Genomic DNA, 66,540 nt, shown 5'->3' on the forward strand with positions numbered 1-66,540 from the left:
GACTGGCACGCTGGACGGGGCCGGCCCCCGCGCCTCCCTCCTCCCGCCCCCCGGAGGCCAGGGCCGGGGTGTGTGTGTGTGAAAACGGGGGTCCTTCAGGGCGAGTGCCCGGTGTGGCCCCGAGTGCGTTCTGGGGCCAGACCGACGCGGCAGTCAGGTCCGCGCCTGCGGTGACTGCAGCGAGGCCGCCTCGGCCCCTGGGGAGCCATGGCCTCTGCCCGGAGCCCCCTCGCTCAGCGGCCTCCTCCCCAGCCTGGCCCTGACCCCGGGGCCGGGCGACAGGCAGGAGGCTGGGTGCGGAGCCTGCCCACAGCACCCAGGTCTGGCCTGGCCCCTGAGGGGCGGCCCGCTGGAGGTGCCCACACTAATGCCCGCACTGTGAGAGGGCAGGGCCCTAACCCAACCAATCAGGTCAGCCAAGGTAGTGGCACCCCCTATCAAACCCATTGTTATGTTAAATCCTTTCTCCCTCCCGCCATGCTGTCGCTGGTGTAAGCGAGCTCGGACTAGTCCTAAATAAATACAGGTTTTCTGCAGTCGCATTGGATTCGGCTCCCTGGTAGTCTTTGGGGTTTATGACACGTGAGCACAACACTGCCCGCCCCGCTCAGCAGTTTTGGCTCCCCGCCTGCGAGGGACAGAGGCTGGTGCGCACAGTGTCCTCAGGACAGCTCTGGGGCGGGCCGGGGAGCCATCGCTGAGCGCCAGCGGGCCATGGGCGGCAGCCCAGGTCTCAGCCGATCACCGTGGCCGAGGCGCCTCAACACTTCCCAGGCCCAGGGATGGTGTCGCAGGGGCAGCTCTGCAGGACCCGGGGCAGAGTAGAGGTGCCAGGTGCCCTTCCCCCAAGGGTACAGAGCACAGCTGTGAGGTGGATAGGGAGGCACAGGGGCAGGATGGACGGGACAGCCCCGCATGGCCACCTCCCCCAAAGCCAGCTCTGAGGCTAGAAGGCAGGTCAAGGGCATGTCACCCCATCTGCTTCCTTCCTGCTGAGCGGTGACCAGGCACCGGCTCTGGTGTTGGGGAGGAGTGGGAGGCTCAGGCCTCCGGGCTGGCTGCAGGGGTGTGGCCCAGGGGCGCTGCCCGAGGGGCTGTGGGCTCCGTGGCCCGCACCATCACCCAGGTTCTCCCAGGGGAGGCAGGCCCCAAGCCCAGGTCTGCCTCAGGCACGGTCCTGGCCCTGGTGGAAGGTGTATTTCAGCTAGGAGGTGCTCCCTGGGAGGGCCCTCGGCCCAGCACTCTGCCCACAGGGTCCGAGGCCTGGGCTGCACCCACGTCCATGTCCGAGTCCGATCTGCCACCCGGCACAAAGCCCGTGGCACGAACACTCGGGTCCTGGACAGCCTCCGGGGGAGAAGGTGAGGGGCTGCCAGGGCCCTCCCTGCGGAGACCTGGGATGTGGGGTTTGGGGTGCAGCAAGACTGGGAAGGATGCTGGCTGCGTGGGAAGGTGTAGGGTGGGGCTGCCAACTAGGATAGGACCCAAACCCAAATTCTGAGGAGCTTGGCCTAGAGGCCATCGGGCCCCTGCGGGGGTCCTCTGGCTGTCCTGCAGCTCCCAGTGCCCAGCCACCGTGCCTGAGCGTCCACGGGCCACCCCACTCTGCTGTGCCCCAGCCTGCCCCAACCAGCAGGTGGGGCTGGGGGTGGGGCAAGGAGGAGGCCACGTGCCTGCCAAGTCTGGGGCAGGGACACTCGGAGGCGGAGGGTGTCTCAGAGCCACGGTGGGAGCGGGTCCCAGAGGCGGTGAGGCTGGGCCGGGGTGGGGGCTGGCTGGGACGTGGGACTGAAGAGCGATGAACATTTGGCAGCCACATTGTAACGTGTATTTAAAAGCATTAAAAATAGCTGCTGCTGTAACCCAGCTCCTTGGGGGATGGAGTCACTGGGAACCACGGCAGGCAGCGCGGGACACGGCTGGTTGGCAGCTGCCCGGGCCACTGGCTGCTCCAGGTTTTGCTCAGGATGCCCAGCGGGGGCCAGCCCCTGGCCGCCCGGCGCCGAGGCTGTGGGGCTAGGAGGCGAAGTCCTGGGTGCAGGCCGAGCCGGCTCCCGGGGAAGCGGAGTCCTGGCCCCAGGAAGGGCAGGTGGAGAAGGCGAGAACCCTTCTCGCGGAGTGTTAGGGGTCCTGAGGCCGAAACACGCCGTCCTGGAGTCTCCAGCTCCGCGGGGCCCACCCGCCGGGCGGCTGGTTAATAAGCAGAGCGGCGGGGCTCCGGGGCCGCCCGTTAGTTCCCAGGTTGTAGCACAGTCGCACGTAAGACGGTTTCTGTTGTGTTTCCAGGTCTGTGTCGTAAACTGAAATGTTAGAAGCAGCGGCCCCGGGCCGGGCCGCGGGCGAGGCGGGGCTAGAAGGGGGACTTGGAGTGTCCGAAGATGCAGATGGGGAAGTGCTTGACGTGGGAGGACCACTGGGCCGCCAGCTGGAAGAACTTCACGTCGTTCCACTCCACGCCGTCGATGAGGACTGCGGGGACAAGGCCGCCTGACTCACCTGCTCGGGACCACAGCGCGCCCACCCTCCGGCTGGGGCCCCGGACAGCGACCCCAGGCTCTCGGGGGACAATGACCTGCCGGCCAGGCCTTTCTGCCGCCTGCCCTCCGAGCCACCGTGGCCCTCTCCCTGGCGTGGGGGCCGCTGGTCCTCACACCCGCTGCCCCCGCAGGGTCTGCAGACGGTGGGAAACACCCTCCATGAAACCAGTCAGGGCAGCAAGGCAGAGTTCTCAACCCCCAGGGTCGCCAGCACGAGCCGAGCCCTCGGACAGAGGACCCCCCCCCCCAGCCCCTTCTGCCTCACGCAGAGAAGCCAGAGGCTCAGAAACGCCTCCTCCGCGGAGCAGAGGGGTCACCGACTCACTGCTCAGAGAAGAAAAGCTGTCACACGCTCAGTGCCTCAGAGAAGCGAGGCCGAGGCCCGGCTCGAGCAGCAGGCCTTCACAGCCAACGAAGGCACGGCTGAGCTGGCTTAGAAAGCTGCCAGCGGCGTATGGCTGCCTTCCTGCTCCAGACAGCACTGGGGCCGGGGCAGGGGTCAGGGGTCAGGGGTCAGGGCGGGGAGGAGGCCGCGCTCACCCCGCAGCATGTTCTGCTGGTGCTTGGCTGTGCAGATGAGCCGGCTGATGCCCTCGATGCACTGGCTTTTGGATTCCACGTCCTTGTCCTTGGTCTTCTTGGGCAGAAACATCACTAGGAGGAGAAGGGCGTGCTGGCCTGCTGCCTCCTCGGGGCCCGGGACCCCTGCCCACAGGGACACCCCGCCTGGTGGCACGTGGAAGGGCCTATGGGTGCCTGCCCCCCTATGACAGCCCCCACTCACCCTTCTTGTTCTTCTCCTTGGTGACCACGGTCATGGACATGGTGGGCGTGGCTGCGGCCTCGCCACTGCTGGGCAGCCTGCTGACCTGGAGAGACCGGAAGGTGCACTTGAGCGTGCTTTTGGCAGAAGGCAGGTCCTTCTTCTCGGCATCTCTCTTCCTGTCTGCGGGCTGGGCTGCCGTCCAGTAATCCACCTGCAGCCCCATCAGCTCGGCGCCCTGGCTGGGGAAGCAGAGGGAGGCTCACCGTCCGGCTGCGGTGGGACCGTGCGCCCGTGGCTGACAGTGCGCCTGTGGCCTGGCCGTCGGAATGCAGGGCCCACAGCCTCATCACAGCTGTGGCCCTGGGAGCCGGGACAGCCGTGACCTCAGGGCCCGCCCAAGTGTTGCCAGCGTGAGTTCTGCTCACAAGAGACCCGAGAGGGGCTGCTAACCCCCACCGTGTCCTGGTCCCCAGAACCCCGTCCCGCACTTAGGGCCAGGGCCTCCGCCCCAGCCACTCTGCGTGGTTCTGTCCCCGATGAAGCTGTCTGTCTGTTGAGCGAGCCCGGGCCCTGCGCCCACCCCCACGACCAGGCATCCTTGTCCACGCCAGCCCCTCCCACCAGCCCCTCCGTCCCCGCACCAGGCAGCAGGGACGGCAGCTCCAGCGCTCTCCGGCCGAGCTGCCGGTGTCGGAGGGAGGGGCGTGGACAGGAGCCAGCGGACAGCACGTCCGGGGATGGGGGCGGGGTGGCCGCCTTACCTGGGGGAGGACAGGCCCCCACTCACAGACGGGGAGGAGGGGGGTGTGGGCGAGGCCTCCTTGGCAGCGGGAGACGTGGACGGCGGGGTGGACGAGAGCACGCTGGAGCCCGTGGGGGCCGCGTCATCCGAGTCTCCTTTGGGGAGGAGTTAGGGGACAGTGCTGAGCCCGGAGCAGCCAGGGGGGTACCGGGACGCGGTGGGGGGCTGGGCGGCCCCGTGGGCGGGGGGGTGCATGGAGGTGGGGGACGTGCTGGGAGCGGCCAGGCCTCCCTGGCATGTCGGGCAGGGGGCCCCCAGGTGCGCGTTGGCAGTGCAGGGACCACGAGGGGGCCTCCCTCCCCAGACGGGGCTGTGCCCTTGGGCCTCGAGGCTGGTGGGGGGGTTACCTGACGTGGCTGAGGAGGGTTCCACGATTCCCACCTTCACCACCTGGAAAGCAACAGGCATGCTGGCAGCCGCGTGGGGAGGAGGGCCCGGCCCCACGCCCCCCAGGAGCCACGCGGTGGAGCGCGGTCCCAGCTCCTCCCGTCCGTGGCAGAGCCCAGCGCAGGCAGCACGGCCCGGCTGTTGGCAGTGGCAGGGTGCAGCCGGGGGCCTCCCTCACGGAGGTGCTGGAGGCCGGGGCAGCATGCAGCGGGCACCCTGCACTCCGGGGGGTGGGGGGCACAGCTGCAGGGCCCTGGTGGCCACAAGCTGCGGCCAGAGCTCAGGACGCACTGGCTTCTGGGGGCCTCTGGCCCGCATCGCCTGCCTTCAGCCACCAGGAGCCAGGGAGCGGCCAGGCACGCAGCGAGGTCAGGACGGGGCGAGGGAGCCCACCGCGCGGGCAGAGCCCAGGGCCGCCCCGGGCACGGCTAGGAGGCGCTGCTCCAGACCCCGCGGGGCCAACGGGCGCCAACGTGGAGCGGACGTGCGGGCTGCTCACAGCGACCACAGTGACAAGTGCCCGTCGGGTAGAGGGCTCGTGGCCGTGCTGACAGCGGCAGGCCCCGCACGTGCCCTGGACAGATGCCCCCAGGGAGGCCTGTCGCCCGGGGCAATGCTCCGGGAGGCCGCGCAGGGGAGGCCAGGCGGTGAGACCTCAGGGCAGCAGAGGAGAGCAGCTGGCTGCCCGGAGCCACCCCTCCTCCCGGCGGAGGGGGGAGGGGAAGGGGAGGGGGAGAAAAGGGAAGGGGGAACTCCGGGCTCACAGGCCACAGGCCGAGCCCGAGGCCCCGCACAGGACGGGGTGAGCCGCCAGCCACCTCTCCACCCCAGAGGTAGGTCAGGAGTTTTGAGACGGGAGGGATCTGAAGGCTCAGGCTGGCGGAGAAGGTTCTGGAAAATCCACTTAATGCAAAACCAGACGCTACAGTCTGACCGCCGGCAGGTTCGTGCCCCAGCACAGAGCCAGCAGAACCCGCGAACACCGCCCGCGCACTACTCACCCCCACGAAGGGAATGAACTTCTGGGAGGACTCCTCGTCGGGGCTGCAAGGAGGAAAAGCCCTGTTCAGAGGCTGCAACGGAGGTCTGTGCCCTTGACTGGAACCCACCCCGGGACCCTTCAGTCGGCAGACCGACACTATCCACTGAGCCACACTGGCCAGGGCCAGCCCATGGGACACCTGGGCCTCCGTGGCAGTGGGCAGAGGTTTCCTCCCAGATGAGCGGAGAAAGGTATGCCAACCAGAGGGCGGCGGGCGGGGCTGTGCCCAGGCCTGGCCTGGTGAGGGGCCCACACCACGTCCCAGCACAAGGACGCCCAAGAGCAGCCCACGGCCAGACCACGCTCTCAGCTGGGCTGCAGCCTGAGCCGCAGCACGTGGTCAGCCGTGGCTCCGTGTGGGCCGGGCTCTGCACAGGTTCCAGGAGCTGCAGACCCACCCCCTCCTGTCCCCCAGGCCCAGAGCCGGTGCGGAGCCTCTGGCAGCAGCTGCCTGGCCACTGGGGCTGGCCAAGGCCTCTCAGGAGCCAAGCTGAGGCCCAGACGTGGCCGGAGGAGGGTCCGCCCGGGCCTCTGGGAAGGTCACAGGCAAGGTTTCCCCAGCCTAGGGACGGCGTGCCTCCTGCCTCCTCCTACGGGTGGCGCCCCTCTGGCCGAGGCCCAGCTCTGGCCACTGTCCCAGCTGATCCTCTGTGACCTTCCCCTGACCCGGGAGCCTGAGGGCAGGCACAGGGTTGGCCATTGTGCCCACATGGCTTGTGGGGTGTCACCAGGCATAGGGCCTCCGCCCCAGCCACCAGACCACCCACACAACACCCGGACACGCTGGATTAAGGAGGCGAGAGCGGCCATCCGTCGAAAAGGACCAGGCCTGCCCGTCACTGGTCTGAAGGCCCACGGGTGAGAGAAACAGCCCCGCTGCTCCACGTCGGACAGCAAAGTGGGTGGCCGGGGGCCTCAGGCTCCGGCCAGTGCCCGGCAAGCTGCTCCTCCAACCCTCCCCAAGCGGCACTGGAGGCAGGTGCTGGGGACCCACAACACGGATGCTGCCGACCGACTCTCCAAGCCAAGCCACGCCCTGGCCATGCAGACATCAGCCCCGACACGGCGGCGGGACAGGGGTGACACGGGCTGCCACGGAGACCCCTCAGCCTGTCCCCGGCGGCCCCAGCTCCGGCTCGGCGAGGCCGTCGTCAGGACTGAGCTGCTGGGTGCACACAGCAGGCATCACCTCGGCCTTCCCGGCAGATGCTCTCGGGCTGGGCCGGAGGGCCAGAGGGCTGGAAGGCCACTGCCCACCGCCTCCGGGGTGGACAGGAGGGTGCTGCGTCCCCGCAGAGGCTGACCTGCCGCCCCCGCCTGCATGCAGGGGGCCGGCAGGCGGGCCTTCCTGGGCTCCACCCAGGGCCGTCGGAGCCCCACCCACCCCCAGGCACCAGTGTCACCCCGTAACACAGAGGCAGGGTGCAGGCACAGGGGGAGGGCCAAGGTCCCCCAAAACCCTGGTTTGCTGCTCAGACCAGCGACTCGGGGAGACGAGAAGCTGGGCCCAGGCTGCGGGCATGCTGGGTCCTCGCGCCCGGCGAGCAGGGAGCAGCCGCCACGGCCTGAACGGGAGGGTCGGCGGGCACCACGCTGGTCTTTCTCGAGCCCCTAAGGCATGTCAGCAGGATGGTCCTGGAGCTGAGATCCTCCTCCTGGGGGCACCGGGACCCCATGACCCTGTGACCCTGCTGGGGCGCCTACTGGGCAGGCCCCGGACCACCATTGCTGACATGCTCAGCCCCCTAAAGACCAGCCTGGGCAGAGCGGGCAGACCCGAGACGTGGTACCTGAGCGTAAAGTCAAAATGAAAGTTCTTTTTCCTTTTCAGAAAGCGCCAGGAGAGAAGACACGGACACGTTATTACGCGCACGGAGCCAGGCCCAGCCAGCAGGTTCCTGCAAAGGCCCGGCCCACTGCTCCCACGCCCACCCGCCCATCTCTGCCGCGCAGAGCGTCTTTCCTGTGACGGGCTGACAGCTGGCAGCCGGCTCCCCTCCTGATGAGCCCCGGACCCCGGCTCCCCGGGGGACCATGCCCAGCAGGGCCGCTCAGTCCCTGAACCCCGTCCCCCCCGCCCCCCCCTGCCTGTGCACTCGGCTCCCCGCACCCAGGCCCGGCTCCCGCTGCGGACCGCCTGCTCCGGGAGGGGCGCCGGCTGCTGGTGGGGCCGTGACAGCGGCTCTCCTAGCCCTCCGAGAGGAATGGCAGCTCGCGGCACAGACACTTGGCCGGCCTGCCTAGCTTCCCCGGGCCAGCGAGGGTCCTGCTGTGGAGACCAGGACGGCCTCACCTGGCCCAGCTCCGGCCCCGCCTGTGGACCAGCCATTTGTTCCCCAGGAGCGGGATGAGGGGTCTGCAGTGTGTGTGGGGTCCCCTCGTGCCTGCCCTCACCCCCCGGGCGGCCCTCCAGGCACCTCTTCTGCTTGTAGGTGAGCATGGCCTCTGCAATGGGCAGCTGGTGGGCGCAGTTGGCACCCGCGATGTACTGCGTGATCCGCGACACGATGTCCAGCGTGTCCTGCACTGCACGAGGCCACGGGGTTGTGAGGGGCGTGAGGCCTGTGCTGGGCCCCTTAACGCCTGCTCCCGAGGCCCCTGCACCCCACACCCCGCACCCTCGCGGGTCCTCGCTGCCCTCACTATATCTCCCGGCCCAGGCCTGGTCACCAAGCTCGGGGGGCCCTGTTCCGCTCACACCCTCCCACCTGGCACCCAGGGGTGGTGGCTGAGGAAGTGGGTGCATTGGGCCTCTTCTCGGGAGATGCCAGCCCTGCTGGGGGGGCATGCACCCCGCTCACCGGCGCTCTGGGCCTCCAGCCGGTTGAACAGGCCGCGCCAGGCCAGGTCCTGGAAGAAGTTGCTGTAGCGCGAGTCCACGGAGCCCAGGTACCTGGCCACGGGGTGGGAGCCTGCGGGGAGGAAGCATTGGCGTCTGGCCGGCCCACAGCGTGAGCACCCGAGGCGGCTGCTCCTGGGCGCCAGGCCTGACGGGACCAACGCGGAGCCCCACGCTGCGTCTGACAGGAGCCCCAGCCCAGCACCCAGCCCCAGCCCCGGGGCCACTTGCTCACCCAGCGGGATGACCAGGAAGCGCATGTAGCCCAGCCAGTCGGGCGTCTTGTGGGACAGCTGTTCCACGAAGAGCCGCAGCACGGCGCTGAGGTAGTGCTGCGCCCCCGCCACCGCGATCTTCACGGGCGTCGGGGGCTGCGAGTTGCAGTTGCAGCTGGCAGCCGGCAGGACAGAGGGACGGACACTCAGGGCCCGAGCTGGGCTCCCACCCAGAGCACCCGCAGCCCCGGGTCCCCTCCCAGAGCCGCCTGCAGCCCCGGGCACCTCCAGACCCCCTGGAACCCCCTCCCAGATCCGCCCACAGCCCCAGGTCCCCTCCCAGAGCACGCGCAGCCCCGGGTCCCCACCCAGAGCACCCGCAGCACCAGGTCCCCACCCACAGCACCAGCAGCCCCGGGTCCCCACCCAGAGCACCAGCAGCCCCGGGTCCCCACCCAGAGCACCCGCAGCCCCGGGTCCCCTCCGAGAGCACCCGCAGCCCCGGGTCCCCACCCAGAGCACCCCCAGCACCGGGTCCCCTCCCAGAGCACCCGCAGCACCGGGTCCCCTCCCAGAGCACCCGCAGCCCCGGGTCCCCACCCAGAGCACCCGCAGCCCCGGGTCCCCACCCAGAGCACCCGCAGCACCGGGTCCCCACCCAGAGCACCCGCAGCACCGGGTCCCCTCCCAGAGCACCCGCAGCCCCGGGTCCCCACCCAGAGCACCCGCAGCCCCGGGTCCCCACCCAGAGCACCCGCAGCACCGGGTCCCCTCCCAGAGCACCCGCAGCCCCGGGTCCCCACCCAGAGCACCCGCAGCCCCGGGTCCCCACCCAGAGCACCCGCAGCACCGGGTCCCCTCCCAGAGCACCCGCAGTCCCGGGTCCCCTCCCAGAGCCGCCTGCAGCCCCGGGTCCCTACCCAGAGCACCCGCAGCACCGGGTCCCCACCCAGAGCACCCGCAGTCCCAGGTCCCCTCCCAGAGCCGCCCGCAGCCTCGGGCCCCCCACCTAGAGCCACCCACAGTCCCCGGCCCCCAGGCCTCCCGGGTCCCTACCCAGAGCCACCCGCAGCCCCGGCCCCCCAGGCTCTCCACCCAGAGCTGCCCGCAACCCTGGCCCCCTTGGCCGGGCCGTGCAGGGCACCGAGATGGCGATGGGGCGGACTCACTATCTCTGGATCCGAGAGACGATGGTGCTGAAGGCGGCCTGCACGTCGGCCGCGGAGCAGGTGCACACCACGGGTAGCGTGTGCTGCTGCAGCACGTCCGACAGGAACTGGGGACGAGGGTGATGGTGGGCCCGGGCCGCCCCCTCCCCCACCCCCACCCTTGGGTGGCCACGGCCCACCTGCCCCTGCCAGTCGGAGGTGTTGACAAGGATGATGTTCTCGGGCAGCTGGTCGTCGGAGACGAGGATGTGATTGAGCTGGTCATACACGGTCTTCCTGGGGATCTGGAGACACAGCCGTCCACACGGGGGGAACAGCGGCCCCCACAGCGACCCCCTCCCCCTCCCACCGACTCCATCCCCCCACAGTGACCCCTTCTCCCCCCAGCAGCCCCCCTACACACACAGCGACCCCCCACTGTCAGTGGCACCCAGAAGTGGGCAGCACTCAACTCTGGCAGAGGCGGCCGGGCACAGGGGGGCCGAGGGGCCGAGGGAGAGGCTGGGCACCACCCACCTGCAGGTGGCTCCGCGTGTCGGGGCAGCGCTCGCTGTCCAGGCTGTTGGCCCGCTCGCTCTGCGGCCGCGCCGGCTGCCGCTCCTTCAGGGACGTGCTGCGGCCCCGGCGGCCGGCCTGCTTGGCCTCGGACCTGGGCGGCGGGCCGGGTTGGCGCAGGCGCACTGCCCGGCGCTACGGAGCCTCCGTGGGCTCCGAGGGGCGCTCCTCCCCATGCGCCCAGCAGAGCGGACAGCGCCTCGCACCCGGACTGGCCGGGGAGGCGACAGGCCACCGAGACCTCCCGCTGGAGCAGGCAGCCGCTCTGCGCCCGCCGACCTGGTGCGGCTGGAGCCGCGTGTGGGGGCCGGTGTGCGCCTCCGAGCGGTCTCATCGCAGCTGGGGGCTGCAGGGGTCCTTCCACCACCGCCCCCAGGGCAGGGCCCTCCCACACGGCACCCGCCTCACCCCCGCGGTCTGTCACCTGGTGGAGGGGATGACGAGGGACTCGGTCTTGGTGATGCGCCCGCTGGGCGGCAGCCGCTCGGTGAACACGTCCAGGGCGGAGGTCTCGGGCTCCGGGCTGTCCGGGGGCGGAGCCGGCTGCTCCCCAGGGGTGGGCGTGCTCTGGGGGAGGAAGGACGGTGGTGGGGGCATACACTCAGGGGTCCCTGGCGTGTGGGCATGTCCAGGCCTCCTGCAAGCTGGCAGCTCCTGCCTGGGGCACGGCCACACGCACTCCTGGGCGCTGAGCCGAGCCGACAACCTCCCATCATGGACGGGCTGGTCCTGGCACCTCGGGGCGGCCAGCACCACACCTGCCCCTCGGCCCCGAGCCTGGGACCCCTCCTGCGAGCCCGGGGCAGCAGGCGCCTCACAGCACGCCCTGTCCACAGAGGCGGCCGGAGCAGAGGGCTGTGGTCTGTACCCCAGCAGCGGGCGACCCGTGTCTGCTTACGTGGGCCACTGGCTCCGAGACGCTGTCGCTAAGGGGCTTGACCCCCGGGGCCCACGTCTTCTCGGGCGCGTCAGCCTGTGAGTGAGACGGGAGACGCTGGGACTTCGAGGGCGTGGGTTCAAGCAGTCACCGACCACACGAGCCAGCACAAGAGCACTGGGTTTGTTTTCCGCGTGTACGTGGCCCGGCGGGGACAACGGGTCGGAGTGCCCCCTGCGCCGCCCAGCACTCACCGGGCTGGGAGGCTCCTTCTGGCTGCGGGCGCTGTGGACGCTCCCGACCTCCGTCTGCGAGCTGGAGTGCGACAGGCCTTCGAAGTAGGGCCTGGTGGGGGGCGGGTTACTGTCCAGGACCCTCCGTGCCTGAGGGCACAGCCCCCCCCTGCAGGGACCCCGCAGAGCCGCTCCCCAGAAGGCCCGTCCTGAGCCTCTGCTCAGGGGAGGACACAGGCGGCCAGCGGCAGAGACAGACGGAGGTCCTGAAAGCCCGCCCACAGGCCAACCGGACCCGCCTCCTGCCACCCGCCGGCTGGCAGGCTGGCAGGGAGAGGCCGGCACTGCGTCAGGAGGCCCGGCAGGCGGAGGCGTGCGGAGGGCGAGGGCCTCACAGGCTCTCAGGCTGGGGGGGGGGGGGCGGCAGCTCAAACTGGAAAGATGGCGGGACGTTGAGCGTCTGGGGACGTGGATGAGCGGGGGCGGGATCGCTCGCTGCGTGGTGGGCAGGCAGGGCGGGCCTGGGGCGGCCACACCTCACCGGCAGTGTGCCCTCTCCTCCCGGCTCCCGTGACGGGCGCCTTGCCTGGCCGCCAGCACCCTGGGGGCACCCACAGCCAGCCTCACTGCCCACCGCCTCCTGCAGGCGGCACCCCGGGACCCAGCCCTCCGACTGTGACCCCGCCCCTGTTCCGGGAACCCGTGGGCTCCACGCCGTGTCCGTCACCCCCCCCCCCCCCCCCACCGCACTGTGCTGGCCTGCGCCCTCCCCGCGCCCGCACCGGAGCTTGGGCTTCGGGGTGCTCAGCACGCTGTCGTCGTCCTCCAGGTCGGGGCCGCTGTCGCTGGGGTTCTCCATGTCCAAGGTGTCGTACAGCAGGTCCAGGTCCTCCTCCACCTCGGGCACGCGCTCCGCGGGGTCCTGCTCCGAGTCCAGGACCTGCAGCCGGGACGGGGCGTGAGGTGGCGCAGGCTGAGGAGGGAGGTCACAGGGCAAAGGGCAGAGGGCACAGAGCCAAGGGCGCCCCTCCCTCCGGCCGCTCCACTGCCCAGCCACCCAGGCACAGGGCGGTCCGGGACCCTCGGACGGAGGCTCCTCACGGTGCGGATGCCCGACCCGGGGGCAGCGGCACAGGCCCTGCTGCGCGGCCACACCACACGGGTGCGGAGGCCCTGGGCAGGCCCAGCGGGGAGCCTGCAGCACAGCGGGCCGCCCTCGGGCGTCTGCCACCAGGACCTGCCCCAGCAGCCATGCACCCTGGCCCCCATGACCCAGCCTCTCTACACGCAGGGCGCGTGGGGGCGGTCCTCGCGTGCAGTCACCTCCCAGGCAGACCCGCCACACGTCCCTCCTGCGGCCCCGCTGGGCGGGCGCGGCCCCACCACGCCATGTCCCCACTCCGTGTGCCGGCCCCATGGCGGGTCTGCCTTCTGAAGCAGACGCCTCCTCTTCCCCGCACCGGCGGCCTCGCCCCGTCCCTCGCGGGACCCGCAGCAGCGCCTCAGCCGTCCCCGCTCCGCCTGCCGGAGGCACGGCCTCTCCGGCTCTTCCCGTCTCCCTTTCTGACTGAGGGAGAAGCCCCGGCTGTGGTCCAGCGTGCCGTTCTCGGTGACTCCGAAGGTGCCGCAGGGCCACCTACACCTGGCCTCGGGCGACGCTGACCTGAGCCCTGGCCGCTGTGCCCGCCCCGGCTCTCCTGTGTCTCCGAGGAGCCTCGCCTGCCCGTCTCAGCAGGAGTTTCAGCTCCAGCCCCCACACCAGGCCTCCCATCCCCGGGCGGTGGTCAGTCCGGCGGGGCGAGTGGGGGGGCGCAGACACGGCTGTCAGCCGGGTCCTTGTGCTGCGAGCTGTTCCTGAAGAGCCTAGGGCATCCCCAGCTGAACGGGACCTGCTCCTGGACTCCAGCCTGTGCTCCCGACGCCCCACGCCTCGCCCCCAGCCCTGAGGGTGGTGATGAGGTCAGAGGGCACGATCCAGCTGCTTCTCCCCACGCTGCGGTTTACGGGGGCCCCCGCCTTTCCAGGGGAGTCAGGACACTGGCCGGCCCTGCGGAGAGGCCGCTGGGTGCGACAGGCAGGAGGCGGGCAGGGCAGTGGGAAAACTGCGGCCCCTCATGCCCTGCCCCTGGGGCTGGTCCTTGAGTTAAAATTCAAGAAACAACGCAGGTCTCCCGGGCCTCGGCACAGCCTCGAGGGGTCCCCGCCCGCCGCCCCGCAGACAGGCGCTGGGGTGACGGGGAGCGGGCGGAGGGGGGCGGGCGGCTCACCTCCTCGGACACCTTGAACCGCCGCAGCAGCGCCACGACCTTCTGCTTGAAGTTCTGTTGCTGTGGGGGGACAGCAGGCTCAGCCCGGCCATCTGTAAACGGGCTCCCCAGAGCTCACAACAGGGGCCTCCACAGGCACTTCACCCGCGGTGTGGGCAGACTCAGCACACACACACACACACACACACACACACCCCGGGCACCTCCATGGCTCTCCAGCGCCACTGCCCGTCCCGAGGTGCCCGCTGGGCTGTTGGTGCGTGGGCAGCTCTGGCTGCTCTAAGCCCCCCCAGTGGGGGGCAGCCTACACAAGGAGGCCCACCCCGCTGCTCCCCATCTACAGCTGTGGGGCAGCTGCGCCCTGGCTTTGGGACCAGGGGGACCTTCTGTGACACGCTGAGCCAGGAGCTGACAGCCTGCCAGTCCCTCTGGGCAGCAGGGGGCAGCCTGGAGCCCCATATAATGCACCTGCCAGGGGAGCTGGCTCACCGAGGCCACACGTGGCAACGCCACCTGCACACCGTCTCTAGGAGACGTGTGCTGAGGCCGGCGTGGCCGCTCGCTGCCTGACCTGAGGCTCCGCCCGCCGCCCCGGACCCCCCAATGTCAGCAAAGCGTGTCCACGGACCCTGGTCATGGAGGCCGCCCTCACGACCGAGCGCCGCTGCTTCTTGGGCTTGCCCACGTCGAAGTCGTCCTCGTCCAGGTCCTGCGGGGGCACGGCTGAGCGGGCGGCCGCGGGCAGGGACCCCTCCGGCAGACGGGAGCCGCCTCTGGGTGCCCTCGGGGTGGGCGCCTAGCCCCGCCCGTGCCGCCCGCAGCTCTGGGGCCCGCGTGCCGGCTACCTGCCCGTGGGCCGCGTCGTCGCTGGCCTCCTGCTCGGAGGAGAAGCTCTCGTACTCCTCCTCGGAGTAATTGTCTGCGGAACGGAGCGCGGAAGGTCAGCGCCGCGGGGTTCTGCCTGTGTCCTGGCCACGGTGAGGGGGGGGGGGGGCGCCCTGGCTTCTCCACCACCGTGAGTCCCCACCACTCTGCGAACCCGCAGCCCCTCCTGCCCGGCATCTCAGGCTTGACTGGGCCCCCCACCGGCCCCCTCGCCCCACGGGGGACCACGACCCCAACGGGGCGGTGGTGACAGGCCCCGCAGGCACCCCGAACCACTCGTGACTTCTGCCGCCACACGATGCCACGGCCTCCGAGGGCAGGGCTAGGGCCCGCAGCCAGACCGGGGCAAGCGCAAGCCCCCAAAGGACGACCGGAGGGCGGGGGCAGGAGGCGGGGAAGGGCCACGGCTGCGCACTCACCCGTGGACTTGGCCTTGGGGCCGGCCTGCATGGTGCTGTCCTCGTGGTCGATGGGCTGGCTGGACAGGGAGAAGATCCAGATCTCGGCCACCTTGGCCGAGGCCTCCTTGACGCTGCTGCACAGGCTCAGCACCTGGCCGCCCTCGGGCGGGCGCTGCATCACCTGTTCCGTCAGCAATAGAGGGGCGGGGGCAGAGGAGGAGGGAGGACAGGGAGGAGGTCATGGGGGAGGGGAGGGGCGGAGCCAGGAGGGAGGGACGGAGCTGGGGCAGGGCAGGGGAGTGGGGGGCGGGGCGGGGGCGTGGCCTCACCTCGGCCATGTGGATGGCGCCCGCGGCCAGCGTCTTGTAGCCCAGGATGGTCCGGTTCTTGTAGCGCTTCCTCCGCTGCAGCATGATCTGCAGCTTGTTGCCTTCCCGCTTCAGGAAGTGGGGGTACTGTGGGGAGGGGCACGCTGCGGTCCACACGATCCCCACCTGCGAGGGCTCAGCCCCCCCAGGCCATGGGGTCACCAAAGGTCACCACCGGCCCACCCACACTAGGAACAGCTACCAGTGGGCGAGTGTGCGTTGGGGCCATGGCCATCAGCACAGGCTCCCCCGTGGGCGGCAGCGGGTGGCTCAGCACCCAGAGCGTGTAAGAGGAGGTGCTCACAATGGAACCAACCTCCCAAGTCGGGGGGGGGCCTGGGGGCGCGCTCAGGTGGCTGGAGTGTCTCACTGCAAAGCAGGGTCTCGGGTTCGAATGTGATCAGGACACACCCCAGGTTAGGTGCGGGAGGCATCTCGTGGGTGATTTCCCCTCCCATCAATGTTTCTCGAGTTCTCTCTCCCTCTCCCTTCCCCTCTAAAGATCAATGTGAAAAGCACGTCCTTAGTTACGACTGAAAAAACAACGGCGGCTGGCTGGGTAGAGCGCGTCCCAGATTCAATCCCGGCCCAGGCCCAGGTGTGGGCTCGGGCCCCGGTGGAGGGCGTGCAGGAGGAACCGATCCATGGTTCTCTCTCATCATGGGTGTTTCTCTCGCCCCCTCTCCCTTCCTCTCGGAGACCAACACAGACATATTTAATAAAAACAGAGCACCCACTGCGGGCTCACACTGTGCACCTCCATTTGTCCTGTTAGTCCTCCCCGAGGGCGTTTCCCACTGCTTTTTACTTTTATTTTTGTAAACACATTTCATTGACTTCAGAGAGGAAGGGAGAGAGAGAAAAACATCCACGATGAGAAAGAATCATGGATCGGCTGCCTCCTGTAAGTCCCCCACTGGGGATGGAGCCCACAACCCAGGCATGTGTCCTTGACCGGAATCGAACCCAAGACCCTTCGGTCCCCAGGCTGATGCTCTACCCACTGAGCCAAACCGGATAGGGCTCCACTGCCTTTCAGAGTGAGTGGAAAGGAGGATGGGAGAGAGAGAAACACTGTGTAAGAGACACATCGGCTGGTTGCCTCCTGCAGGAGCCCTGACCGGGGCAAGGAGAGAACCCACAGCCCAGGTACAAGCCCTGGACCAGGAATCGAACCTACAACCCTCTGGTGTGTGGGCTGGCGCTTTAACCATTGGGCAGCACTGCCAGGGCTGGGCATGTATTTAAGAAAAAGGATGACTTGTACATTTTGTAAATTATAGACCTGCCCCTCCCCTAAGAAAACCAACACAGAACCCCGATGTGCTGTGGGGGCATCAGAGCCAGGCCCAGGGTGGGAGGGGGCTTTGGGGTGTGGGGGGGCCTGGCAGGGATCTCGGGGTGTCTGAGACCACAGCCCTGTCCACACACGCTCCGTGAGGAGCCGCAGGGGATGGGAGACGGACGGGCAGGAAGGGGCCCCACGCGGGGCCCACTCAGCCAGAGGCGCGCAGGCGGGCCACGCCCTCTGGCCAGGTCAGGCTCTGGGCACTGCAGACAGAGTCCGGGGCGTCTGTTTCACCCTGGGGTGACCCGGTGTAAGCCGAGCCACCTGCACGGCCAGCTCCGAAGGGGCCTGAGCTCACACACCAAGTTCCCAGGCGCCCCGTCTTCTCCAAACAGAACGGACCCCCCCCCCCACCTCGCTGGTCCACTCTCCCAGGAGGAGGGGTGCTGCCCACCACCCCCCTTGCCCGGGTCACCTGTGCAGAGGCCCACCTGCAGGGAGAAGGTCAGCGCCAGGTCCGTCTCCACCTGTCCACTGGGGGGCAGCACGATCTCGTGGGACCGCAGGACGCGCTTGGAGCCCTGGAGGGGGACAGGGCTCACTCAGCGCCTCCTGGCGGGGCCTCTGCCCGCACAGCCCACCCTTCTCTCCGCAGGGAAGGAGCCCGGGCTGGGGAGCAGGGTCCCAGCGCCTACGGGGCCGTGGGGCAGCCCTGGTCTTCGGCCCCCAAGTGCCCTGGGGATCTGCCTCAGCACTGAGACGTGGGGATGGGGATCCATAGCTCCTGAGGCTGAGGCAGGCCGGGGCTGAGGCCTCCTGACCCCGTCACTGACCCAAACTGCCCGGAAGCTGAGGGCTGTGTGGGCATCGGGGCACCAGAGGAGGGAAGCGCAGCTGGGCCAGCCTGGGGCTGATGCTGGGTGGGCACGGGGTGTGGGCAAGGGGTGTGGGCACGGGGTGGGCACGGGGTGGGCACGGGGTGTGGGCACGGGGTGTGGGCACGGGGTGTGGGCATGGGTGTGGGCACGGGGTGTGGGCACAGTGTCACCGCGCTCTGGGAGGCCCGTCTGCCCTCGGGGGACAGGACTGCGCCCCAGGAGGACCCCAGCCCTGCCGGAGCCTCAGGACTGCCCTCCAGCAGCCGCAGCTGAGGCCCCGCTCCCCACACTCCCCTGCTGCCTGCGGAGCCGCCCTCTCGGGCCGGGCGGCGGGCACCTCGGGGCCCAGGCCAGGAGGAGCACTCGCCTGCATCTTCACAGCGATCACCACCGAGATGAGCTCCTTCTCCAGCTCCTTGAAGACCACCAGCTTCTTCAAGGTCAGACTGCACAACCTGCAAGGTCACAGGTGCTCACGGCGCCCACCTCCCACCGGCCTCGAGCCCAGAAGAGGCCACAGCTGGACCACCACCCTCCGCCCCCGGCCTCCAGCTCACAGTCACTGCGGGAGACGGACCGTCCAGTCTCTGGGGAGCCCAGCCCAGGCCCACACCGCCGGGAGCCTCTGGGGTTCCCTGCACGTGGGGGAGCACCCAGGCCGGCAGCCAGGCGCCCCTCTCTGGAGGGTCCCAGAGGTGCCTGGGTGAGGGTCCATGGGCAGGGAGACCAGGATGCCAATGCCCCCGGCCGTGAGGCACCAGCCTCCCCACCCAAGGCCCCGCCCACAGGCCCACTGGCTGGGAGCCTGCCTTGACCACCAACTTCACCTCCACCCTCTGTTCTGGGCAACACGTCAGAGGATGGTATCCAGCCCAGGGGACATGCTGCAGTCCACCGGCCTCGCTGCAGCGTCTGCACAGAGACCAGGGTGCTGTCCCGGGAGGCCCACCTCCAGAAGCCCCGCATACTCTGGATCCCCAGGACGGAAGGTGTGCAGCCCACGCCCACTGCCAGGTCAGGCGGCAGGGCCTCTCGTGCTCCCCCACACGGACGTCAGCCTGACCAAGCCCCACGTCTGCCTCCCAGCCAGACTTCCCGTGCCCATCCCCGAGCTGTCACTCAGTCCCCAAGGTAGGCATCGGAACCCCAGGAGCAGGACAGATGTCCGACATGCCAGGCCACGGCACAGCGCCCGCTGGCACCAAAGTTGGGCTGTGAGGGGAAGAGGACCGAGGAGCCGGACTGAAGGGGCTGACGTTCACCAGGACAGCCCGCGGCCACACCAGCAGCGAGCGCGCTCAGAGCTCTGGCACCAGCGGGGCACTTTCCCTACCAACTGGAGGCGCGATCGACACGGGCAGGGCGGCCGGAGATCCCGGGCCCTGGGCAACCCAAAGGCCACGGGGACGGAGGCAGCGGGCGCGGGGGCGGCCAGGAGAGCTCGGAGGGCAGCGTGCGCCGGAGCCACTGGAGCGAGGCCTCAACCAGCCACGAAGACACGAGGCGAGGGCCCATCAGACCAAGGGGAGGGCAGGCCAGGAGAGGAAATCAACCCAAAAGCTGGCTCTTCGGGAAGATGACAAAATGGACAAACCTCCACAGACAGAGGAAGACACTGACGGGCGCTGGCGGGGGAGTGGCCGTCCGCACTGCGTTCACACACATGTGAGTGAGCACGAGCTCGGAGACCCTGGGCCACAGGCCGCGATTCCAGGCACAGGGCACAGGGCACAGGGCACAGGCGCCACCCCCCTGGGCGGACGCCGCCTGAACAGCCTCACCACCGAGAAGGAGCGGACGGCGAGAAGCCTCGCAGGAGAAACCGGCAGCTGACCCCGAGACGCAGCGCCCGACCTCCCAGGAAAAGGGTGAGGGCGGCGTCCTGAGGGAGCAGCTCCCGCTGGCACAGCACACCGCCAGGAGCCCCGGGACCCTCCTGAGCAGAGGCAGGGCGAGGCCGGACCGCGGCGTGTCCAGGGAGGCAGGGCTGGCTCCACGCCGGAAATCCATCGTCACCATCGCCAGGCGGGTCAGGAAGCCCTCACCTCCTCAAGGAGCCAGAAGCACCTCCGAGAAGTGCCACATCCCCGCGACGGAGGGACCGCTGAACCTGACCGCCCAGGCAGGGCCCGGGCCGCCAGCGCGGGGCACGGCCCAGTTCAGCGCCGTCCTCGGGCTGCCAGCGCGGGGCAGGGCCTACAGGACGCCAGCCTGGGGCAGGGCCCGGGCCAGAGCCGCCTCCGGGCCGCCGGCGCGGGGCAGGGCCTCCGGGCCGCCAGCGCGGGGCAGGGCCTGGGCTGGTGCCCTCCTACGGGCGCCGGGAGGGAGGCGGCCCTTCTTGCTGGCGGACCTGAGCCCCGAGCATCTCCTGGACCGTGAGCTCAGCGAACCCTCCAAATGCCGCCCATGAACAGCAGCCGTAGTGCCACCGGCCTCAACAGACAACGGAGTGGCACACTAGGGAAGCGCAATGTGTGTTTTTTATTTCAGAGAGGAAGGGCGGGAGAGAGAGAACATCCATGAGGAGAGAGAATCATGGACCGGCTGCCTCCTGCACACCCCGCACTGGGGATGGAGCCCAACCCGGGCCTGTGCCCCGACTGGAATTGAACCCTGACCTCCTGGTTCATAGGTCGACGCTGAGCCACTGAGCCACGAAGGCCGGGCTGGAAGCTAATTTTTAAAATTCCATTTACAGTGGCTCCTCAGCAAAAACGGAAAAACCGAATCTAACCAGAATCAGCACAGGATCCGAGCCGAGGGCTCCGAGGAGGGGGGTGGGCCCAGCAAGCCTCCGAGGTCTCCATTCGCTGCTTTAAATCCCTGGGAGAGGCAACGGAGCTGAATGCGGGGAACACTGAGCGCAGGGGTGAGGCCAGGAGGGCCGTCCCGCTCCCCGCTCCCCCAGAGTGAGCCAGGCCAGGACAGCAGGCTGATGGGGGAGGGCAGGCGCACAGGCATGGGAAGCGGGATAAACTTGCCTTCCCCGAAGAGGAGGCTTTGCTGGGAGAACACTATCGTGTGGACGGGCTCTCTCCGGGAGCGAAAGAACGGTCACACCAACAAGGAAAGCCACGACCACGCTGCGGGGCGCGGCCGCACGAGGGTGAGGGCTGGGCTGCAGCGGTGGTCACAGAGCAGCCCGGTGTCAGCCAGAGAGGGGATGGGTGCAGCAGCAACAGCCGGCCGCCGGGCTCGCTGGCGACCGTGGACCCAGGGACCAGAGGTCGCCAGTCTGGTTGCTGGTGGCGGCTCGGCCCCCATGGGCTCAGGAGGCGGCCCACGGAGGATGTTCCTCTCACCAGTGTTTCTCTTTTTACTAACTCTCACTGGAGGGCATTTTCCGCTGATTTTTAGAGGGTGGGAGAGAGGGAAGACAGTGACACACCCACGTGAGAGAAACACATTGATGGGCTGCCTCCTGCCAGGGCCCAGGCCAGAGAAGCCTGCACGGAGGCATGTGCCCTTGACAAGAATCGAACCCGGGACCCTTCAGTCCACAGGCCCACGCTCTACCCATTGAGCCAAACCGTCCAGGGCTCTCATCAATGTTTCTATCTCTCCCTTCCGCTCTCTCTAAAAATCAATGAAGACACAGATTTAAAATCAATTAAAAAACTGTTATGGCACTCTGCACGGTATATGGGTGTCTAACCACCAGCCGTGCGCCCAAACTCACACACTGACACTGAACATAACCATGATTGGAAAATCACTTAATTCAGAAAAGAAAACGGGCACAGATCGGACACTTCACAGACAGACACATGGATGGCGCACAGCCTGAGTTACGCTCACCGGCATCAACCAGGAAGCCCAGGCCATGCCAGGGGGGACCGCACAGCTCCTGCCGCGCCCCGAACTGAACCCCAACCCCAGCGCCTCGGAGGGGGAGGCGGGGCTCGAGTGCGGGGGCCGGTGTCCTGCCTTTTAAAGTCCTTTCCCAGAAGCCAGAGGAGCCACGCCCTCAGTGTGCCTCAACCCAGTGCCAGCGCAGCTGCCGCAGGCCCTCCGGCTGAGTGACATCCCCCAGGCCCTCATTGGTGTGCTCAGTGGGTAGAGCGTCGGCCTGTGGACAGAAGGGTCCCAGGTTCGATTCCAGTCGAGGGCACATGTCTGGGCTGTGGGCTCAGTCCCCAGTAGGGGGCATGCAGGAGGTAGCCATTCCGTGATTCTCTCAGCATTGATGTTTCTGTCCCTCTCTCCCTCTCCCTTCCTCTCTGAAATCAATGTATTAAAAACAGGACTTATTCACATATTTAAAAAAAAATAACTTCTTAGGACGGTTCTCCCCAAACAGGCTCCACCACTCAGAGCAAGCAGGGTGGTCCCACCTAACGGCACCCTTGGCCTATGTGCCCAGGACAGTGTGCCTTCCCTCAGTCCCCAATTCATTCATTCATTCCCTCCCTCATTCGTTCACTCCCTCCCTCATTCATTCATTCACTCCTCCCCTCATTCCTTCATTCCCTCCCCCATTCATTCATTCCCTCCCTCCCTCATTCATTCACTCCTTCCTTCATTCCTTCACTCCCTCCCTCATTCATTCATTCCTTCCCTCCCTCATTCATTCATTCACTCCTTCCCTCATTCATTCATTCCTTAACTCCCTCATTCATTCATTTATTCACTTGCTCGCTCACAAGCTGGGCTGACTTTGGGCAGAGAGTGCCACAAACACCTCCGAGGACTGAAATGGGAACATCACCATAAGCAGAGTCAGAGACAGCGCAGGGCAGACACGTGGCCACAGGGCCGTGCAGGCCAAGGCTTGGTCCGAGCACAAAGGCCCTCGGAGAAGCACAGAGCCGCCCTGGAAGGCCACAAGGGGCTTCCCCACCAGCCCAGCCCAGCCCCAGGCCTCCAGCCGCGGCCCGGCCAGCCTGCCATCGGCCACACAGGCCCGCACGGACACAGCACCCCTCGGCCCAGTGCCTCTGCTCCCGATCCACCCGGGTGGTGTCCTGCTCCAGAGCCCTCCCTGCCCCCTTGCTTAAAGCGTGACGGCGTGGACAGCGGGATGTGTACGGGCGAGTCAGTGGCGGCGGGACCTCCACGTGGGCAGCCATCACCTCCACTCCGGACGCCTCCTCACCCACCAGACCCCCTGGCCTTGGCCTCCGCCCTCGGGCTCCCGCCCCGGCAGGCCCCATGGCACTGCCCTCGTCCCAGGACCCCTCGACCCGGGGCCTCTGCTCCACGCCGCAGAGCCCTGTGCTGAGCCCGGGCCCCCACGGCTCGGGTGGGGCATCAGGCCGTGTGAGGGGCCGCTGTGCGTGGGGTGTGACTGTCGCGGCCAGGTTTTGTTCTGAGGGATGTGGGGGCCCCATGGTGACCCTCTGTAGCCCACCGAGAGGTCCCCAGCATCGCCAGCGGAGGCACTGCGCCCCCCGGCAGCGCTGGGCACGGGGCAGAGCGTGGATGGGTTTCTGGAAAATGCAGCCGCTGTGAGAGCGCTGACCCTCTGCTCCCCTCAGGCCCACGGGACACGGGACACGGCCAGGCCTCTGGTCCCAGCGTGCTGACGCGTCTGAGGGAGGGAGAACTGAGGGGCCTTTTGTTCCGGCCGGCCGGCCGTGCCACCGCGTGTCTGTCTCAGTGGGCGCTGGCCTCCGCGGTGGCCGCTGGCCAGGGGCCCCACGCCCGCCGCCTCCAGGAAGAGGCCAGGGCAGAGGAGCACCAGGCCTGAGCAGGCTCCGGTGGGCTCGCGGGGCCCCTCAGCAGCGGCAGAGGGAGGGCTCCGCCCGCCGCACACTCTGGCCGCCCCCAGGCGTGTCTGGTGTCTGGGCCTTATCTGGACACGCCGCTTCCTGCGCGTCAGGAGGCAGGTCAGCGGTGCCTGCGCCGTGGCCAGCGCGCCCGCAGGGGCAGGGGCAGGGGCAGGCAGGGCCTCATCTGGGAAGCTGGGACTCCGGGAGGGATGGCAGGGAGGGGGCCGGGGCTCTGCCCACCTCCGCCCAGCAGAGGCCAACTCCACGGGCGACAGGGCATGGGGGAGGTGGGGCAGCATGGCCAGCGGACGGAGCCGGGGCCCTGCAGAGCCTGTGTCTGTGGGGACGGCTCCAGGCTGTGTGGACAACGTGGGAAACGCCCCCTCAGCTTGGGGCCGCGCGCAGGGGCCGCCGCACTTGGCCCCAGCCACCGGGAGGCCCCTGGGTGACTCAGAGGCCGGGTCACCCCTGCCCCTCGCTCCAGCCCGTAGCCAGGCCGGGGCCCCTCACCAGAGCTGCAGGGAGCCCCACTGTCCCCGCTGGCCAGGGCCCTGCCTGGGCTTCCTGCGAGGGAGGGTCCCACGCCCACGGGGGGCTGTAATAGCAGGACGCGCAGCCGGCTGGGGCGGGGAAGGGCAGAAGGGGCGCAGGAGCAGGGGTTCAGGCTGGGAGCCGGAAGCACCAGGCAGGGCCCCATGATCCCCCTCAGGGCCTGCTCCCCGACCTGCTCCCCAAGCCTCCAGGGCTGAGCCACGGCCCAGGTGTAGGGCGCCCCCATCACACCTGACACGCTGGACACAGCCCCCACGTGAGGGACATCGGGGCCCGCCCTCCACTCGCTGGGCCCCTCACCCGGCCATCCTGCTCCGTTCATCCTGCTGAGGAACACAATGGGGGCAGCAGCGCTGGCTGCACCCCGACAACACGGGCCCAGCCTCGCTGCGCCCTGCTCCCCTCCCTGGCCACCGCCTCCCGGCCTCTCCCTGGCCCTCCCAGCCTCCCCCCGGCCCTCCCAGCCTCCCCGGCCCTCCCAGCCTCCCCCCGGCCTCCCCCAGGCCCTCCCAGCCTCCCCCCGGCCCTCCCAGCCTCCCCCCGGCCTCTCCCTGGCCCTCCCAGCCTCCCCCCGGCCCTCCCAGCCTCCCCCCCGCCTCCCAGCCTCCTCCCAGCCTCCCCCCGGCCCTCCCAGCCTCCCCGGCCCCCGCCCAGCCCTCCCTGCCTCTCCCTGGCCTCCCACTGGCCCTCCCAGCCTCTCCCCGGCCTCCCCCCACCCTCCCAGCCTCCCCCCGGCATCCCCCGGCCCTCCCAGCCTCTCCCCGGCCTCCCCCCACCCTCCCAGCCTCCTCCCGGCAGGCCCCGCGCAGCACCAGTGAGGCTCCTGGGTCCCAATAGGGTCCTCGGCCACAGCAGCCTCGGCCAGAGCAGCACTCTGGAAGCCTGGACCCCGGCTGTCAGGCCTCCACAGCCTCTGACGGCTGAGCCTCGGCTGAGGGCCTCTTCTCCCCGCTCCCCGGCAGCAGCCCCCAGGCTCCCGTGCGCCAGGCTTCGGGGAAGGGCCACGCCGAGGGGGTCAGCGCCACTTCCCGCCCGCCACGGGCACGGTCACCGCCTGGGCGGCTCTCACCCTGAGGCCAGCTGGGCCTGGGCTGCCGGTGCCGGGGGCCGGCACGTGGGGACCTGCCTCGCCTGTCCTCCCCAGGAAGGACGCCGGTGGGGCTGGCACTCGCCTCCCTCAGGCTCCCCCCCCCGCCCTGCCAGGCTGTGAGCCCCTGGCCCCCAGGCTCACTGCCAAGGAGGGCCCTGGCCCCCAGGCTCACTGCCAAGGAGGGCCCTGGCCCCCAGGCTCACTGCCAAGGAGGGCCCTGGCCCCCAGGCTCACTGCCAAGGAGGGCCCTGGCCCCCAGGCTCACTGCCAAGGAGGGCCCTGGCCCCCAGGCTCACTGCCAAGGAGGGCCCTGGCCCCCAGGCTCACTGCCAAGGAGGGCCCTGGCCCCCAGGCTCACTGCCAAGGAGGGCCCTGGCCCCCAGGCTCACTGCCAAGGAGGGCCCTGGCCCCCAGGCTCACTGCCAAGGAGGGCCCTGGCCCCCAGGCTCACTGCCAAGGAGGGCCCTGGCCCCCAGGCTCCGGGGCTGCCGCCGGGGGTACGCTGCGAGTGTGCCTCCAGCTGCCCCCAGGGACCGCCTGGCCCTCGCCAGCCAGGGGAGGAGCGGGGAAAGCTCAGCGGGGGCCCCCGACTCCCCTAGAGCTCCCGGGGCAGTTCCCCCGCCGGGCCAGGCCGTGCTCCGGCGGGAGCTGGCCGGGGAGAAGGCCTGGTGCTGGGGCTTCCTCCGGCGAGGGAGGCGACAGCTGCCAGGGAGCGTCACTGGTTAATCCTCAGCAGCTCCTTCCATCGATTGTTCCCAGACCACGGGGGAGGGGGAGGGGGGGAGGGAGGGAGAACCGTCCATGTGAGAGAGAGGGGCCTCGATTGGTTGCCCCCCACGGGCGCCCAGCGGGACTGGGGGTCACACCTGCACCCCAGGTCATGCCCTGGACCCGGAGTCAGCCCACAGCCGCGGGCGGGCGGGCGACAGGCCAACCCGGAGAGCAGGCCAGGGCCCGGGAGCAAATCCTGATGGCAAGCCGGTGCCAGGCCGGGCCCCAGAGGCCAGAGGAGTCCGCACAGGCCGTGCCCGGAGGGGGCGGCAGAGCCCGCAAACCACAAGCGCACCGCCGGCCACGGTCTTTCCCGGCCTCTGCCCGCTGCGGAGGGGTCCACGCACTGCTGCCCGCCCTCGCTCCGGGCCGCGCTCTGCCCGCCGCCTGCACGCCCGGCTCCTCCACGGAGAGCAGCGGCACAGGATGGCGGACGCCGGCTGGCAGGCGACCGGAGCCTGGTGCAGGCCGCGCCAGGGAGGCAGCTGAGGTGGCAGCTGCGGTGGTGACACAGGCAGGGAGTGTCAGCCAGCCGGGGCCAGAGTGCTGAGTGTGCCCCAGGCGGGCGGGAGGGGGGCATTGCCAGCAGCTGGTCACCGCCGGCCCGGCCGCTCTCCAGGAGGCGGCAGGAGAGGGGGGTGTGGGCGCCTCTCCCCGAGGACCCAGGACAGGGCCAGGTCAGGCAGAGGACCCGCCAGAACGCACAGACCCGCTCCCGCGCTGCCCAGACCACGGAGAGCGACCTTCAGGGCCCGGAGCTGCCGCAGGGCTGACCCAGCAGAACCCGCTCCGCCCTGGAGGACGGCCCAGCGTGCTGCTCTGGGCCGGCAGGCCCCGCCGCCGTCTCCCCTGCGAGTGACGGGGAGGGCGAGGGGCAGACACAGGAGACGCCCGGCCCGGCCGGCCCGACCCCGAGGCCGCAGCCTCCCAGCCCTGCGGGGACCTGCAGCAGCGCCTCCCTCCGGGGCTCAGGGGAGGACACCGAGTGCCCCCGCTCCCACGTCCCCCACCACGCGCTCCGCCTGGTTACCACGCTCCAGGGCCCGGCCTGCCCCCGTACAGGACTGCGGCTGCCTCCAGGCAGGGCAAGAGCCTCCAGGCAGCGGAACCACATGGGCCCCGCGGCTGCCTCCAGAGGGGCACCATGCGGGCCCGCGGCTGCCTCCAGAGGGGCACCATGTGGGCCCGCGGCTGCCTCCAGAGGGGGCACCATGTGGCCCGCGGCTGCCTCCAGAGGGGCACCATGTGGGCCCGCGGCTGCCTCCAGAGGGGGCACCATGCGGGCCCGCGGCTGCCTCCAGAGGGGGCACCATGTGGGCCCCGTGGCTGCCTCCAGAGGGGGCACCATGTGGGCCCCGCGGCTGCCTCCAGAGGGGGCACCATGTGGCCCCGCGGCTGCCTCCAGAGGGGGCGAGGGTCCGTGTTCGCTGCAGATGCCTGGACACACGCAGTGCAGTCTCCACCTTCCAAATCCGCCCAACGGGACCCCACGTCCTCCAGGCAGGAGGAACGGGCTCTACACCCTGCACCCAGCTCAGGCCTCCCCGCAGGGTCCGTCCGGCACCCACGGAGCACACGCCCCCCTCCCGCAAGGGGCCATGGGCAGGACCGAGGAAGCCAGCCCGAGGGGCGCGCTGCCCGGCCTGGGTCCCAGCCGGAGTCCCGCCTGGTGCACCGGAGGGCAGCCTGGCCAGGCACATGCACAGCAGGGCCAGAGGGTGGCGCTATGGCCAGGCGCCCCAGAGGCCCGGTCCACAGGCCGTGCACACCCCCAGTCAGCTTCCTCAGTCTCTCCTGGACACAGCGCCCCCTCCCCAGGGCTGCCAAGGCTGCACCCAGCTCACACCCTGCACCCCCACCCACCCACCCGCTCCTGCACCCTCCTCCCAACGCACCCCAAAATAGATGGCGACTTCCCCAAACCAGCGCACCCACATCCTGAGCACATGGGCTCTGGGCAGGGCTGGGGACCCGCCCCCCTCCACGGAGCCGAGGCCGCAGCACCCCGTGCCCCTCGCATGGGACACGGACACCTGGAGAGAGGGCTGGGAGCTGGCCGCTGCTTCGGGGCAGACAGGCCAGCCCGGAGGGAAGGGTGCACGCGTCGGCGCTGTTCTGGAAGCGGGAGACAGAGGACAGGGCAGACACAACCAAAGAGAGGCTGGGGACTTTCCAGAATAATGGAGGGCAGAGGAGCCACAACTCAACCACGAAAAAGTAGCTAGAAAAACCCCGTATGTTTGGAAACGAAGAAACTCTGAAATATCCCATCAGGTTAAAGAAAGGATGACGGGAAGATGTACAGATAATGTGACCGGGACGATTCTACACGTAAAAGCACGCGAGTGACGAAAGGTCCCAGGCACTTCCCTCTGGTGGTGAACGGGGCGGAGCCCGGCAGGCCTGGCTCAGTGGGTGAGCGTCGACCTGTGAACCAGGAGGTTACGGTTCGATTCCCAGTCAGGGCACAGGCCCGGGTCGTGGACTCGATCCCCAGTGGGGGGCGTGCAGGAGCTGGCCCATAATTCCTTCTCATCATTGACGTCTCTCTCTCTCTCCCTCTCCCTTCCTCTCTGAAATAATAAAAAATGTGTATGTTTAAGACGTGTTTGCTGCACTCCGCACCCTCACAACGAGCACAGAGGAGGCCCTGGAGAGGAGCTGGGACCGAGAGGATGAGGGCAGCCGCTGGCCTGGGCGATGGGCCATCACTCCGAAACCGCCTCCTCACGGAGCCGACACCCACCGCTGCCACGGCCCGCCGTGCCGGGCGAGAGAAGGGGGAAGACACATTCCCGCAGCCGGCACCCCCCTCTCCCCGGGCAGAGCAGCTCTGAACACAAAAGCCTGGCCTGGAAGCAGCCCAGCCGCCGCCCTGGCCGCAGTGGCCGCAGGACGAGGCCAGCCTGCGAGCTGTCCGCCCCCGGCCCTGAAGTCTGGACCTGGGGGTGGGCAGACACACGCCTGCCGGGGTGCTGAGCCTGGATGCAGACCTCTGGCTGCTGGGGGGCGGCTGGGCACCCCGCTGTCACACGCACGCCCCGCTGAGCCCCTGAGTGCAAACCGGACCCCGTGACCCCCTCCCCCAGGCCAAGGCGGACAGGAGGCACCGGACCGCGCCTCCTTAAAAACATACATGTACACACATGTGTGTGTGTGTGTGTGTATACATATGTGTATATTTTAAACGTGGGGACAGCAGCACGTGCACAGATGTCCCAGCCCAGAAACTGACAATTAACACATGAACCTCAGCGGGTGAGCACTGGTTCATCCGACCGGACTCCTCGGGGCTGGGACAGGAGCGGGGGAGGGCGGGCTCCGCCGATGAGGCCGGGGCTCAGGGTGAGCGGGGAGGACGCTGTCACCGCGAGGAAATCCACGAACCTGCCTCGGCCCCACCGCCGCCGCCACACCGCCGCCGCTGCCGGCCCCCGCTGCCGCCGCCGCCACTGCCCCACCGCCGCCGCCACACCGCCGCCGCTGCCCCACCGCCACCGCCGCCGCCGCCACTGCCACACCGCCGCCGCCACACCGCCACCGCTGCCGCCGCCGCCACTGCCACACCGCCACCGCCACTGCCACTGCCACACCGCCGCCGCTGCCGCCGCCCCACCGCCACCGCCGCCGCCACCGCCACACCGCCACTGCCACCGCCACCGCCACCGCCGCCGCCGCCACACCGCCGCCACCGCCACCGCCACCGCCGCCGCCACCGCCACCGCTGCCCCACCGCCACCGCTGCCGCCGCCGCCACTGCCACACCGCCGCCGCCACCACACCGCCACCACACCACCGCCGCTGCCGCCGCCGCCACTGCCCCACCGCCACCGCTGCCGCCGCCGCCACCGCCACACCGCCACCGCCGCCGCCGCCACCGCCACACCGCCACCGCCACCGCCGCCGCCGCCACTGCCACACCGCCGCCGCCACTGCCACCACTGCCACCCCACCGCCACCGCCGCCACTGCCACACCGCCACCGCCGCCACTGCCACCGCCACCGCCACCGCCGCCGCCGCCACTGCCACCACTGCCACCCCACCGCCACCGCCGCCACTGCCACCGCCACCGCCACCGCCACCGCCACCGCCGCCGCCGCCGCCACCGCCACCGCCACCGCCACCGCCACCACACCGCCACCGCCACCGCCACCGCCACCGCCACCGCCACCACACCGCCACCGCCACCGCCGCCGCCGCCACTGCCACACCGCCGCCGCCACCGCCACCGCCGCCGCCACACCGCCACCGCCGCCGCCACACCGCCACCGCCACCGCCACCGCTGCCCCACCGCCACCGCCGCCGCCACACCGCCACCGCCACTGCCACCGCTGCCCCACCGCCACCGCTGCCGCCGCCGCCACTGCCACACCGCCGCCGCCACACCGCCACTGCCGCCGCCGCCGCCACTGCCACACCGCCGCCGCCGCCGCCACACCGCCACTGCCACACCGCCGCCGCCGCCGCCACACCGCCACTGCCACACCGCCGCCGCCACTGCCACACCGCCGCCGCCGCCGCCACACCGCCACTGCCACACCGCCGCCGCCGCCGCCACTGCCACACCGCCGCCGCCGCCGCCACACCGCCACTGCCACACCGCCGCCGCCACTGCCACACCGCCGCCGCCACTGCCACACCGCCGCCGCCGCCGCCACACCGCCACTGCCACACCGCCGCCGCCGCCGCCACTGCCACACCGCCGCCGCCACCGCCGCCGCCACTGCCACACCGCCGCCGCCACTGCCACTGCCACACCGCCGCCGCCACTGCCACACCGCCGCCGCCACACCGCCGCCGCCACTGCCACCACCACACCGCCGCCGCCACCACACCGCCACCGCCGCCACTGCCGCCGCCACTGCCACCGCCGCCGCCACCACCGCCACTGCCACCGCCACCACTGCCACCGCCACCGCCACCGCCACCGCCACCGCCACCGCCACCCCACCACCGCCGCCCCACCGCCACCGCCGCCGCCACTGCCACCACCACAGCCGCCGCCACCACTGCCACCACCACACCACCACCACCGCCACCACCACCACCGCCGCCGCCACACCGCCGCCGCCGCCACTGCCACCGCCGCCACACCGCCACCGCTGCCGCCGCCGCCGCCGCCACACCGCCGCCGCCACTGCCACCGCCACCGCCACACCGCCACACCGCCACCGCCACCGCCGCCGCCACTGCCACCACTGCCACCCCACCGCCACCGCCGCCACTGCCACCGCCACCGCCACCCCACCACCGCCACCGCCACACCGCCACCGCCACCGCCACACCGCCACCACCGCCACCACACCGCCACACCGCCGCCACCGCCACCACACCGCCACCGCCGCCGCCACACCGCCACTGCCGCCGCCACTGCCACACCGCCGCCGCCACTGCCACCACCACCGCCACCCCACCACCACAGCCACCGCCGCCGCCGCCACCACTGCCACCACCACACCGCCACCGCCGCCCCACCGCCACCGCCGCCGCCACTGCCACCACCACCGCCACCCCACCACCACAGCCACCGCCGCCGCCGCCACCACTGCCACCACCACACCGCCACCGCCGCCCCACCGCCACCGCCGCCGCCACTGCCACCACCACCGCCACCCCACCACCACAGCCACCGCCGCCGCCGCCACCACTGCCACCACCACACCGCCACTGCCACCGCCACCGCCACCACTGCCACCCCACCGCCACCACACCACCACCACAGCCGCCGCCGCCACCGCCGCCGCCACTGCCACACCGCCGCCGCCACTGCCACCGCCACCGCCACCGCCACACCGCCGCCGCCACTGCCACACCGCCGCCGCCACTGCCACCACTGCCACCCCACCGCCACCGCCGCCACTGCCACCGCCACCGCCGCCGCCGCCACACCGCCACCCCACCGCCGCCGCCACTGCCACCGCCACACCGCCACCACCACCGCCACCGCCGCCACTGCCACACCGCCCCACCACACCGCCACCGCCGCCACCACCGCCACCGCCGCCACTGCCACCACCACACCGCCGCCGCCACCACTGCCACCGCCACCACTGCCACCACCACACCGCCACCGCCGCCACCACACAGCCACCGCCACCGCCACCACACCACCACAGCCGCCGCCGCCACTGCCACCACCACACCGCCACCACCACCGCCACCGCCACTGCCACTGCCACCACCACACCGCCACACCACCACCACAGCCGCCACCGCCACCGCCACCCCACCGCCACCACAGCCGCCGCCACCACTGCCACCACCACACCACCACCACCGCCACCACCACCACAGCCACCGCCACCACCATCGCCACCACCACAGGCGCCGCCTGAGAGGGAAGAGCAGGAAGGAGCCGAGGCCGACACCGCAGCATGGGCCGCGCACGGATGGACGCCTGGTCGGAAGAGGGGTCCCCACAAATCCAAGCAACCCCCTCGCTGGCCCCAAGGAAGCTGGAGACTGAGCCGAGAGGAGGAAGAAAAGGGGCAGGAAGGGGAGGATTTCCCTGACGAGGACGGACAAGTGGCCTGTTCGGCCATCAGAGGCCATTGCACACCCACCAGCTGGCCAAAGCGCAGTCAGGCAGACTGGCAAGAAGGCCCGAGGGGGCCGGTGCTGGCACAGCGCAGAGGGACGCTGCCTGGAGTAACGCTGGGCACCCCCCCCAAACCCCACGCCAGCATGTGCTCACGCTGGGCACACCCCCCCAAACCCCACGCCAGCACGTGCTCACGCTGGGCACCCCCCCAAACCCCACGCCAGCATGTGCTCACGCTGGGCACACCCCCCCAAACCCCACGCCAGCATGTGCTCACGCTGGGCACATACACCCCCAAACCCCATACCAGCATATATTCACGCTGGGCACATACACCCCCAAACCCCACGCCAGCATGTGCTCACGCTGGGCACATACACCCCCAAACCCCATACCAGCATATATTCACGCTGGGCACATACACCCCCAAACCCCATGCCAGCATGTGCTCACGCTGGGCACACCCCCCCAAACCCCATACCAGCATGTGCTCATCTGGGCACCCCCCCCCCCAAACCCCACACCAGCATGTGCTCATCTGGGCACCCCCCCCCAAACCCCACACCAGCATGTGCTCATCTGGGCACCCCCCCCAAACCCCATACCAGCATGTGCTCATCTGGGCACCCCCCCCCAAACCCCACGCCAGCATGTGCTCACGCTGGGCACACCCCCCAAACCTCACACCAGCATGTGCTCATGGGAGACTGCCACCCACAGGCGATGCACCCAGGGACGGGGATAGGGATGGGGTCAGGGACGGGAATGGGACAGACAGAAGGCGGACCGAGGCATGGTCGTAACTGGCCCAAACCGTAAACAAGCCAAAGGGCCCGGACGGGAGAAGCACCCGCTGTCTGGCAGGTCCCCTGCAGTGACAGACGTCAGATGGACGCTTCTCAGAAACGTGGAGGACCAGAAAGAGGACCCTCCACACAGGCCCGCAGGGCACCACCGGCCGGCCTGGCCAGGAGCGCGTGGACAGGGAGCAGCCGCAGCAGAGTGGCCACCAACTCTGATCACCAGCCGACCCCCGTGCCATCCCGCCCTGACCCCCCATCCCCACACAGGCCAAGTGGCTTCGGACTGCAGCTCTGGGGGACAGCCCCCCACGCAGCACCGGCCTTCCTCTGCACCTCCCCTCACCCCACCCCACCCCCCGCCCCCAGGCCGGTAAAACTGTGTTCTTTCATGGAGCCCGGGAAGCTGCAGAGACGGCCCGGCAGGCTGCACTCGGCTGGGAGTCTGGGGACACGTGGCCAGGAGGAGGCAAGCATGGACGAGGGGAGCACAAGGCCCAGGGTGCTGGGACAAGGCAGGGGGACTGACGGGAGAAGCTGGGTGGGGAGGGCCCAGCAGGACCCCTGGCTGGGGGCAACTTCCAGACAGGGAGAGGAGAGGGGTCTAGGCCTGAGCTCGAGGCCACCCTGTCCCCTAGCACAGCCGGACCCTGTGCCCTGGGGTGGGGAGGAAGCTCTGCACCCCGACACCTCACTCCCCAAGACCTGTTGAGGAGCTGGCAGAGTGCCTGGGCCCAGCCCCGTCCTGGGCCTGGGGACTGTAGGGCACTCCCGAGCCCCTCCCAAGCGGTCCCCCCTCTCCCCAAGGGCTCCTCCCTGCAGCCCCTGCAGCCGCCTCTATTTCAGAGCCTCCCGGTGCAAGGGCTTGTCTCTCCCCACCGCCCGGAGCTCCGTCCACGGGGACCACCATCGGGGGGAAGCGGCAGAGCTTGAAGCCGAGCCGGGGAAGCTGGGAGCGGAGTGGAGTGGGGCTGACCACAGCGCTGGCCACGGACACGCCTGGTCCCGCCGTGACCGCGGGGCTTCCCCAAGCGGGACGCCAGTGTCTTTGGCGGAACTACCAGCAGGACGCAAAGCGCAGGGGACATGTCCGAGCAGAGGCTCCAGATTACCAGGCGCAGGGCAAAGCGGGGGAGAGGGGAGCTCCTGACACCTCCAGCGCCGAGGGGTCCCCGACCCCAGGACGGCGGGTGCGGATGAGCTGGTGAAGGCACACGTTCGGTGTCTTCTGGACAGGGTGCCCTGAGGGTCACTCAGCCCTCCGTGCGGCCGGATGTAAGAGGAATCTGTGTGCCCGCGGAGAGGAGGCAGCCCGGGGCGCTCCTCCAGCACCCCATCACCAGGCTGCTGCCAGGGCCCCGCCGGGCGCCAACCAGGTGAGCGCCCCGGACAGCCTGGGAGCCGGACCGGGGCCCCCTCCCTGGGAGCAGGACCAGGGGCCCCTCGGCGCTCAGGGCCGCCCCGCAGGGAACGCGTGCGTCCACAAAGGGGCGCAGACGCCGCAGCCCGCGCGCCAGGTCCCGGGTGGAATCCTGGTGGCCGGTCCCGGGGGGAGGTCCCGGACGGAGATTCCGGGGGAGGCCCCGGTGGGGGCGCCGGTGCGAGGTCCTGGGGGGCCGGTCCCGGGTGGGGGCCCGGCGGCCGGCAGGTGCGCGCGGGAACAAAGCGCCGGGAGGGCGGCAGGGGTACCTGGGCACGCAGCTGGGGCTGGAGCCGTCCACCTCCCAGGTGGCGAACAGGTTCATGGGCACCGGCGTGTTGAGCGCGGCGGGCGCGCCGGCCAGGCCCAGGCGGCCCCGCTCGGCCATGGCGCCGGCCCCCCGCTCCTCGGCGGTCTGGGGCTGCGGCCGGGCCGCGGACGCGCGGCGGCGGCGGCGGCGGCGGGCGGGCCGGGCGCGCGGAGGGCGGTGGCGCGGTCACATGGCGGCCGGGCGGCTGGAGCGGCCGGGCGCGCGGCGGACGGGCCCGCGGGCGGCGACCAAGTGCAGCCGCCCCGCCCCGCTTCGCGCGCGCCCCGCCGGCGGGACCGCGCCGCGCGCCCCCGGGCCACGCCCGCGCGCCGGCGCCGCCGCCGATTGGCTGGGCGGGCGCGCGCGCACCCCCCCCAGGCCCAATCATGGCCCGCGAGCGCCCTCCGGAAGTGCGGTGACGCACGCCCTCCCCGCCGGCGCCGCGCGAGAACTCCGCCCGCTCCCGCGGGAGCGCGCGCCCGCGCCTGCGCACAGGCCCCGCCCCCGCCCCGCCCCGCCCCCGGGAGCGGCCGCAAGGCCGAGGGGCGCTTGGTCCGCCCGCGGGGGCGCCGGGCGAGCGCGCCTCCCCGACCTGGGGCCCCGCAGTCCCACGCCCCTCGGAGCTAGGCGTGGTCCCGGCACCAGCCCGGGCTTCGGCGCGTCCCGGAGTCCGCCCGTGCCCTCCCGTCCCATCTCTCCCCGAACCCTCAGCCCGCTGGGCCCCGCGCCCCCGGCCCCCGCCAGGCCTGGCACACGGCCTGCGGATGCGGTGCAGCCGGAGGACCTGGGGCGCCGGCGGCACAGCCTCGCCGCCGGAGGGGTTTCCGCCTGCGGAGCCCCGGGCACCCCCCACTCGGGGTGTGGGATGGAGCCTCCGTGCCTCCCCTCCGGGGTGTCTGCCGCCCAAGCCTCCTCCTCACCCAGCGAAGCCCCTTCTGCCGCTTTTACCACAGACTGGGAGTGTCTGGGTGCGGGGCGGCCCGGGCCCGGGCTCCGGGGAACTTGGGGTGCGGGCTAGCTGGAGGCCATGGCAGGGCTGCCCGCGGGCCCCCGGGGCGGGCAGGCGGGAAGGGCCGAGAAAAGGACCGCTAGGTTTGGGGGCCCCCCCAGCCTCGGGCGGGTCTGGTCAGTCCCGGGGGCCGGGATGGAGGGAGAGCTTCCTGGCGCCTCCGCTGCTTTGTGTTCCCCGGGTCACCGTTACTCTCGTCCCGGCTCCCCCGTAGGTGTCCTGCGGCCTCAAACAGTTTTACTGAAATAAATCCGCGTGGTCCCATCCCCGCCGGCCCCGCCCGCCGGCCGCCAGCTGGAACCCGGTATCTGGAGGGAAAACAGCTGCGGCTGCTCCGGCCAAGGGCGCGCTGGAGAGAACAAGGGGAGCTGTGTCTCCCACGTGCGCCTGCCCCTCTGGGGGTGCCGCTGGCAGCTCGGGGGGCGCTCCTCCGCCAGCTGACTGGGTGTCGCCTTCCATGGCTGCTCCTGCCCCAGCACCTGTGGGTCTTGCACCTACGAGATGGGGTGTCAGGAGAGGGCGGCTGCCCCTGGCCGGGGCGGGTGGCCGGTGGTGACACCGGGGGACAGACACCCATTGACAGCGCCGCGGCCACATGAACCGGCCGCCTGATGCTGTGTCTGGGTGCACTGGCACCGCACCCGCCGGAGGACACCCGGGGGTCAAGCGAGGAGATGAGGGTGACTTGGCTGTGCCCATGGGGGCCTGACACCGCCGGCTGCTGGCAGGCAGCCCCCGGGGAGCCGGGCCGCCCCTCCGCACCAGGCACCCTTGGGAGCCTGTCCGGGCCACAGCCGCCTGGTCCCGTCCCCATTTGACGGTTGGGGAAACAGAGGCACAGAGAGGAGGCAGGGAGGTGGCCGGTCACAGTCTGCCCAGAGCTCCTCCCCCGCCCAGGGCACCAGGATGGTGAAAATACCTAGCCACCCGCCGGGCTGGTGTGGCTCCGTGGTTGAGCGTGAACCCATGACTCAGGAGGTCGAGGTTCAATTCCCGGTCAGGCCTGGGGCATGGAGGCCGTGTGTGTAGGAGGCAGCCGATCCAGGATTCTCTCATCTTTGATGTTTCTCTCTTTCTTCCTCTTCCTTCCTCACTCTGAAATCAACAAAAACACATTTCCAAAAAAAAATTAAATGATAGCCCTAGCTGGTTTGGCTTAATGGGTAGAGCGTCCACCTGTGAACTGAAGGATCCTGGGTTCGATTCCGGCCGGGGGCATGTACCTTGGTTGCAGGCACATCCCCGGTAGGGAGTGTGCAGGAGGCAGCTGAACCCATGTTTCTAACTCTCTCTCTCTCCCTCTCTATAAAAAAAAAAAATCAATAAAATCTATATATTAAAAAAATTAAATAGACAATCCTAGCTGGTTTGGCTTAATGGATAGAGCATCGGCCTGTGGACTGAAGGGTCCCAGGTTCGATTCTGGTCAAGGGCACATGCCCAGGTTACGGGCTTGATTCCCAGTGGGGGGCGTGCAGGAGGCAGCCGATCAATGGTTCTCTCTCATCACTGATGTTTCTATCTCCCTCTCCCTTCCTCTCTGAAATAAAAAATTAGAAACCAGTTTGGCTCAGGGGATAGAGCATTGGCCTGCAGACTCAAGGGTCCCAGGTTCAATTCTGGTCAGGGGCATGTACCTTGGTTGCGGGAACTTCCCCAGTGGGAGGTAAAAATTAAATAGGTAAACCGTCGTGCGAGGCAGGAACACGGGCGGAGACACGGTGTCCGCGCTGTACCGGGCGGCGTTGGTGTGTTTCCGCGGGGACTGTGTGGGCACCAGATGGTGGCGGTGAGGTGAGGCCTCCCCTTTCCGAAGCCCCCTCCCCCGCCCCCGGGGCAGACACCGCTGGGACCTGTCACTGGCATGGGCTCCTTCTGTGTTTGAAAGGACGGTGCTCGCCCTCCTCCGTGCCTCTGGGTCCCCGAGGTGCCGTGCTGTGCCAGCCGGGGGACACCCTCCCATGAACCTGGCATGGGTGACCTCCCCCAATGTGCGGAGCACGCCCTGTCCTACTGGTGGCTGTTTCTGTTCTTTTTAATTTCTTTATTGATTAAGCTGTTACCCATGTGTCCTTATTCCCCCATTACCCCCACCCCATCCTCCTCACTCATGCCCCCCCGCCCTGTTGTCTGTGTCCATTGGTTAGCTGGTGACTGTTTCTTTTTTTTTTTTTTCTTTTTTTTTTAAATCAATCTTTATTGTTCATATTATTACAAAGGTTCCTCATTTCTTCCTCCCTCCACCAGGTTCCCACCCTACCCTCTGCCCCCTCCCCATCCCCCATTGTCCTCATCCATAGGTGCACAGTTTATGTTCAGTCTCTTCCTCCCTCCCTTTCCCCGATAGTAAATCCCTTTTCAGATAGTAGATCTGTTACTTAGCATTTTCTCATATCAATAATACCTCCACATGCCCAATGATACACTTCACACAAAAGACATTTTCAAATAGGTCAACCAGCCTCATCCAGGCCCCACCCAAGGCACTCACAGATCAACACCCCAGCGCTATACTAACTCAACACATCCAGATCTAAGCCTTCATCACTTGATTCAGCAGACCCTCAAGTTCCCGCAAAAGTTTCCAGCCATGTCTGAGAGGCAGCCGTGGGCAGGTACAGGCGAGGAGCAAGCTGTTTCGGGCCTGGCTGCTTCGGGCCTGGCCTCTGTTGCTCTGGTTCGTTCCACAACCAGCTGCTCCGGGTCTGGTCACTGCCACTCCCGACCTAGTTGCTCTGGACTTGGCTGATGCTGCTACAGGCCTGGCCGCACCCGACCCGGCTTCTCTGGGACCGGTTGCTCCGGTCCCGGCCGCTCCGGGCCTGGCCGCTCCCAGCCTGGCAGCCGCTGCTCCTGGCCTGGCCGCACCAGACCCGGCTGCTCCGGGCCTGGCTGCTCCCAGCCTGGCAGCTGCTGCTCCAGGCCTGGCCGCTCCCAGCCTGGCAGCCGCTGCTCCTGGCCTGGCCGCACAAGACCCGGCTGCTCCGGGCCTGGCCGCTCCCAGCCTGGCAGCCGCTGCTCCTGGCCTGGCCGCACCAGACCCGGCTGCTCCGGGCCTGGCCGCTCCCAGCCTGGCAGCCGCTGCTCCTGGCCTGGCCGCACCAGACCCGGCTGCTCCGGACCTGGCTGCTCCCAGCCTGGCAGCTGCTGCTCCGGGCCTGGCCGCTCCTAGCCTGGCAGCCACTGCTCCAGGCCTGGCCACACCAGACCCAGCTGCTCCGGGCCTGGCCGCTCCCAGCCTGGCCGCTGCTGCTCCGGGCCTGGCCGCACCCGACCCGGCTGCTCCGAGCCTGGCCGCTCCCAGCCTGGATGCTCCGTGCTTGGCTACTGCTGTTCTGGGCCTGGCTGCTCCCAACCCGGCTGCTCTGGACCGGGCTTCTCCGGGCCCAGCCACTCCGTGTCTGGGTGTTCCTGGACTGGCCACCCTGGGCTTGGCCGCCTCTGCCTCAGGCCTGGCTGCCACTGCCCCAGGTCTGGCTGCTCCAGTGCTGGCCGTTGATGCTCTTGTTCTGGCTGCTGCTGCTCTAGGGCCTGGCCACTGCTGCTCCGGGCCCAGCTGCCACTGCCTTGTGCCTGGCCACTCTAGGCCTGGTCGCCGCTGTTCCAACATTCTGTCCCTTTTTTCTCCTTTTTTTTTTCTTTTTTAAAAAAAAAACAAAACGCATTTATGTTGCAATGTTGGCTGGTGCGTTGAGTTCTGACTTAGTCTTTGATTTTTCAAGATCTTCTTTGTATTCTTTCTTAAGTAATTTTACTATCATTTGCTCTCACTTGATTTCTTCACATTGAGAACTTCTTTGGTTTCTTCCTCCTTGTCCTGGGAGCTCAGCAGGTTGGCCTGTGGCACCCCTTTGTTCTCCGTGGGCTCCCGCGCTGCTCCAGCCTGTTGCCGGGGTCGGCGCCGCCCAGGAAGCAGCCCCCGTCCTTGGCTCCGTTGCCAGCGCTCAGCAGTCGAAGGCTCAGGGGCACCCCCCCCCCACTGGGGGCCCCGTCGCCCGGCTCCTTGCTGGCGCCCGGCTGGCCGGTGTCCGGCAGGGGCTCCTGCTCCTCGTGGCGTTCCTCCAGTCTGGAGCTTTCTTTCTCCCTCCCACTAGGGGAGTCCAGGATCAGAGTCAACAGACTGTCCTCTGCGCACAGTGTGCGCGACTCCGGGGGCTCGGCCTTTCGCCGCGCTCCCAGGACTCCACCTCACAGCTCCGTCTCCCCCTGCCCGAGCCTGGGTCCCCAGGGACTGGCCCAGACCTGGAGTTCGGGGCGGTCTGGACTGAGGCTCAGAGCTGCCGCCGGAGGCTTTGTTTCTTCCGGCTAGGGTAATCCAGCATCAGAGTCAACATTCAGTCCTCTGCGCGCCATGTGCGCGCGACTCCGGGGGCCCCGCATTTCGCCGTCCCCCGGGATTGTCTCCCCCTGCCGGAGCCTGGGTCCCCAGGGTCTGGCACATAACTTGGGGCTCAGCGCTGCCGGTTCGGGGGTTCAGCCCAGGCTGGGGGTTCTATTTCCTTCCTGCTAGGGAACGCCAGGCAGCACCCAGCCCTCTCCTCCTCTCTGGCTGCGACCTCTCCGCGCGCGTGTGTGCGAGCGCGCAGCATGTCTCCGTACCTTAGGCTTTTTTTCAGCTCCTCTGATTTTCCTTCTGGTTTTCTCCCTCCTTCCTATTGTAGAGTTTTCAGTCAGTCGACTACCTGTAGCTCTGGGCAATGTCCACTCTACATTTTAGTTGTATTCCCTTGAAATTGTTGTGAGCTGCTGCGGCTAGGTGTATACCCGAGCAGCCATCTTGGATCCTCTGGTGACTGTTTCTTTAAAGCAGGAACTTAGGCCCTAACTGGTGTTGTTCAGTGGTTAGAGCGTCAGCCTGTGGACTGAAGGGTCCCAGATTTGATTCTGGTCGAGGGCATTACCTTGGTTGCGGGCACATCCCAATAGGAGGTGTGCAGGCAGCATCTGATCAATGTTTCTAACTCTCTCTCGCTCTCCCTTCCTCTCTGTAAAAAAAAAAAATCAATGAAATATATTTTTTAAAAATGAAATATATTTAAAAAACAAAACAAAACCCCAGCAGGAACTCAGTTCAAGAAGAATCCCTGGAGGGCACCTTGAAGTCTTTGCTCGGGGTCGGGGTGCCCTCCGGCCGCTTTTTAAATGAATTAATGCCTCGGCTCTCCCAGTGGAGGGCGCAGGGCGGAGCCCCCTGCGCAGTCAGGGTCCGGCTCCAATCCCAGGGGGAGGAGAGACACTTCCCGCAGTAGGAAGCGGGTCCCCCAACCCTTCTGGCTCATTGCTAGAGCCACAGCCTGTGGACTGAAGGGTCCCGGGTTCGATTCTGGTCAAGGACATGTACCTAGGTGGCAGGCTCCGGATCCTGGTCCGGGGCCTGGGGAAGGCAACCCATTGATGTGTCTCTCTCATTTCAGTATTTCTCTCAGTCTCTCCCTCTCCTTTCCACTTTCTCTAAAAATCAATGTGGAAAAAAAAAACAAAAACACACCAAAGCATTGACTGACCCAGAATTGAACTGGAAACGTTTTGGTTCACAGGATGACACCCAACCAACTGAGCCACACCAGCCAGGACTGGACTTTTTAAAAAAATATATATTTTATTGATTTTAGGGAGGAAGGGAGAGGGAGAAAGGGATAGAAACATCCAAGATGAGAGAGAATCTCGATTGGCTGCCTCTTGCATGCCCCCCACTGGGGATCAAGCCTGAAACCCAGGCATGTGCCCTTGGCTAGAATCAAACCGGGGACCTTTCAGTCCACAGACGGATGCTTTATCACTGAGTCAAACAAGCTAGGGCTAGACTTTTTTTTTTTAATAATATATTTTATTGATTTTTTTACAGAGAGGAAGGGAGAAGGATAGAGAGTTAGAAACATCGATCAGCTGCCTCCTACACATCCCCCACTGGGAATGAGCCCACAACCAAGGTACATGCCCTTGACCGGAATCGAACCAGGGAGCCCTCAGTCCGCAGGCTGACGCTCTACCCATGAGCCAAACTGATTTTGGCAGACTTTTTTTTTTTTTTTATAGCTGAATCTTTACTTCACTCCTTATACCAAAATAAATTCCAGATGGAGCAGAAATTTAATCGTGAAGTGTGAAACTATAAAATCTCTAAAAACTAGAAAAAATCGTTTATCGTCCTGATGCCAGGAGGGCCTCTGGGCCAGCAAAACAGGGTGGGGGGATTGCCACCGACATAAAAGAACGGCTTTGAGGGCGTCCTCACTCTCACAAGCCAACCACCACTGACGATCTCACACCCACCACTACAAACAAAATTAGAAATCACGATCAAACACAAAACGGCAGGCCACAGGCACACAGCCCTCTCCCGACAATCTTAGCACATTTAGGATGGCCCTCGCCCCGAGGTCTTCCCGCCGGCGGTGCTGCCCGGGGCGGGGGGCCTGTCCGCCCGGCTCCCTCGCAGGGACCGCCCCCGCCGCTGGAGCTGGCCCCCAGGGGAGTCCGCACCACGGACCTCCGAGAACGAAGCAACGGTTCTGTTTACAGACACGCGTCTCCAGGGCAGGACCCAGGGGGCTCATCAAACGAGAACTTGGCTCTCAGCCTCCACCGGCTGCCTGGCCGCTAACCCTGCGGCGAGCGCCATGCGTGTCGGAGTCTCCGGGTGAGGATCCCCTGTAAACCGCCCTTTCAGGGCCAGGAAAGTGGTTTTTAACTTATATATATATATTTTCTTCAACTACATTTATTTCTGTAGACTGTTTTTTAAAATATATTTTACTGACTTAAAAAATATATTTTTTATTGGTTTTTCACAGGGAGGAAGGGAGAGGGATAGAGAGCTAGAAACATTGATGAGAGGGAATTATTGATCAGCTGCCTCCTGCACACCTCCCACTGGGGATGTGCCCACAACCAAGGTACATGCCCTTGACCGGAATCAAACCTGGGACCTTTCAGTCCGCAGACCGACGCTCTACCACTGAGCCAAACCGGTTTCGGCTAGTGCATGAATTTTCATGCAACGGGCCTCTAGTATATATATGATTCCCAGTCAGAGCACACGTGCCAGTTGGGGGCTCAGTCCCCAGTAGGGGGCGTGCAGGAGGCAGTCTATTCATGATTCTCTCTCATCATGCATGTTTTTATTTCTCCCTCTTCCTTACTCTCTGACATCAATGAGAATATATAAAAAAAAATATTAAAAAGACAAACAAACACCCAGATGGAAGCACGGAGGGGAAAAGAAGAAAAGGCAGAGGGTGAGGCGTTGGGGGTGTGGTAAGAACCTAATACAGGTGCACGTGGAATCCAGGAGGAGTGGGGGAGAACCGTGCAAACGCACATGACTGTAATCAGCACAAGGAAATCACTTAGGAACTTCCAGCCAAACTGCTGAAAACACAAGTTTTGAAAGCATCCAGAGAGCCCTAACTGGTTTGGCTCAGTGGATAGAACATCGTCCTGTGGACGCAAGGGTCCCAATGTTTGATTCCGGTCAAGGGCTTATACCCTGATTGCGGGCAGGAGGCAGCTGATCCATGTTTCTCTCTCATTGATGTTTCTAACTCTCCCTTCCTCTCTGTAAAAAAAACCAATAAAGTACTTAAAAAAAAAAGCATCCAGAGAAAAAAAGGTACATTTTCTTCAAAGTGCAATAAAAATGATGCAATGAAGTAATGGAAGCAAGAGAGTCTTTAAAGTGCCCAAGACATTGACCGCCAGCCTCCAGCTCTGTCCGAGAGCGCGCCCCCTCTCCCAAGGCAGCCGGGAGCTTGACCACGCCACCCTCGGGGGGATGCTGGTCCAGCCCCCACACTCGATGGCACCTCCTGGCACTGCGGACTTCTGTGGCCCCCAGCCCCTTCCAACCTCCCCTCCCCTCCAGCGTGGTTCTCTGCTCCCCACAACTCGCTGCCTGCACTGCTACAGGGCCACCCAGTGAGGTGCTCTCCTTGATTTCCTTATTTATTTACTTACTCATTCAATATGTTTTCACTGATTTCAGAGAGAGGGAGGGAGAGATAGAAACATCAATGATGACAATCACCAATCGGCTGCCTCTTGCACATCCCCTACTGGGGATGGAGCCTGCAACCCTGGCAGGTGCCATTGGCCGAGAATCGAGCCATGATCTCCTGGTTCGTGGGTTTAACCACTGAGCCACACCAGCCAGGCCTCCGTCGTCTTTTAGAATGTTCTTGTGTGTTGCCTTGAGGGTCAGCTCAGCACGTTATCTGAAAATCTCCTTGTCCTATGATGGGGATTCAATCGACTTTACGGCTGAATCGTGGGTGGAGAGTTCCCGTCTTTACAACTCGGCCAGTTTTCTGATTTAGTTTCAGCTCCCGTCAGCTCCTATAGTTAAGACTCAAAATTAAAAAAAAAAAATGCAATCTCGCACATTTCTCTCTTTTTTCTTCTAAATATATTTTATTGATTTTACACGGAGAGGAATTGAGAGGGACAGAGAGTTAGAAACGTCGATGAGAGAGAAACACCGACCAGCTGCCTCTTGCACACCTCCTACTTGGGATGTGCCCGCAACCAAGGTACATGCCTTGACCGGAATCGAACCCAGGACCCTTCAGTCCGCAGGCTGACGCTCTATCCATTGAGCCAAAATGGTTTCTGCTGCACATTTCTTTTTAGGGTTATTTCCAGAACCGTCAAGGGTGATGGGACCACTGAGAATGGCGAGCGTGGGTGGGGGGGACACGAAATGTAACTGTCACGGGTGACCGCAGGTGGCGGGAGTCCTGTGGGGACCGACGACAGGGACCGGGTCGCACGGGGGTGCAGGGACGCCACAGGAGTAGCTCCCGGAGCGGGAGAGCCGCGCGCCCGCCGGGCCAGCACAGATGCTCTGCTTCCCCAAGCCCGTCCGGGCCCGCCCACCACTTTGGTCCCGCCCCTGACCCCGCCCCACTGCTCCCGGTCCAATCACGGGCCGCGCTCACCACTAACGGCTCGCCCACTGTTTCAGGCCCCGCCCACCACTCTAGCCCCGCCCCTAACCCCGCCTCCAGACCCCCGTCCAGTCACAGGCCGCGCTCACACCCAGGCCCCGCCCCTCCTTCCGAAGCCGTCGCGCGGCGCGAGGCCTGCTAGTTCACTGTGTTGGCCGGTGGCCGCGCTAGGGTTCCGGGGTCGCGGGTTCGAGTCGTCGTGTGTCCGTCGCGGGCCCAGAGCCCGTCTCCGTCCGCCAGGCGCGGCCGTTGCTGACGGCGCGACGAATCTGCCGCTGCGAATCGGCGGGCGCGGCGGCGGAAGAAGCCTCGCGAGAGTCTGGGCGCGGGCGCAGCGGCGGCGGGGCGGACGGAGCGGCGGACCGGGCGGCGGGAGCGGCGGGAGCGGCGGGCCAGGCGGCCGGAGCGGCGGGCCGGGCCCGCGGAGCCGCCGGCATGACGGGCCGTGTGTGCCGCGGCTGCGGCGGCACCGACATCGAGCTGGATGCGGCGCGCGGCGACGCCGTGTGCACCGGCTGCGGCTCGGTGCTCGAGGACAACATCATCGTGTCCGAGGTGCAGTTCGTGGAGAACAGCGGCGGCGGCTCGTCGGCCGTGGGCCAGTTCGTGTCGCTGGACGGTAGGTCCGGGCCGGGGCGGGGGGAGCCGCGAGCTCTGCGGACGGATCTGGGGGTCGTAACGGAACTTCCAGGCCGGGGGGCGGGGCGACGTGCGGCGGCTGCGGGCTGGGGGCAGTGGCGCGTCCGCCCCGACACCGCCGCGCGGCCACGCTGTGGTGTCCGGGACGGGACAGGAGGTTCGCCCTCTCGGGGAGGCGTCGGTTCCCGGCCGGTGCCTCGGAGGTTCGCCCAGCAGGGGGCGCTGCCAGCGCTGGGTCTGGCTGGGCAGCGTCCCGTCGGGTCCGGCCACCGTCCCCTCAGGTCTGGCCGCCGCTGGTCGCAGAAAGCGCAGCCGGGCGCCCTCCCGTTTGGGGGCTGCGAACGGGGTGCGGACAGCCCGTGGGGGCTCCTGTGGGGACGGCGCTCCCCCTCCCGCGGCGGTTCCCAGGGACGGGGTCGCGGGACAGCGAGCTGCTCGGCTCCGTTCCCACGGACCGACCGACCACCGGCGAGCCGTGGCCGCCGCCCCGGGTGCTCCGTGTTGAAGGGGCGCGTGCACGTGATGCCCCGCAGCCCCCCACCCTGTCTGTCCGGCCCCGGCTCGCTCTCTGTATTCTTGTTGGTTTTGTTGCTGTTGAGCTTTTGAACGGTCTTTACATAGTTTACTTTCAAGGTCGGCAAACTGCGGCTCGCGAGCCACATGCGGCGCTTTGGCCCCTTGAGTGTGGCTCTTCCACAAAATACCACGGCCTGGTTGAGTCTGTTTTGAAGAAGTGGCGTTAGAAAAAGTTTACGTTTAAAAAATTTGGCTCTCCAAAGGAATCTTTTTTAAAAATATGTTTTATTGATTTTTTTTTAATAGAGGGGAAAAGAGAGGGATAGAGAGTTAGAAACATCAATCAGTTGCCTCCTGCACATCCCTTACCCGAAACCAAAGTACATGCCCTTGACCGGAATCGAACCGGGAACCTTTCAGTCCGCAGACCGACGCTCTATCCACTGAGCCAAACCGGTTTCAGCTCTCCAAAGTGATTTAAATTGTACTGTTGGTATTTGGCTCTGTTAACAGATGAGTTTGCAGACCTTGGAAGTAGAATATGTAAAGACCTTTTTTTTTTAAATCCCTTGTTGACTATGTGATTTGCAAAGCAGAATGTTAACATTCTGACTAAAAGTTTAAACTTTCTTCTTTGTTGATTTGAGAGAGAAGCCTGGGTCAGCTGCCTTGATTGGCTGCTGCAGCGCCCCACACCGGGGATGGAGCCTGCAACCCTGGCAGGGAGTCAGCCGGTGACCTCTGGATGCTTAGGTGGAAGCTCAACCGCTGAGCCACCCCGGCCTGGCTAAGAGTTGGACGTTTTTTCTGCAGTCTAATTTTTTTTCTGTCCCAGGTTGGACATTTCTGCACGGGCCGCTGTGTTTTTCTTCCCACACGTGTCTGCTGGTTCCGCATTGAGACCTGTGGCCGCTTCCGTTTCCTTCCTGGCGGTGTGGGGTGGGCAAGGCTCCTCGCAGGGGGGCCGGGGGCCAGGGCCCTGTGCTGCAGGACTCTCCTTCCTGGGCCTGCCTCGGGTCTGTTGTTCCACTTATTTATGCATTCATTGGTGGATTCTTGTATGTGCCCTGACCAGGGATCGAACCCTAAACCTCGGCGTTTTGGGACAGTGCTCTTTATTTGTAAAGTTGAGGACCTTCTTCTGATTTGCTGAGAGTTTATCATGAGTGGGTGTTGAATTTTTTCAGATAATTTTCCTGTTTTCCTGTTATCAACTGATATAGTCATGGTTTTCTGGGGTAAATGCACATGGTCATGGGGTATCATTCTGTGTATGAGTTGCTGGATAGATTGGCTAATATGTACATTTAATTAAGTCTTATTGACTTTCAGAGAGAGAAACATCAATGATGAGAGAGAAACATCACTGATTGGCTGCCTCCTGCACACCCCCCACTGGGGATCGAGCCTGCAACCTGGGCATGGGCCCTCACGGAGAATCGAACCCTGACCTCCTGAGCCTCACGGCTGGGCTGGATTTGCTGACCCTGTTGAGGGTTTTATGTTTATGTTCATGTGGAGCATCGCTCTGTGGGCCCTGTGGTGCTCTGGTTGTGAGCAGTGCCTGGGGGTGCGCTGGGGGAGGGCCCGCTCTGTCCGGAGGAGGCGGTGGCATTGGGTGCTTTTGCTGGGCTGTTGGGGGGAGGCTCCTGTCAGGCTTCCAGCTGCGGAGTCCGTTTCTCCCGCGGTGGTCCCAGCTGAGGGCAGGGCGGTCGCCGCCATGGGGTGGGGGTGGGGTTGGGGCCTGGCCCCCTGGTCTGAGTCTCCGCAGGTGGAGTTGCCGGCACTGTTCCCTCTCGCCCCCCCCCCCCCCCCGGGTCTGCAGTGCGTCCCTTGCCTGGCTCTGGTGTCTGGGTGCTCTCTCTCCCGCCGCCGGGCCCTCCGTGTGCCGGGCCCTCCGTGTGCCGGGCCCTCCGTGTGCCGTGCCCTCCGTGTGCCTGGCCCTCCGTGTGCCGGGCCCTCCGTGTGCACTCCGTATGATGGGCACTCCGTGTGCCGGGCCCTCCGTGTGCCGTGCCCTCCGTGTGCCGGGCCCTCCGTGTGCCGTGCCCTCCGTGTGCCGGGCCCTCCGTGTGCCGGGCCCTCCGTGTGCCGGGCCCTCCGTGTGCCGGGCCCTCCGTGTGCCGGGCCGTCAGGCTGAGGGCCTCGGGACAGCCGTGCTTCCCCGGGGTCCCCTCTTCCTGGAAGCCTGCCGTGGTTTCCACAGCCACGGGGTCCCCAAGGCCTAGCAGTGTCCGGGTGTGATCGTGAAGCCCACAGGCTGTGAGGGTGACCCCCCAGTGGATGGGAAAGGGTGCTGCCCCCCCCGCCCCTGCCCCCCGGCATGTGCCCACCCATGGGGGCTCCCGGCCCAGCTGGCTGGTGGCTGCGTCGGAGCAGGGCCTGGGCCCCGAGCTGGCCAGCCTGTGGCCCCGCCGAGCTCCCGGCTGAGGGCTGCCAGACGGGGGCCGCGTCCCCCACAGCCACACACAGGCCCCCCAGAGCTCGCTCCGCCACCGGGCTGGCTGGGGCCACCGCGGGGCGCTCACTGCTCACCGCCGTCTGTCGTCTGTCCGTGTCCGTGCACTGTGGGCCCCTGGGTGCCTCCCGCCCTCACGGTCAGTCGGGGTGCAGGAGAAGCAGGGGTGCTGTGCGGGGCTCTCCGGGTGCTCAGGCCCTGCCTCTCTCGTTCTTGGGGGTGGGGGGGTGGGGGTGTTGCTGCTGTGGGCCCTGTGCTCAGAGGCCCAGCTCTGGGAGCCCAGAGGAAACGCCGTCCCTCCCCTGCTGCCCACAAGGGGGCGCCGAGCCCCGGCCTGGGCTTGTGCCCTCCAGCTGTTGGAGCTGCTCTAGGAATGACTGTGAAGTGAGGGCAGGGAGAGGGCATCTATCTGAGCGTCTGAGGGCGAGAGGACCAGCGTGTTCTCCAGGCGTATCTGTTGTAACCAATCAGGGCGCTGCTTGTTGAGTAATAGATACAGGTTGGTTCCGCAGGCAGGCCCCCCCCCCCCCCCCCCCCCCCCCCCCCGCAGCTGCCACAGACCTACTCATGAGGGTGAGGCAGGGAGAGCCGGTTCTCCTGGGGGCCGGTGATGCACTGAGGCCATGCGCCATGCAGAGAGCACTGTGTGCACACCTGTATGCGTGTGTGCAGGCCTGTACGCACGTCTGTATGTGCTTGTGTGTGTGTGTGTGCACGTGTGTGCGTGTGCACGTGTGTGCGTGTGCAGGAGGAGCAGGACTTAGGAGCCAGAGCAGCCCAGAAAGGGGACGGGCAGGCAGCAGGAGAGTAGGGGGCACAGAAGCAGGAAGCAGGCCCCGCAGGGTGGAGGGTTAGGGAGAGGGGTGGGGACGTAGGGAGGGGGGCGGAGGGTGAGGGAGGGGGCGGAGGGTGAGGGAGGGGGTGGGAGGTAAGGCTAGCACAGGTGGCATTTGGTCAGAAGCCTAGAGCGTCCCTCTCTGGGCCTTGGATGTGGGGTGGAACCAGGTTGGGGAGCTGCAGATGGAGGAGCTGAGCCTGGGAGATCGCACTGAACATAACGCTGAGCCCATCCCCTCCCCCCTAAACACACACACACACACACACACACACACACACTGGTGCGGCATCTCAGCCTGAGCCTGTGGGCAGGGAGGTGGCCGGTGGAAGGCCATGGCCGTGAGGGGTGGGGTGAGGGTTGTGCCCTTCCCGTCCGTTCAGGCTGCTGGGAACACAGGCCCACCTGTGACTCCCTGGTCAGGTGACTCCCTGGTCAGGTGACGGAGCGAGCGGCCTTTGTGGGAAAAGATCCCAGCGGAGGGCGAGGGCACCCCTGGCCCTGCTCCTCGGGGAGACACTGGGCCGTGGTGACCGTTAGCCCAGCTGCACCACGTGCACCTGCCATCCCGGTGCTCGGCTGGAGCGGGGGCTCCGGCCCCGGCGTGGGGCTGGTGTGTGGCTGCTCTGACCGTCACGGAGGGGCTGCGGGGGTGGGGCGGTCCCGCACAGGAGGGCCTCAGAGCAGCTGGGCCTCGCCACAGGGCGAGTGCTGACAGGCTGTGGGTGCAGCGCCCCCCGATGGGCTAACGGTGTGATTTGGTTTCTAGGTGCCGGCAAAGCCCCTTCCCTGGGCGGAGGCTTCCACGTGAACCTTGGAAAGGAGTCAAGAGCACAGACGCTGCAGAACGGTACCCGGGCCCAGCTGCGGGCGGGGAGGGGGGAGGGGGAGGGCGGAGGCAAGGGGGCCAGGTCCCGCGGCCAGGAAAAACCCCGGTCATCAGGACGCTCTGCATGAGGCCCGCGTGCTGTCTCTGTGAAGACCAGACACGCGGTCGGTTGTTGGCCGAGCTCCGTGATAGCCCTGAGTGGCGGGCAGCCGGCCCGTGGTCCAGCCGGCCGTGGTCCAGCCGGCCGTGGTCCAGCCGGCCGTGGTCCAGCCGGCCGTGGTCCTGCAGACGCTGCCGTCGCCTGTGGCTGAGAGCTCAGGGACCTGAGAGTCCAGTTGCGCTTCGGTGGCACGAGGTTCAGGACTCGCCTGCCATCGGGGCCCTCTCCGGGAGCACGGGGTGGGGACTCGCCACTGCCGCCCCGGGAAGGATGCCCTTTGTCTCGCTGCGCCAGCCCTCCGCCGGCCTGGTGCCCGCGCTCCTTCCCGGTGCCCAGCCGTGCCCGTCCCCGCGGTGGGGACAGCTGGTGCGTCTCCGTCCCCTCGGGTCTGAGCGCCCGCCCCGCCCTCCTCGCTGGGCCTCTGGGTCCTCCCTTCGTTTGGGAGCGGGTTCCGGGGTTTGTTTCCGGGCTCTGTCGGGGTCGCGTGTGGACAGGAAGGCCGTGGGGAGCGGGAGTCAGGCCCGCCCACAGGGGCAGACGGGCTCCTGTGCGGGAGAGCCCGCCGTCCCGCCGTGTCCTTGGGCATCGATGCCAGAGTGGACCCAGGGCACGCCCCCCGGTGCCCCTGCCTGCTGTCGAGGGCACGTCCTGGGCCCCCTGTCTGCCCCGAGCACGCACGGCGGCATTCGGCCCGTCTTCCCGGCGGGTGGCAGGCCGCCCAGGCCGCACTGTGCTTTCCCTGGTGAGCAGCCGTGGCTGCCGTGGTCGCCCGAGCTCCTCACCCCTCGTGACCTCGTCCTTGTCCCCTGCACAAGCTGGTATGCGTTCTTTGAGATGTTCGTTTTTTATGTTCTTAGAGAGAGGGGAAGGGAGGGGGAGAGGAACATGGGTCTGAGATGGAAATACAGATCGGCTGCCTCCTGCACGCCCCCAGGGGTCGCACCCCAACTGGCATGTGCCCGCCGGGAGCCTGGTGTGCTCACGCCGCCGCCCAGCAGCCCGCCGCTCGGTCAGGTGCTGCCTGGCGCTGACAGACGGTCCTCCTCCTACTGACTCGTGGGTGTTCTTCCCCCCGTCCAGGTGTGATCCCTTGTTGGTGTACATATGTATATATTTAATGTTTTTATTGATATTTTAGAGAGGAAGGGAGAGGGATAGAAATAGAAACATCGATGAGAGAGAAACATCAACTACCTCCTGCCACCTGGGAATTAAACCGTGACCTCCTGGTCGTAGGTCAATGCTCAACTACTGGGTTGATAAGACAATTTTTAATAAGATTTCAATAGGACCACTTATGTTTTCTGTTTCTTCCTGTCAGTTTTTTTAAAAAAATACATTTTTATTGATTTCAGAGAGAGGAAAGGAGAGGGAGAGAGAGGCATTGATTGGCTGCCTCCTGCACACCCCACACTGGGGATGAGCCCACAGCTGGGCCTGTGCCCTGACTGTGACCTCCTGGTTCATAGGCTGACCCTCAACCACGGCGCCCGTGGCCGGGCGCTGTCACATTGTCACGCTGTCACACTGGTACGACGGGCTCCTCAGGTGTCGTCCGTCGCAGCGCGCCCCTGACCCCGGGCTGGCTCAGGTCCGCCTTTCAGCCTGGCCTGGCAGCTGTTTTCGTTTTTTTTAATTGATGCGAGAGCGAGAGAGAGGTTGGGGAACACGGGTGTGCTGTCCCCTTGTGCGTTCCCCGGTGCTCAGAGATTGCGCCTGCGCCCTGGCGCCTGGGGACGTGCTCTCGCCAGCTGCTCTGCCAGGGGCACGTGCTCTGCCCGCCCGGCCAGGTGTTCAGAGTGTCCACTTTTTTTTTTTTTTTTTAATATATATTTTATTGATTTTTTTACAGAGAGGAAGAGAAAGGGATAGAGATCTAGAAACATCGATGAGAGAGAATCATCAATCAGCTGCCTCCTGCACACCCCCTACCGGGGATGTGCCCACAACCAAGGTACATGCCCTTGCCCGGAATCGAACCCGGGACCTTTCAGTCCGCAGGCCGACGCAGAGTGTCCACTTTTCAAAGGCGCCTGCGGCCAGTTGTCCCTGCTGGGAGGAGGGCCGAGGACAGGAGGCTGGGCTGGGCCCGGGGGGCCGGGCTGGGATGGGGGCAGGAGGGGCAGGTTGGGACGGGGGCGGGGGGCCGAGACAGCGGGCGGTGCGGTGACCTGTGTCGTTAACAGCGCCGTGCCCGTGTAAGTGGCACATGCCGGCAGCTACAGTTCAGTCTGCCAGTCGTGCCGCTGCCCTCGTCTGAGTCACAGCCCCTCGGGGAGGGCGTGAGGGCGGCGGTGGGCGCCTTGGGGCTGACCCGCAGGTGGGTCGAACTCGCTCACTGACGGTGCCGGGCCATCGGAGCGACGCTCTGGTGAGGCTGCAGTCGGAGCCGCCTGGCGGCTGGACGGAGGGAGGAGCCCGGCCTGAGTGAGCCCCTCGGGGCACCCCTCTCTGCCTTGTCGGACTCGAGTCCCCGGCATCTGCCCAGCGGGCCGGCCCCGTGGGCCCCGTCAGCGGCTCTGTTGCCGGGCCTTGGGGCAGAGCTGGCTGCACGCGTCCGCCTGGCACGCTGACGGGAGGGTGGAGCCGGCGGTGGGCTGTGCTGCCTTTCTGTCCCATCAGCTCTGGGGACGGACGGTGACCCCGACCCCGTGCTGGTCCCGCCCGACTGGGGCCTGGGAGCTGTGTGGCTGCGGGCAGCCTCTGGCAGCAGTGCCGTGTGGTGAGGGTGGGGTGGGGCTCCATGGGGTGCCCACTTGGGTCCCTCAGGTAGAGTCAGCTCATCCCCAGCTGCCAGGCTGGTCCCTCGGGGCTGCTCCCCGGGTGCCCACCCTGGACAGCGGTCACTTACGGATGCCCATCTTGGGCAGCGGTCACTGCCAGGTGCCCACCCCGGGCAGTGGTCATGGGCTGGTCAGTGTCAGTAGCATGTGCAGGTGTGTTGGGGGCCACGAGCCAGTACCGAGGCCACCATAGAGTCTTAGCGTCCCACGGCCACAGCCCTCCCAGAGAAAGCGGGGCGGGCGGAGCCCCACTGCGCACCGCTCGGCCTGGGGTGCGGGGGGGGAGGGCCCCAGCGGAGAGGATGGTGAGGACAGTGAGGACTCGGCTCTTCACGCTGCAGTGTCACCGAGCCCCAGGGCCTTGGCCTCTGCTCTGGCCCTGCAGGGCCTCTCGTGGGAGGCGGGGAGGCAGCCTGGGGGTTGTGTGCTCAGAGGGGGGTGTGGAGGTGTTGCTGCCTCGCTGCCAGCCCCGGGCTCTGCTAGTGCCCCGGCCCGGATGGCAGGGAGGTGGGGGTGCCAGGCGTGAGAGGGCGTTCCTGTGCGGCCCTTCGCGGGCCCTGAGCGCAGGGGCTGAGGGCTCGCCTGCCCCGTGCCCACGCCCCCGGGCCTGGTCTGTGCCGGTCAGCGTGGGGCATATGTGGCGGCTCGTAGGTGCCCAGGGCGTTCGTGCAGGGAGCGCGTGCGGGCAGGGCAGCCGGGTGCGGGGCGCGGGGCCGGCGCTCGGGGCCGGGGCCCAGCGGTAACCGTGGTCGCCTTGTGCCCAGGACGGCGCCAGATCCACCACCTGGGGAGCCAGCTGCAGCTGAACCAGCACTGCCTGGACACGGCCTTCAACTTCTTCAAGATGGCCGTGAGCAAGCACCTGACCCGCGGCCGGAAGATGACCCACGTGATCGCCGCCTGCCTCTACCTCGTGTGCCGCACCGAGGGCACGCCGCGTATCCTTCCTGCGCCTCGGGGGCCGCCTCTGGGTGTTGGGGCGCGGTAGTGCAGTGGCCTGTGCTCGGGAAGCACCGGGAGCACTCACCGTCGGGAGCACTTCAGGCCGCCTGCACCTGCGCGGTGTGCTTTGCCCGCAGCTGGCTCTCCGGGCTTTCCGGGGCTCTGCGAGCGGTCACAGGCCTGAGTGCAGCCGGGACGCGGCAGCGGCCACTGTCTGCAGGAGCCGGCGGGGGGCGGCTGCACAGAGCGCCCGTGGCCGGGCGGGCGTGGACAGGCTGCTCCGCGTTGGGGAGAGGGTGGCTGCCGGGGCGGGGCTGTCCTGACTCCGGTCTGTGGTGGACGTCCTGCGGCAGGTCCCCCTGGACTGCTGTCAGCGACTGCGGGGCCTCTTCCCGTCTCGTCCGGGACAGGCCTATCCTGCAGGGGCCAGCGGGCGCCTGCTTCCTCAGCAGCAGCTTCACTGAGAGGCAGGCCACGTGCCACGCGATGCACCGAGCTGTGGGCTCGGTGCTGTGGGCGCACCAGCTGTGCCAGGGCTCCGTCGCCGCTGGCTCTCCCCCCCAGCGGGCCTCCTGGTGCTCACGGAGCCGGCGCCATCAGCACGTGGCTGTCCTGGTGCTCACGGAGCCGACGCCATCAGCACGTGGCTGTCCTGGTGCTCACGGAGCCGGCGCCATCAGCACGTGGCTGTCCCCCGCTCCGTGGTGGCCTCACTGGGGCTCAGCCAGCAGCCACGGCCCCGGCCGTGTCGGAGGCTCCGCCTCCCACCGTCTTCAGAACCACACTTGGCTTTGTTGTTCACGGGATTGTACACGTACTCACTTCAGTGATTTCTCTGATTGTCTTCGGGTTTTATTTTTCGTTTTCCCAGTCCTTGAGACGCATGAGTCTAGTTGGTTTCTCCTGATGTGAGTGTGTGAGGCCATGAGTTCCCAAAGGTGGGTTTTGGTTCAGCATTGTGCAGTTTTGTTGTTTTGATTTTTTGTTTGTTTTTTAAATATATTTTCATTGACTTCAGAGAGGAAGGGGGAGAGAAAGAGAGAAAGAGAAACATCAGTGATGAGAGAGAATCATTGATTGGCTGCCTCCTGCGTGCTCCCCACTGGGGATCGAGCCCACAACCCAGGCATGTGCCCTTGACCAGAATCGAACCCAGGACCCTTCATTCCATAGGCGGATGCTCTATCCACTGGGCAACACCAGCTGGGGTGCACCATGCAGTTCGGAATATGTTCTAGTTTCCATGGTTACTTCTTAGGTGCTGGACTCGTTCAGAAGTTGTTGGTGCTTAGAAGACAGTTTCCTCGTCCGACCAGGTTAGCGTGTGTGACCGGGAGCTCACGGACAGGCCTGATGCTGGGCGCGGAGGCTGCGCGCCTCAGCCTGGAAAAGCGCACCTGCCGCCAGGCGGCTCCGGGCCGCTGCCCTCCGGTGCGTCCGGCGGTGTGAGGCTGGGACCCACCGCGCCGCGGCCGGCCTGCTCCTGGGCTCCCGCTGTCCACTGCCGTCAGGATACAGCTCGGGAAATGGCTCTCGCAGCGTCAGGAAACCCTGTGTCCCCCACCCCTCCCGCTCTCCCTGCATCCAGCCGCTGGGTGCAGCGGAGCCACGCTGCTGCCGGGCGCCGCACGGCCTGCGGGCCCGGCTCTGCAGACCCGTCTCCCTGACGATCCCCTCCCCTGAGCAGTGTGATGGCGGTTTGATCCGGTCCAGCTCTGTCCTCTCCTGAGCCGTGTGATGGCGGTTTGATCCGGTCCAGCTCTGTCCTCTCCTGAGCCGTGTGATGGCGGGTTTGATCCGGTCCAGCTCTGTCCTCTCCTGAGCAGTGTGTGATGGCGTTCAATCTGCTAGCTCTGTCCTCTCCCCTCCTCTGAGAGAGATCGCGTTTCATGCTGTTTCCACACCTCGCCTCCCTCGGGCCTCTCTGCCCTGTCTCCCTGCTGTCAGCCATGCGCTGAGGGGTCATGCTCCTGTGGGGACATGACGAGAGCCGTGCGGGGCAGGTCCTCCTGTGGCCTTAGGTCTGAGTGCCAGCCCGACTGTGTCCAGGCTCCGCACGCTCTGCCCACAGGGGCCTGTCAGGCCGTGGGGCCGGTGTGTGCTCTGTGGAGTGAGCTCTGCGGGCTGGGGCAGTGTGTGCAGGCCCGGCCCCAGGTGTGCGGGGATGGGCGCACGGGGCCTTGCCCTGGCCCCGGGCCGTGGTGCCGTCTGCGTGGTGCCCCTCAGGAAAGCTTACCCAGCGCCAGGGCCCTGCAGAGGGCGGCGGCGCGGGCAGGCCTCCCCGAGGCTCCTGTGCTCCGGGCTCTCCCCCTTGGGTCCCTTTGGGGCTGGAGGAGGGGCCGCTGCTTTCTCACTGCATCTCCCTGCCCTGCCCGCCCCGCTCAGCTGGAGGTCAGGCCTCCCGGGTGGCGCTGTGCGCTGGTGGGGAACCTGTGCTGACTCCGTGCTGCCTGTGGCGTCTCTGTTACTGCCCCGTAGTGCGGCGAGCCTGGGCCTCGGTGAGGTCCGTCTGGGATGGTCTCGAGGCGGCAGGCACCAGGCGCGGTGGGCGCGGACGGCACTTTCAGAATCGCGGGGGTCTGCGGGCCTCTTGGGACTGGCCGAGGCTGATGGGTGTCTCTCACCATCGTTCTACACGGTGCGGCTCTGCTCCGAGGGCACGCTCAGCGCCACCACCGGAGCAGGCAGCGACCGGAGGGCGGCAGAGACCTCCGGTCCCAGCGAGCCTGGCCGGGGGTCCCCGAGGGGCTGCGGAGGGGTCAGTCGCCCAAGACCCAGACCACACGCACTTTAGTGGGGAACCTGAGAGGGTGGGCCCAGAGCATGATGGCTGTTGCCTGGGGGAGGTGGTGGGGAGGGTGCAAGTCGGGAAGCACGTGGCTCTGACGGTCCTGCTCAGAGGAGCTTCCTCCAGACTCGTAGGGGCGTCGAACTCAATCAGAGAAGGGGCCAAAATCTAAAATCCAGCCTAAATCGCGGGCCGAATGGTTTACTGAACAGTCATAAACTGACAATGTCATAAACTGACAGCGGAGTGCAGTGATGACAGCGTGGTGCGGGCCACATTGCAAGGCCTGGCGGGCTGGATTTGGCCCGCGGGCCTTGTGTTTTACACATGTGCTCCAGAGGGAACAGCCAGGCGCCGGCCGCCCTCGACCTCGGTCACGCTGACTTCCAGCCTCCTTTCTAAGATCCCTGCTGTCCAGCACGGCCCAGGCTGGCCCACTGTCACCCCGCAGCCCTGCTCCCCCCCCCCCCCGCCCCCGCTCCCAGGCCTGCAGCGGCGCTCAGAGCCCAGTAAAAGTAAAAATAAGCCAGCACCTGCTTGGCTTATTTTTACTTTTGAGGCTTCAAAGCGATGCCAGGGTCTCCGCTGTGTGGCTGGATGAGCTCTGACGGATGTGCATCGTGCAAACGGGCATCTGGGGGAAGGGCAGCACCGTCCGGCCAGTTCCCAGCGCCGTGGGCTCAGCGCCCGCCGGTGGCCCCTGCTGCCGGCGAGCTCATCCAGGCCTCCTGCGCCGGGTCTGTCCCTGCGGGGCCTCTGCCTCCCCACATGGCGGGGGGCAGGTCGCTGTGAGGCGTGGCCAGGTTGGCGCGGGGCTTTTCCGTGGCTGCACCGTGCTGGCACCGCTTTGCCGGGAGGTGATGCGCGGTTTCCTGGGTGGCTGGCTCTGCTTCTCTCGGTGAAACATCTGCTCCAACTTCCGCCCACATGTTAGCCTTTACTTTGTGACGAGTACCCGGTGCATGGCTCCTGGGCAGGGGAAGGAAGTGAACTAGAGGGTGGCTTTGGGGCTGGGCGAGACACACCTTGGGAGCCAACCTCCCTCGGCCCCTCCCCCTCCGGTGGCACCTGGGGCGGTCCACGGCTTGCAGGTCATCTGCGAGTGAGCGAGCGAGCGGGTCCCTCCAGCAGGCAGGTCCCTTGGCCTGGCCTGCGCGGATCAGCTGAAGCCAGCTCTCCGACATCCCCGAGGCACTGGTTGCCGCACTGTTGGCTAATGAGTTTGCCGACCACTGCCGAGGCATCACCCTCACCCAGAAGTTATTCCTCAGGTTACAGACATCGGTACTTTATTAAAATGTTATGTGTTTCCCCTAGCAGTGGTCCGCAAACTCATTAGCCAGCTGAGTGGCAAACTGCCCCAAGGGGTCCCTGAGGCGCCGAGGTTCTGCATGTCCCGAGGGCGGTTCTCGCGTGGCACACCTTGGAATCGGGCTCCTTCCTCTCTGCTCTCTGGTGGGGTACATCACCGGAGGACTGCCGCTGCCAATCACCGCAGCTCCTGTGTTGAGTCTGCCCCCTGGTGGTCAGTGCCGGCTGGTGGAGCAGGTTCCTGGGCCTTGCTCTGAGTAACTAGGGCCTGTTCTGGTTGTTTGAATTGTCCGCCAAGAGCCAGGACAGGGCCGTGCCAAGCCCCTCCTCATCTCCCCCCTCAGCTGCCCCTCGAGCACAGTGCTGGGCAGGGGACGGTCTGGCGTCGCAGGCACACAGTGACGCTGCTGCACACTGTGCTGGGGCAGGGCCCCCCTGGTGCAGGGACCTGGTGGGCGAGCTCTCACGGTCCTGCTGGTGGCTCACCGGAGCCTCTGGAAGGCTCCCTCACCTGCCGCCGCCAGTCCCCCCTGGTCCCGGGCGCCGAGCATGCATTTCCCAGGCGCCGTGCTCCTTGACCCCTCCTGCAGATATGCTCCTGGACCTCAGCGACCTGCTCCAGGTAAGTCCCTCCAAGTCCCTTTGCCTTGGGGCTGTGCTCGGCATGTGCTGCCCGGCCCAGTTGGGAGGGTCCACAGGTGAGGGACACACGAGGGTGTGCTCTCTGGTGGGGCACTGGACTGGGGGTCCCCTGTTGTCCTGGCCCAGTGGCCCAGCCTCAGAACCGGTGGAGAGACCCAGCTGGGACTTTCTTAGGCAAGGGCAATTCTTTTAAAGAAAACCGTACTCACATATAAACCACCCGCGAACCTGACTTACCGTCAGTTCAGAGAATCTGCCTCCTGGGTGCCAGGAAGCATCTTCCTGTGGGAGCTCTCATCTCAGTGTGATGGGCAGCGAGGCCCAGTGAGAGGAGCAGGAGCCGGCGGACGCCTGGGGGCCGGCAGTGCCGGGCTGAGGCGCCGAGGTTCTGCACGTCCCATGGCGAACGCCCACCCAGGGCCCCGAAAGAGAAGCCATTGGAAACAGGAGGAGGGTGCGGGGTCCCCACGAATTCCACCCCGTGGGGAAAGCTTAGCCCAGACCCAGCGTCCCCGGGGCTCATGCCTGGGGGTGCTCCGTCTCCTCCCAGCCGCCCCCACACACGGGCTCCAAAGTCCTGCTGCAGGCTGCCCACTGGTGGTGAGAATCAGCGCTGCGCGGACCAGCCGCCAGAGCAGCCCTGGCTTCCTCTCCACCCGGCAGCCGCCCAGCAAGGCCGGCGGGAAGGGCTTGGGGCTGTCTGCAGGGCGGGTGTGTTCTGGTAGCTTCTCACTTCCCAGCTTTGGAAATGGGAACCAGTTAGGTGTCCAGACCGAGAGGGCAAGTGGCCGCTCACTGGGCCGAACCAGGGCCCCCCAGTCTGGGTGCTGACCGCGGGTTCAGGCTGGACACGTGCTCAGACCGACTGCTCCGGGCAGGGGGCCGGGCTCAGCGTTCCCAGGGGACGTTCTGCGCTGCCCGGGTGGAGCCGCCCTGAGGCCTCGCCTGGGAGCTGGCCCTGCCCGCTGACCGTTAGAGGAACGAGTCGGACTCCCAACTGGAAGGGACCCTGGGGCTCGGCGCTCGTCTTGTTGTTACTCACGTTCCCCGAGGCCCACTCCCTGGCCAGCTCAGCGAGCCTCTGGCGGGAGCCACGGCACCATGGCGCCGGGCCTGCTTGGGTGGGGGCGGGCTGGACAGTGAGGGCATCGGGAAGGACCAAGCAGACGTTCCCCAGCGATCGCCCCGTGGCTCTCCGCAGGTGAACGTGTACGTGCTGGGGAAGACGTTCCTGCTGCTGGCGAGGGAGCTCTGCATCAACGCGCCCGCCATTGGTAGGCACGGCCGCGCCTGGCACGGCGAGGGGGTGCGAGGGCGAGCACAGGGAGCTCAGCGGTGAGTTACTCCGACTTAAACCGAACGCTGAAGCCAGCCCCGGCGAGAGTGGACAGGGTGTATCAGGGCATGGGGTGGGCGCTGCAGCACGAGGCACCTGTGCCCACCTCCTGAGGAAAGCGCCTGGCGGCCAGTGCCCTGGGCAGGCGGGACGTCGGCACAGCCGAGCAGCCCCTGCCCAGTGAGCTCTGCCTGCTGGCAGGCCTCTTCCCACGCCCACTGGCCTCTAGGGGGAGCTGGCCTGGACCACCCCGAGGACGGTCCCCAGGGCCGGGAAGATGCCCAGGAGGCTGGAGGGCTGCAGGACGGGGAGGCCCTCTCCTCCCAAGAGGCCCCGTCCCTGCTGAGTGTCACTGTACTTACCCCCCATCCCCGCCCATCATGCTACCTTCCCCAGAAGCAAAGCCATGGCCCAGGGAGAGTGCTGATGGAGGACAGGCCGCTTCCCTGTTCCTGCCTGCCGGAGTTCAGGGGTGGGACCCTGGGCCCTGCGAGTGCCCACCTCACTCCCTCGAACCCGAGTTCGTCCTAGAGTAGGGCTTTGTCTGAGCAACTAGTGACGCTGAACCACATGCAAGACTGGCCTTTTCCAGAGCGTTCTGGCTGCAGCCCTGGTCCCGGCGGCCCGATGGGGAGGCCCGCCTGCGGCAGAGGCCGGTCTGCGCCCACAGGCTTCCCCGGGCCGGTTTGCTCCTGACCAGTGAGCATGGAGAGCAGGCATGTTTCTCCGCCGCTGGGCGGCCAAGCGCCCGCAGGTCCTCACTGTGCGGCTCACTTTATTAAAACTCAGAAAAGATGTGACTTTTCCCGGGTTTTAGGATTGGAGGAAGGTCTGAAGCTTAGAACTCAGAACAAAGCCTAGGAGGGTGGGAGGGATGGCCACGCCCACAAAGTACATGGCGTGGGCACCACGGGCGGGTCCGGGCTGCCCGCCGCCCCCAAACCCCCTCCACCTAGTGAGCACCCCAATGTGCAGGAGGTGTGTGGAGGCCCCGCCACCTGGATTCCGAGCCCGGCTCTGGCCGTGTAGAAGCCTCTCGTGTATTCCCCTGGCTGCAGCCAGCCGCGCACACGAGGTCAGGAGTTCGAGGACGGAGCCTGCATGCCGTGGAGGACAGGCGCCTTCACGCCCCCGCGCCTCGCACGCCCGCGCTCAGGCGTAGAAGATGAGCTCGGGGATCTGGCCGCCCTGCACGCCGGTGCCGTTGGTGCTGTCGGACGAGCACTGGAACTGGAAGGTGACCTTGCCGCACTGCACCTCCGTCAGGCCCTCCTGCCCGAAGTAGCTGAGCTCGCTGCCGTCCAGCACGGCGCTGGCCGTGTAGAAGGTGTCCTGCTCCACCTGCACCGGGTGCTCAAACCACACGGGGAAGGTGCTGCTGGAGCCGTCGGACACGAACCGCGTCAGGTTCTGGGCGAGCACCACGCCCAGGCGCTTGAGCTCGATCTTCACGCTGTACTCGGCCTTCCCCGAGCTGGACCCGTACAGGCCCAGCCCCGCCACGAACACCCTCCGGTCCGCCGCGAACTGGATGCTGTCGCAGCGGCCGCGGTAGCGCCACTGGTTGCTGCGGTAGGCCGAGGACTGGAAGCGGTGGCAGCGCTGGGGCGCCAGGCCGCGCCGCTTGGTGAGCGGGAAGTCGAGCGGGGGCTTGTTGGCCGCCGTGTACCACAGGAAGATGTTGTGGGTCTCCTCCAGCGTCAGGATGTCCGACTGGGCGGGGCCGTTGGCGAACTCCTCCAGGGTCATGGTGGGGATCCGCACCAGGTAGAGGGCGGGCCCCAGCACGTGCCTCTTGTTGCGCGGGGTGGCGGGCAGGCCCTGCCGCTTGCACTCGGCCTCGGCCCAGCTCAGCACGGCCTCGAAGACCACCGCCTCCTTGGTGTTGAGGGCCTCCCGGGTGACGATGACCTCCAGGGTCTGCCAGTCGATCTCACAGAAGCCCTCGGACCTCAAGGCCATCTCGGCCTGCGCGTCAATGACCTCCCAGCAGCGCTGGGTGAGCTCAGGCTCCTCGAACAGCCGGCTCTGCGACAGCAGCACGCACGCGTTCTTGGCCTCCAGGCTGGTCTCCAGGAAGTGCACGCAGGCCTTGGCCAGCGCGGGCACGATGTACTTCTTGGCGGCGTAGAGCGTGGCCAGCACGGTGTCCGCCTCCAGGTCGATCTCGTCGCTGTACATGTACCTGCGGGGCGGGGCGGGGCCGGTCACAGGCCGCCTGGGGCAGCGGGACCCCCCCCTCGCCAGAGGAGCCCCCTTACTTGAGCATGATGAGGAAGGCGGCGGGCTCCACGTCAGGGATGTGGATCTCCGGCTTGACTTCGGCCAGGTCCCCGTAGAACATGGCGTAGAAGACGGAGCTCCCGACCGCCAGGACGTACTGTGCGGAGAGAAGCCGCCTGAGCCCGGCCTTGCACCCCGCGGGGCAGGGCCGGAGCTACATGCAGGAAGTGGCCGGGGCCTCACCAACCTTGTGGGCAGGCACCCGCTGCGCCCCGCCCGGGGGCCCCACCACGAAGTGCACGTCGGCCATGAGCTCGTTGTTGAAGAGGAGCGCGTTCCTGCGGGGGGAGGCACAGGCTGGGCGCGAGGCACGGGCGGGGCGCGGGCGCGGGCGGGGCGCGGGGCGGGCGGCGCTCACCTCTCGCGCAGGGTCGGGCGGCAGGACTGCCAGCTGGGGCTCTCCAAGTTGTTGTTGTCGGGCGCGGGCGGCGCGGGCGCGGGCGGCGGCGGCGGGGCGGGCGGCGGGGCGCTGGGCGGGCCCTTCCTGCCCGCAGCGGCGGCGGCGGTGGCGTTGCTGTTGGCGATGTCCGTGGCGGCGGCGGCGGGCGCGTACAGCTCCGCGGCCATCTTCCCAGGCAGGGCCTGGGCGCGCGGGGGCGGGGCGCCGGGCGTCCGGGGGCCGCGCCGCAGCCTCGGGGTGGGCTCCGCCAGCACGAGGAGCGCGGCCAGACACTGCGCCACCCGGCCGTGCAGACAGGCCAGGGGCAGCAGCATGGGCCCGGCGCCAGCCGGCCGCTCCCTCCCGCCGCCGCCGCCGCCGCCGCCGCCGCCGCCGCCGCCTCCGCCGCCTCCGCCGCTGGGGGCGCGGGTGCAGTCGCGCGTCACGCCGCCCGGCCCGCCCCCGGTGACGTCACCGCGCCCCGCCCCCGGGCCGGCTCCGCCCCACCACCCAGCGCCGCGGCCCCGCCCCCGGAGCGGCAGTCGTCCCGGGCGCTCCCAGCCCCGCGTCCAGGTGGGACCGCGCCCAGGTGGGCCTGCTGTGGGCGGAGGGCAGGCCGCCTGCGAGCGGCGCCAGTGAGCCCAGCACCTAGCGTTGCCTGTGGCCTCTCGGCGCCTCCGTGCGGCTTCCTTGGAGAAGTGGGGCTCTGTACCCGGGCCTTCCTCCTTTTTAAATGTCTGTAATGGGCCGACCGGAGGGAAGAAGCCTGTGCACCGGGACCGGCTGCTTCATTGCACGTCCCACCGCCTGGGATCGGGCCCGGCCCTCGGTGAGCTCCTGTGCGCCCAGCAGGTCACACCTGCCCTGGCCTGGGCGCCTCCCGCTTTCTAACCAGGTTCCTGGGGTTAACGATCCGAGAGGCTCTCTGGTGAACATTCCTGGTGTTCACCCTTATCAGACATGGGCTTGAAAACACTCTCCCCTTCCCTCAGCGCCTTTCTAAAAAGTCCCACCTGAGGACACATGTTCTTACTGGCTTTAGAGCCAGGAACATGGGTGTGAGAGGAACGTGGGCCAGTTGCCTCCCATAACCACGCGAACCTGCTATCTATGCGCCGGGAAAAGGGGGAGGGGGCGCCCCCAGCTGCCTGTGGGGCCGGGTGGCTGTGTGGAGTCTGTGCCTCCAGGCAGTGCTCGCTGCTCGGCGTGGGCGTGGGCTGGTGCTGCTCTCTGCCTCGAACCTAAGGGACTTGCAGGCCCAGCTCAGGCATCAAAGCCCGTGGGCAGAGGGAGGCACAGCCCGGTCTGTCTCCCCTCTGCCTGCTTTTGGGGCCGTAATGCGCTCTCAATCCCCTCCTGGGCCTCCCAGCCTGCCCCTTTCCCCCAGCAGCCCCCGGAGCAGGGCCCGCTGGGACAGTCCGGTCCCCAGGCTCCCCTTGCCGCTCACAGGCCCGCACAGCCCTCCGCCAGCCGGCCGCTGTGGTGGTTAGCATGTCCACTTGGTGACATGGAGGCTGGAGGCCCAGGCAGCCTTGTCCCTGCACGGAGCCCCTGTGCGCATCCCCCTGAGCAGCTGGTCTCCCTTGGGCAGCAGGGGCTGGGGCGTGGGGGTGGGGGTGGGAGGGGCGCACACATGCAGACAAAGGGCGGGCGGATGAGCCCAGCCAATAAGCACGTAAAAGCTCTGCCCGACCTCACCCCACCCACCACATCAGTGAAGCAGCCGCTGCCCAGCGTGGGGCGGGTAGCGGTCAGGGCCCCTCCCCGAGGTCGGGGCTGCAGGTTCCAGGTGCGGGTCCTGGGAGCCTGTGGTGGAAGGACAGGAGGGAGTGGCCCGGGGGAGGGGGGAGCGGGAGCGTGTGCTGGCGGGGCGTGTGCTGGGGGGGCGTGTGCTGGGTAGCGTGTGCTGGGGGGGTGTGCTGGGTAACGTGTGCTGGGGGGCGTGTGCTGGGGGGCGTGTGCTGGGGGGCGTGTGCTGGGTGGGCGTGTGCTGGGTAGCGTGTGCTGGGGGGGTGTGCTGGGTAACGTGTGCTGGGGGGCATGTGCTGGCGGGGCGTGTGCTGGGGGGCGTGTGCTGGGGGGCGTGTGCTGGGGGCGTGTGCTGGGGGCGTGTGCTGGGGAGCGTGTGCTGAGGTGCGTGTGCTGGCGGGGCTTGTGCTGGGGGCGTGTGCTGGGGGGCGTGTGCTTGGGTAGCGTGTGCTGGGGGGCGTGTGCTGGGTAACGTGTGCTGGGGGGCGTGTGCTGGGGGCGTGTGCTGGGGGCGTGTGCTGGGGGGCGTGTGCTGAGGTGCGTGTCTCCGCAGACCCCTGCCTCTACATCCCGCGCTTCGCCCACCTGCTGGAGTTCGGCGAGAAGAACCACGAGGTGTCCATGACGGCCCTGCGGCTCCTGCAGCGGATGAAGCGGGACTGGATGCACACAGGCCGGCGCCCCTCGGGCCTCTGCGGGGCAGGTGCGGCTGCCGGCCGGACGCCGGGCGCTGGCTCCGTCCTGACTGCAGCGGGGGTGCTGGGTGGCTCCAGAGCTGCTCCCAGCCACCGGGACCTCTCTGACTCCTGCCTGCTCCAGGCGCCTCCACAGACGGGGCAGGCGCGGGACCTGGGGCTGACGGCTGGGCGCCCGCTTTTGGGCTGCCCCCTGGCTCTCTGTACCGGGCGGCAGATGCCCGCAGGCGCCTTTGGGTCTGTTGGAGCCTCTTCTGGAGCCCTCCCCCCTAAACCTCTTGGCCCAGGGCCCAGTGCCCAGTGCCCACTCCTTCCTGGGACGCCAGGGCCCATGCGCCCATCATCCGCTCCAAAGGCGCAGTGCTGCCCGGGGTGCGTTCCGTCCAGAGCCTGGCTTCTGAACTTGCAGACCAGAATCAGTGCACCAGCACGGGCCCTCCCCATCCCAGGACCTCCCTGTCCCAGGCCCTCCCCGTCCCAGGCCCTCCCTCTCCCAGGACCTCTGTCCCAGGCCCTCCCCATCCCAGGCCCTCCCCGTCCCAGACCCTCCCTGTCCCAGACCTTCCCCGTACCAGACCCTCCCTGTCCCAGACCTTCCCTGTCCCAGACCCTCCCTGTCCCAGGCCCTCCCCATCCCAGGCCCTCCCTATCCCAGACCTTCCCCGTCCCAGACCCTCCCCATCCCAGACCCTCCCCGCCCCCAGTTCCGCCGCCAGCCAGCCTTTACATGCAGGCCAGAGCCGCTGTGCTCTCGGCAGGGCTCTGAGTCTACAGGACACGTGTGCTAGTTGTGTGCCCCGCTGCAGAGGGCAGGCAGCACGTGTGCACTGTGTGAGTCCGGCAGCAGCGTGTGAGTCTCAGCGGACAGGACGGCGCCCGGTGCAGGCAGCCTGCCGCTGGGTCGCAGGCCTGTGCTCACCTCACCCTCCCTCCTTCCAGCGCTGCTGGTGGCGGCCAGGATGCACGACTTCCGGAGGACGGTCAAAGAGGTCATCAGCGTGGTCAAGGTGTGCGAGTCCACGCTGAGGAAGAGGTGGGTCCCTGCTGGGGCCTCAGGGCAGGCCGTGTCCTCCTCCGGCTCCGCCAGGCCCGCTGGCCCGGGCACCAACGCGGCGTCCCTGCAGGCCCGGCGCAGAGGGGGCGCTCTCCCTGCCCAGGCCCTCCTCCTGGGGCCACGCCCGGGCCGTCCGCAGTTGGCGGCCCCCTCCGAGCAGCCGAGTGCGCGGCGGTTTATAGAATCGCCCAGAGGCAAGCGGGTCCGACGGGCACCGAGGGCGGCTCACCGTGTCCTGTCCGGTGTGGCCTGTCTGGTGTGGCCCGTCCTGTGTGGCCTGAGGGACTGTCACCGGGAGGAAGCTGAGCTCCACCACGGCCCGGTGTCCACGTACGAGGGCCCAATGAGGCCACGGCCACCCGGCTCAGCCGCACGGCCGGTCAGAGGCGGATGGACCAGGTGCCTCTCCCGCTGGCAGTTCTTTCTAACCCCCTCGCACGGCCTCTGGGCGGGGCAGGGACTAAGAAACAGACCAGCTGCC

At 67.4% G+C, this 66,540-nt stretch overlaps 3 protein-coding genes across 8 annotated transcripts in view; 1 reads left to right on the plus strand and 2 right to left on the minus strand.

Annotated features, from left to right (window-relative positions):
• Positions 1–1,805: 1,805 nt before the first annotated feature.
• Positions 1,806–34,885, minus strand: PACS2 (phosphofurin acidic cluster sorting protein 2). 4 transcript variants are annotated; one of them, XR_014796046.1, is made up of 25 exons: positions 34,666–34,885; positions 17,877–17,964; positions 17,123–17,212; positions 15,305–15,430; positions 14,994–15,156; positions 14,535–14,608; positions 14,318–14,398; positions 13,690–13,749; positions 12,205–12,362; positions 11,444–11,534; positions 11,211–11,285; positions 10,737–10,879; positions 10,274–10,406; positions 9,937–10,041; positions 9,758–9,864; positions 8,609–8,763; positions 8,336–8,446; positions 7,952–8,060; positions 7,325–7,357; positions 5,494–5,536; positions 4,453–4,495; positions 4,065–4,200; positions 3,322–3,406; positions 3,078–3,191; positions 1,806–2,469 (listed from the first exon to the last, which is right to left on the minus strand). XR_014796046.1 is itself a non-coding variant. In XM_084896060.1 (25 exons), exons 1-25 carry the CDS (start codon positions 34,782–34,784, stop codon positions 2,351–2,353), a joined length of 2,697 nt encoding a protein of 898 aa, XP_084752186.1. In that variant the 5' UTR covers positions 34,785–34,883; the 3' UTR covers positions 1,806–2,350. The 4 variants fall into 4 exon arrangements, 2 of the variants coding, with proteins under 2 accessions (XP_084752186.1, XP_084752187.1); XM_084896060.1 differs by having other exon boundaries at positions 3,322–3,542; positions 34,666–34,883; XR_014796047.1 differs by lacking the exon at positions 7,325–7,357 and having other exon boundaries at positions 34,666–34,884.
• A 9,884-nt stretch (positions 34,886–44,769) lies between these two features.
• The window catches only part of BRF1 (BRF1 general transcription factor IIIB subunit), a 32,134-nt gene continuing 10,363 nt past the window's right edge, over positions 44,770–66,540 (plus strand). For 2 of the 3 annotated variants that reach the window (XM_084896117.1, XM_084896118.1), the window contains exons 1-7: positions 44,770–45,279; positions 49,878–49,958; positions 53,645–53,818; positions 58,512–58,543; positions 59,765–59,837; positions 64,864–65,013; positions 65,945–66,038. In XM_084896117.1, coding sequence (XP_084752243.1) covers positions 45,096–45,279; positions 49,878–49,958; positions 53,645–53,818; positions 58,512–58,543; positions 59,765–59,837; positions 64,864–65,013; positions 65,945–66,038 — 788 coding nt within the window. In that variant the 5' untranslated portion in view covers positions 44,770–45,095. Of the gene's footprint in view, positions 45,280–49,877; positions 49,959–53,644; positions 53,819–58,511; positions 58,544–59,764; positions 59,838–63,085; positions 64,064–64,863; positions 65,014–65,944; positions 66,039–66,540 lie in introns of those variants that run through there. The other variant, XM_084896119.1, reaches the window with a different exon arrangement.
• Positions 59,859–62,973, minus strand: BTBD6 (BTB domain containing 6). Its single transcript, XM_084896256.1, has 4 exons — positions 62,541–62,973; positions 62,370–62,460; positions 62,161–62,279; positions 59,859–62,084 (listed from the first exon to the last, which is right to left on the minus strand). Exons 1-4 carry the CDS (start codon positions 62,894–62,896, stop codon positions 61,052–61,054), a joined length of 1,599 nt encoding a protein of 532 aa, XP_084752382.1. The 5' UTR covers positions 62,897–62,973; the 3' UTR covers positions 59,859–61,051.

Source organism: Pipistrellus hanaki (assembly GCF_964339955.1).
Source record: "Pipistrellus hanaki genome assembly, chromosome: 1".
NCBI classification, from domain to species: Eukaryota; Metazoa; Chordata; class Mammalia; order Chiroptera; family Vespertilionidae; genus Pipistrellus; species Pipistrellus hanaki.

What these genes read in the sequence shown, in the direction of transcription:
- PACS2 (XM_084896060.1), bottom strand. Translation starts at nt 34,784, where the DNA reads ATGGCCGAGCGGGGCCGCCTGGGCCTGGCCGGCGCGCCCGCCGCGCTC. An exon ending in GGTTCAAGGTGTCCGAGGAG is followed by an intron (nt 12,363 to 13,689) that starts GTGAGCCGCCCG and finishes TCCCGGCTGCAG; the next exon opens with GTCCTGGACTCGGAGCAGGA. An exon ending in TCTCGGAGCCAGTGGCCCAC is followed by an intron (nt 10,880 to 11,210) that starts GTAAGCAGACAC and finishes TTCCTCCCCCAG; the next exon opens with AGCACGCCCACCCCTGGGGA.
- BTBD6 (XM_084896256.1), bottom strand. Translation starts at nt 62,896, where the DNA reads ATGCTGCTGCCCCTGGCCTGTCTGCACGGCCGGGTGGCGCAGTGTCTG. An exon ending in CGCCCGACCCTGCGCGAGAG is followed by an intron (nt 62,461 to 62,540) that starts GTGAGCGCCGCC and finishes CTCCCCCCGCAG; the next exon opens with GAACGCGCTCCTCTTCAACA. An exon ending in GCCTTCCTCATCATGCTCAA is followed by an intron (nt 62,085 to 62,160) that starts GTAAGGGGGCTC and finishes CCCGCCCCGCAG; the next exon opens with GTACATGTACAGCGACGAGA.